This window comes from Cyanistes caeruleus, chromosome 3 (assembly GCF_971803275.1).
Source record: "Cyanistes caeruleus chromosome 3, bCyaCae1.hap1.1, whole genome shotgun sequence".
NCBI lineage: Eukaryota > Metazoa > Chordata > Aves > Passeriformes > Paridae > Cyanistes > Cyanistes caeruleus.
In genome coordinates this window covers 28,822,437-28,894,525 of record NC_141703.1, presented here as the reverse complement: position 1 = coordinate 28,894,525, position 72,089 = coordinate 28,822,437, and the positions used below count along the sequence as shown (strand labels likewise).

The 72,089-nt window shown below is 37.5% G+C and overlaps 1 long non-coding RNA gene across 1 annotated transcript; it reads left to right on the top strand.

The window, feature by feature from the left end:
- Window positions 1–33,113: 33,113 nt before the first annotated feature.
- Window positions 33,114–36,902, top strand: LOC147654040 (uncharacterized). The gene is made up of 2 exons (XR_015285432.1): window positions 33,114–33,165; window positions 35,806–36,902. It is a non-coding gene; the product is annotated as an uncharacterized LOC147654040 (long non-coding RNA).
- The last annotated feature ends 35,187 nt before the right edge of the window (window positions 36,903–72,089 follow it).

Genomic DNA, 72,089 nt, shown 5'->3' with positions numbered 1-72,089 from the left:
GCATCAATGTGAAGAGCTCAGGTAGTGCTGTTCAGATGATTTTTGCTGAAGTGCATGTTGTTTGGGGTTTTTTTTCTTGACTTCTTAAGGCAAAGAAAATCTTTGCACAGTCCCTCAGTGCTTTTTAACAAGGAAAATTTCTAAAATTATTTGATGAAACCAAGATACAGGAGAAAGTTAAAGTTAAGTGAGAAGCACACAGGGTTTGATATCAAGAACAATATGCACCTAAAACATATTCAAAAAAGCAAAATATTAAAGACTGCAAACTGTCCTTAAAATTAAAAATTAAATTGAACATCCTTGTCTTAAACAGTGGAAGCAGGGAATGACTCTGTATGACAAGGTTTTGGAGTTTGTCCCTCCAAGCCCCAGAGGTGCAAGATCAGCAGTGCCAAGCAGGCTTTGCCTCTTATCTCACCACCAGAGTGCTTCTCTAGCTCTGGAACACACTGGCCCTTCAGTAAGGTGATAACTAATCTGAGATTTCAAGATGAATTTTTCTTAGCATCTTTTTTTTCAAACTTGTCTACACCATAATTTTCTGTGATGCCCTGATAAGGACACATCACTACAAAGGGAGTAGGCTGGGCTTCCTCAGCACAGACCTTCAACTGAATCCCTATTTATGGTAAGAATAGAAAAGGTGTACCATGTGTTGACCTTGGCTACCAGCCTGTTAGTCAGTGTAATCCTGGCAGAGACACCTTACTAGATATGATCATCAAAAAGTGGATTATGTAGCTGAACTCTGCTCCAATGCTGAAGCATTCAAAATCTATTTGGAAAAGTGTCAGCAATATGGTATTTGTATCCACAAGAAGCTCCTGCCAGGAGATTCTTCACAGGTTATTATACTATCACCTGAAACCAATTGCCTGAAACAAACCCAAATAAAACCCTACTCTGAATTCTCATTAGGTTTTGGGACTAGTTTAATAGTTTTGTTCAGACTACCTTACAGAAACAGAAAGACAACTTTTATTTCTGTATAGAGGGCTGCATGAAATTTTTGGTTGACTGCAGTTTTGGTGGTTTTTTTTACCTGTGCTTTAGTAGTGAAAACTTTTAAGTTTCTTTAGAAATAAATGATAAGATCCTGTGCATTGCTGTATTTATTTAATTTCTGTAATATATCCATTTATAGGACAAAAGATAAAGTTTTAATATAATGATGCATAGCTGTGGTCAAGGTTCTTCATTAATTAGAAATAGAAAGGAAGCTAATGACATGTTCACAACATGCAGTGAAATATGTTTAATTAACATGGAGAGGCCTCCAAAAATAGTATCTAACTGAGATAGCTCCAAAAGCAGTAATATTGCACTTACTTGGCAAACCACTTAAACTAATTAGCCTTGCAACGAGAGGGGGCTTAGTAGCTCAGTTATATTGTCTTTCCTCTCCAAACATATTGCTTTTGGGGCCCAGCAAGGGACATCACCTGGCACTGCTTTTCACCCTGCAGCCCCGCTCCCACACTCCCGGACTGTGCTGCATTCTCTGCTGTGTGTGCTGTGCATGCACCTGCCCTCTTCTGTTTTGGGTGCAGGGGAAAAAACAAACATATCCCCCACCCTCCCCAAAAAGAATTCTAACCCAGGATCAAAAGATGAATTTGCCAGATGATCTTTTAAAAGGAGCAGAGAAAAGTTAATGTTGTCACATGTGTTGACCATGCTGATATTGTCAAATTCAACATGTGCTTGAGTATTTCATGTATTATGGGGGAAAAAAAACCAAAAAACAAACAGCTATATTTGGTCCCACTTAAAAAAAATAAATAAATAAAAATACTGATAAAGGCTGGACAAAAACAAAAAGTAGAATTTTGAAAAATACCTGTAAAAAGAATAAATGAATGTGTAATGTTATGCAATTTGCATAGGAAAAGCCAAATATTTTCTGCAAAGTTTGGGGAGACGAGAAGAGTTTCTTGTTCAGGTGTCCCACACTCCAATGACAATATGCCTTATTTCAGATAAGAAGCATTTGCAGAGTTGTTGAGGCACTCAGCTGGCAGACAGAAGAGTTTCTCAAATAGATCAACATAGGACAATTGAAGCAAAATTCTTAGAAGAAACATGTAGTAATCGTGGAGAGAATTTCAGTAGCTTTCTTCTGATATCCTTAATGTCCAGATGCTTCTTCAGAGACATGATAAAGATATCCCTAGAGCTATTACAGCCTATTCCACATGGGGACATGGGGTAATGTGGGAAACTTTAAACCTCTGGGTCATCAACATATCAGTTTTTAGAAATGTAGGTTGAGGCTCTTTAAACTGTCATATTAAAATACACTGTTCATGATACCTAAAGTGGAGATTAGGGTTCTTGGCTTGTCATAGCAATTCTGGAACAACATTCATGAAAGGACATATAATAGTAGCTGCATAACTTATGGGTCAATACAGTTAATGTCAGTGCTTCACAGGCAGCACCTGCTTGGTTTGGTTTGGTTTGGTTTGGTTTGGTTTGGTTTGGTTTGGTTTGGTTTGGTTTGGTTTGGTTTGGTTTGTAGTGAAGGTGCTGCCTGCTTTGTGTGGAAGCAAGTGGCCAAGAGTGTTCATTTATAGCAGCATTTGCTTTGGAAAAGTGAAAGCACTACATTTTTACAGTGATCCCAAGTTTGTATAAGTAGCACATATAGCAAGAGAGTTAAAGTGTCTTTGCTTACTATCTAATCACTTTGCAAAACAAAAGTAATGTGTGTGAATTAAGATCCTATTTAATTTAATGTTTTGCCAGAAAGACACAGAGGTGTCATCACATATATGGTATGTTACAAAAGAGAAATTATATAGAAAGGCTTATGAATCCCCCAAAGCTTTTTCAGTTGTTCTCTGTTTCAAAAACTTACAGAGCAAAATAATAATTATAATAATAAATAATATAATAAAAACAATAAAATGTATTCTAGTGCTTTCTTATTTTTAAAGTAAATAATCTGTTTTCATGAAGATAACATGGTTGTCAGTGGATTCTTAAAGTCTAATTATTTGTTTGTCACAGAAATGATGGCTGAAATGGAACCACTGCAACACTATAATAGTGAGTGAAATACATCTAAATATAAGGAGAAATTATTATTGTATTTATTTACCCTGAGACTAAACCAGAAGTGAAAGTGAATTGTTTCTGTTAAAAAAAAAAAAATAACATAAAAGATGTGGTGACTTCATCTGAGAATCCCTTGGGCATGAGAACTATGACTCAGCTGGCTTCTGATTTGATGCTGATATTCAGAAAATTACAGACAGAACAACACAGCCCTATCAAAAGTGTCCATATCCTCAGCACTAGGAGAAAAGAGTAAAACTTTCTACAGTGTTTCACAATAGGGTGACAGCTGTCACCATTACTCTCTGGAGGTCTGTCTTACTGGCACTTGTGAATGACTTACTGGTCAATAATTCTGATTTTTGGGCAGAGAAAAAAAATAAGTGTAAGAATTCTGAAAACAATACCCTTATACTACCAAAAAGATAATTTCAGTACGAAGACAGGCCATTGGGTATATGAATGACATTTTTGAAGGTATTTTTGGCATATTTGTCCCAACTGTGAGCTAATTTTTAGTTTGAATAAGGACATAATCACGGGTTAATTATAATTAGCATACTTCTCTTTTGTAAGTAATGTCTCCTGCATGCATAATCTGCACTACAGTTCAAAAAGTTTGCTTTAGCAAATGAATTAACATGTAAGGGCAACATAACTCAAGACCTCTAAAATGCAAAAAGACAGATTCTTTCGCCAAGATGAGCACAGGCTAACAGATTATTTTACCCAGCTTCTATCTCAAGTTTTGCAGTACATGTTGACTTCAGTATTTACTCAGATGGGCTGCTACTGCAGTCCAATGAACTATTTTATAAATAGCTGGCTGTGCTGGGGAAACCACCAAGTTGCAGGCTGGGGAAGCAGGGATGCTCTGGTAGACACTCTGATAACGTGTGGGACTTCACAGACTGACAATTATGGCGGAAATGAAAATTTCAGGTAACACAATTATTCTCGTGAGGAACAAAATTGCACAAAATGAACTGCACTCAAGCTCAGGAGGCATCTGAGGATAGTACTGCTATCCTCAGTTTCAAGTTACTGCAGAAAGAACACTGGAGAATTTGTTAGAGAAGAAGGTGGTTTCCCATTCCAACTCTAGACCACAAATCAGAAATAACTCAAGATAGTAATAATTAAGAAGAACCTAAAAATTTCCAAAATACTTAAGTAGAGCTTAAGATTTTCAAAATGGATTTTAAGATATTGGTCACAACTTTCAGGCCCTGGAAGTTTTAAACAAGTGAAACAAAGGATCTGGCTTTTCAGCTGACCATTCCCACGGCACATTGGGTTGTATTTTTTCTCTGAATACAGCATGATGAAACAAAGGAATTGGAGAATGATGAAATCCTGGCTATGTCTTAAGGAGAGAGTTCATTGTTTATTTTTTAACTGTCTGTTTCACTACTGAAAAGGACGCTAGAACAACATTGCATTTTCAGTTTTCTGGGTTTATAATGAAATTTCTAAGCTACCAAAGAGAGAAGTGAAAAATATTCTGACAAAGAGGTAAAGAAACTAATGTACACAACAAGTAAATGTATACCAGCTTGATAAATTTTACTTTGAATTCTCAAGCTCAGATTTTTCTTTATAAGCCTTAGAAATCCAAACAGCCAGAAAATTTTCAAGACTCACCAGATACATTTTGCCTGTGTTCTTTCTGAACTCCCACATATTTTGGAGGTATGTTTTTTTTGTCCAACATTGAAATATTTTTTCCATTGTGGTTCTGTGTATGTTTTGAGTATCGCATAGACTAGTGGTCTTTTTGAAGCTGTCTTTCTACCTATAGTTCAACCTTCTCTGAAATCAGAAGGGTTGTGCTCTGAGCCTTAAGCATAGAGAAAAAGGATAGCATGGAATAAAAAAAGTTAATTTTTAACCAGTGATTACTACCCCTTTAAAACTGCTTATTCTCCTTTAATCTGATACTAATTTCATCCCTAACTTTGTTCCTGAGATCACTTATTGCCTGTGTGAAACAAGAATCCTTCTTTGTCATCTACACTCTGATCTTTGAGTTAAACTACTTGGGTAGGGTATGCACAAGGTACGGTTCCATAGGGTTTATTAAAGGAAATTGTCTTAGCAAATATGTCTGTTTCATTTGATTCTGAGGAATAATTGGTTAATGAGGGAATGATTACTTTGTTCAGACATGATTACTGAAGAAATGTTTGGTCCATATGTTGCTGAATAATGTGAAATTCTCCAGTGAAAGGGGACAATGATTAGAAGAAATAAGATAGCTGGAGAGTATATTCCCCAAAGTGTTACACTAGTATTTGTTAACAAGCCAAGTCTAAGGATAGTGTTTCCCTCAATAGGCATGGAAGTTCAAAATACCTAATCGGTTTAAACTGTTCATTGAAAAAACAGTAGGTAATTTCTTTTGTTTTTCTTAGATCAAAGAACTGTGTCTTCCTCTGATAAACAATGTGGCTATCACAGCTGTTTCTCCCCTTAAACATGACGTTAATTTGTTGTTGTTGTCTTGATGGGCATGTATTAATACAACTGTATCTTAAAAATAATCCCATCCTTCTCTGCTGATTAGTTTATTTTGCCATAGGAATTGAGTGTATTGACACTCTGACATACGTGCAGTGTATGACACATCATAGCTGGTGTGAATTGTAATTCTTATAGTTAATTAAGAATGTTCAAGTGTTTTCATTATCTTTTTATAATTTTCACTTGCTTAGAAATTTCTCTGTCTTACTTTACCACTGAAACTTGCTGTGCTTGCTTGAAATCAAAAGGTGTCTTCTTCCTGAATATAAGTGCTGCACACCTCTAGAGATTAATGAAGTGTAGGTAGGTAGGTAGATATGACACCATTTGCAAACTAACAGAAGATGCTGAAAATTTCAAAGCTGCCAAATGCTATGGATCTAGTTTAGGACATATGTTCAAATGGATATCTGACTTGAAGTCTGTGGACAGTCCTACAGAAGTTGATGGCAGTGAAGATGGGCAAGCAATAGCAGATTGGATGAGGGACCCATAGATACATATCTCTGAACTTTCAGAAATGCTGCAGCGCTTGACTCCCACTGATTTAAACTAGAATTAAATAGCTCAGTGCTGTGGAAGCTGCCTCTGGCACCTAGCTTTCAGCTTCTGCCAATTACCTTGAAAAGTACCTTGGACCAAAGTGACTTGCCCAGGGTCATACACGAATATGTGGTCTCTTTTCTAAAGTTGAAGGAATGTTCAGTAGTTATTTCACTTTAAAAAGTTATAAATTTAAACAGCTTTTTCTGTCCATTTTCTTTTCATCCAGTTAAGTCTTTTATCAGGTCTGACTACAGACAAGGAATATTCAAAATTCCACTTCATGGTGTCTACTGGAAAATGTCTTGTTTTATTTCCTCTAAGCAAAGTAGTTGCTATTTGCCAGCTCAATCCCCAGGTAGGTAGCTTTCATAGAGTTGAAAATAAATGTTGTAAATGAAACATCTGTCAACACTATTATTTCCTAATGACATTAATAAGCAGATGGCTTTAGATGACAAAACAAAGTGTATCAGCTCTGATTTGTTCTTTTGTCCTGAGCTGAACTTGTGGTCATCGAAATGTACTTACCTTAAAAAGTGTCTCAGCATGAGCAATAATTCACTGAGTTCAGTAATATAAGATTTTTCCATGTAGAAAAATATCATAAAGGCCAACTGCTCACAGAAAAAAAAGTTAGTGCATTGTCCAAAATCATACTTGTGTGGAGGAAGATACCCTCTCCATTGGCAGGACTGGTAGTTCAATCTACATATAGTTTGCAAAGAAGTACTGTGCCAATTCAATTACCGTCTGATTAATGAAGTGTAGCAGGTTTATTTCAGGGGTCTAGCTAGCTATTAATTAGCATATTGGGGCCTATACTCTACTGTTTTGCCCTGATATGCTTTGAAAAATCCCAATGCAATTAAATAAACTCTAATATGCTTTAAATAGTTACTTGAGAAAACACATTCGGATTTTTTTAAAACCCTTATGGGATTTTTAAGCACATCCAGATTTATTGTAAAGCATCTGAAGTTCTTTATAAACACTATTGTTGTGCTGGTTTGTGCTGTTCAGCAAAAAAGCATTCCCTTTGCTTTAACAGAAGACTTCCTCTAACGCAAGAAGCTGGTGTTATTTCCTTACAGTGCCCTGGAGCAAATAATGAGGATGCTGGTACCCCCAAATCCCACTGAAGTTGCTTGCACTTTTCATGATCCAACTAGTTTTTGTTGGATTTCTTCACTTCTACAGTGTTTAATTTTTTTATTTTTTTTTTTTTTTTCCAAGATCACTGCTTACAGTGGAAACCTGGAAAGCTTGTTAGCATAGGGCTTGAGGTCAGGCAGTGGAGGGTAGGAAACAGCACATTGCCTAAACTAGAAGGAACTGAACCCTTTCTACCCTGGACAGTAGCACAGAGTGCTAATAAATGCACTATATGTTCCTTGGGTCAAAGGGATTGTCTGAGCAGGAACATTTCAGTGCATACTGATCACAAGTGGGCTGGAGAGATATTTTATTCAGAGAATTAACTATTTACTGTCCTTGCAGCCTGGGAGATACAGGAGTGTGAGACCTGTTAAGAGAGATATGGAAATATTGGTTAGATATGTCGGTTATTTATAAATTTTAGTACTCCTCTGACTTTAAATAGTTTCATAGCTTCCAATGTGTCACAAGTGACTTACTCAGTTCTGTATCCCATGCACTACGTGGACCAGTTTGTTTATGTTCCTGTCTTCACCAATCCCTTCTCTTTTACCCCCCCAGACTCTTTCTCTCACTTCATCTGGACCTCAGAAAGCTCTCAAATTTTAGTCTGCTCTTCTCTTTTATCCTCTGCTTTAACACTTATAAACCAGTTAAATCCCTTATCCCCCTTTTTCCTACAAATATCAAATTAAAACACATTTTGCTCTGGAGGCCTTCTTTTGTTTGCCCACACACCAGTGATGCCTGCATGCTCCATTGCTTTGTGTTTGCTCATGCCTGCATTAAATCTTGTGCTCTTAAAGGTGCCTTTTTGCCTCTTTGTAGTTCATGGGAGCTGGGCCATCTTCTTTAGACACCAGTTTTGGCTTTTAGTGTTCAGACTTGTCCTTTCTGTAGCAAAGGTTCTGCTATTTACAGTTTTGTCTGAATACACTTCAAAGAAACTCACCTTCCTTCAGTCACAGTAAAAATTAATAACAGTTCTTTTGTTAAACAGAGTTGCATGAGAAGCCTCTGTATTACATCTGCCAATATTCTCCCATCTTGCCTAAAACATGAAGGACTGGTTTTCATGTGCAATTCAGTGTGCTGCTTTGCACTCAGCAGGCAGAAGTGAGTTTATAAGTTGCACAACTGTCTGCTCACACTGTTCTCCTACCCCAGGGAGTGTTGCTATGGTGGTTTGTGGAGCCACAATCAAGAAAACTTGTAGAAAGTAAGGTACATCTGCAGATCCAGTATGCAGCACAGTGCATCTGAGAGGAAGCCAAAAGGCAGAGTTAGGAAAAGCTGCTGATGCCAGGTGCCAGGGCAGCACTGTAAACTTTCCCAAAGGGCTCACGTCACAGCAAGACTTGGTATCCCACTTCTCTTGGTGTCTTCCTTTTCTTGACTTAGCCCTTTTTTAATTTTTTTAATTATTATTTTATTTTTCATTTTGTCATTTTCTCTCTTATTGTCTTATTGTATTATACATACAATCCTGAAATGCACCTGAAAAACATCTTTCTGTGCATTCTTGTAACTGATGGAGGCCTTGATCCATCAGACAACTCAAGTGCACACTGAACTCTAGGCACCTGCAGAGTGCTTTTGAATCAATAGAGTGATTCATGTGCTTAAATTCAGGCACACATTTCATTACCTGGCTGAACCATGGCAAAAAAGCCATTCGCTTAACATTAGGGCTGTTTTGTTTTAGAAATAGCATGATTAACTTCATGCCTTTGCTATTTGTATGCAAAATGCAGTATACATATTTTGCATAACTGAAGCTAACTACAAGGTCATAATGCGATTTAAATGGGCATAAAGTGCTAAATAACCTGGGTTTAGGGATGATTTCTATGGGTGATTATTAAACGAATGATTGATTGACAGCTTGGTCTAACAGGGTGGCAGTGAGATGATTGGATAGCCCTGTTCCATTACAAATAGCACTCTCACCCTCCTTTAGCCCTGTCTTTACCACACTCAAGCACACCCTTTTTTATGAGGTGGACTTTGAACTGTCTTTCCGTAGTGTTTCCGAAAGGTACAATGAACGCATTATGTGACTATTCATTGCAGCAAAGTTACCACATAATAATTTACAATTTTATGGAACTGCTAGGATTAGCTATGTATCATCTATTTTTAATACACATCATTGTGGTATTGGAGCAATAATGAATGTATTTAAATAAATCAAAAAACCCAAATGAATGCTGAGTTGTTGTCAATCACTTGCAGATGAGCCTACTCTGGTGAGAAGATATAATAGAGAATTTTCTGAGAATGATTTATTGAGTCAACCAGCATCGCCCTGGAACAACTGATATCTTTCCAGCATAGGGCTACACACAGAGGAAAAGTTTAGTGAGAATACTTACGTGAAAAACCTGAGGTAAATTTCTGTTGAAAAGTTTTATCTAGATTTTTTGAGTTACAATGCAGAATGAAAAAAAACCAAAAAACAACCAAAGCTGGACAGAAAAAAAGACAAACCAAAAGCAGAATCAAAAGGGAGCATATTCATGTCTAATTTGTAAATTGCAAACAATGAAGATCCCTGTACCTCTTATGCAATAAATGTGTTGACTTACTGAGATGAAGGAAGCCATTGCTTTGTCCATTCAAGGAAAAAATTACACAGTTTTATAGGAAAGAATACTAAAATTTGGTTTGCTACATTCTCTTTGTGAACTGCTCTTTTGCCTTTTTTTTGGAAAGAGCTACTATCTGAAGTTGTATCATAATCATCTACCTGAAGGTAATAAGATGTAAAATAATTCTAAGTAATGAGGTACAAGAAACAAAATATTTTACATAATGTTTTGTAGTCCTGCAGAGTAAAATGCAGTTTGGTTTGAGAGGGCTGGAAAAGGCATGTCTATTTTCTGGAACTGCTAATAGATAGAACATTTCTATCTCTTGAGCATCTGACTTCCTGCCACCTATTCCATATGTTCTGAACTCAAATCCAAGTAGGATTAGACTGGGTCAGTTCACGGATCAAAGCTCCAGGGGAAACTTAAATGCTATATACAGGAAGCAATATTGATGATCTAACTTTTTATTGGGCATTATTTCAGTGAAGTAGTATGACAGATTTGTGTCATGGGGCCACCCTGCTGTTAGAGGTGCTGTTATACAATGACATGTAAAGATTTTATGATTGCTTAGGAAAAAGTGTCAGGCAAATACAGATATAGATATAGATATAGATATAGATATAGATATAGATATAGATATAGATATAGATATAGATATATAGATATAGATATAGATATAGATATAGATATAGATATAGATATAGATATAGATATAGATATAGATATAGATATATATAGATAAGATGATGCAGATATTCTACCTCCAAGATTATAATTTGCCTTTTAACTGGAAAAACACTATTTCAAAACTATCATGTAATCATGATGACCACTTTTAAAAGAAGACTATATATCACAACAGAAATATATTGTATTGGTGATATTTTTATTTCTTTACACAGTTTGACAAAGACCCTGGTCTTACAAACTGATGCCATTGAATGAACATTTGGGGTTAGAATAAAAAATTGCACTAAAATTAACCGCTGTCTGCACCAGTCTCATCTTTTACTCATGCAGATCAGACTTCAGTTCTGGAATGTTCATTTTTAAAGAGCTTGGAAGAGCAGTGATGATAAGCACAGGAATGCCTGAAGACGCAATGCCATCTCACTTCTGAAACTGTGCATTTTTGGAATCTTTCTTCTGTGGAAGTAACTGATACCATTTGCACAAGAGGGCATGCAATGGTAACCATGAAGTGAGGAGAAGAAAGTCTGTGAGATAACCCATATCCTGAGAAGCTGCCTCTTTTTCACCAGTAAGGTTAAAGATCCTTTGATAGGTGTAAAACCCACAAAATACCTTTAAACAAAGCTGTTCTACCTCTTGGAATGAATGAGTTTGCTTCCTTCCCAGTGCCTGCCTTCCTGTATGCATAGCATGACAATCCAATCTCTAAGAGCAAAAATGAAAATGAAGTAAAAATTAGTGTTAATAATGAAGGCGTGTTTTTACAGTTTCATTGACTAGAGCAGCAGAGTGCAGCTGGAGATGTTGAAAGAAAAACTCTTCACCTGTCCTCTGCTTAATTAAAATACATTAGATACATAGATTTATTTGAGGGTTTGATGTTAAATGAAGATGAATGAAATGTTTTATGGAAGTAGATGAAATGTTATCTACTTAAATAAGCAATTCTGTTCTACCAATACTTGGGCTCACATGGAAGAATGTGACTTACTCCTACCTATTTCACTGAGCAGTATTTTATTGAGGCTCCCTACACTCCACTATAATATTAATTTTGCCAGTAGGTGGGAGCATGCAAAGCAGAAGAGAGTTATAAAACTATTTAAACTTTAAAAGGAATTCATAAAACTATTTATGAAGGGTAGTTTGGGGTGTGCCACAGCAGCCAGGATGCTGCACATGGCCTGTGATCTTCAGTGATCTTCACTTCCTAATAAGAATTCCATGCATTCTGGTCTTGCCCAGCCAATGCAGACTGCCAGCAGAACTTGTCCTGTGGAAATTTGCTCTCCTGCTCAATCAGTTCATGTGGGGTAGCTTTAGATATTGCTGCCTATAGGTGTCTATCCTCATGCTATCAATGCTCTAAGCCTGAAAAAGCCTCTACCAGTTTTGCCTCAGGTTAGTGACATAGAGGGCCCTAAACTGGTGCTAAACTGGCCCCAGTGCTTTTTCAGCCAGTGAAGGCTGATGAGGTCTATGACATAGTTATCTCAAATCCTTTTGTAGAATCAAATAATTTTCACTGGCTTCTTATGAAAATAATCCTTCCCCACCTTAGATGTTCTAGGAGCTACAGTTTATCCCATAGGATGCACATATAATTTTATTTGCTATCTTGGATTGAAGTGCAATTATTGCAGGGACTGCTTGAAGAAGCTCTATCTAAGGGTGGCATATTTTAGCACATGGTGCTCATGTAAGATACAAAATTCCTACTTAATCCTTCATCCATTTTTTTTTCACTCTTCAGAATAAATGTTAATGCTGTTCTTTATGATGATGATGATCAACTTTTCATCCAGCATCCCATGCTACTTCATTTGAACTAATTAAGCTCTGGTGGCAGAAATTATTATCTAAAATTTCATTGACTATTGCAGTTTGGGTAGATGTATTAAAGGATGAATCCTACCTCATTTCCACAGTGCCAGGGTTTATAAATAACATGTATACAGGACAGAAGGGGAGAAATGGGCCCACCTGTGGGATATGCTGAAGAACAATTGCTTTGTATATTGCCCTGTATCTCTCCTCCTGCCACAGTTTATATAAAGTTACTCTAAAATCAGCTCCAGTTGTTGGCTGAAGAGAGATTGTTAATTCCATCAGAATGTTAATTCTGTTAACATTCAATCTTTGCTGCTTCTGTATCATCAGCCAGCACTTACAATGAAATCCCAGGTTGTCCTTATCACTTTCTGAATCAGTTCTGCCATTTTCCACTAAAATTTTAAATGGATTTTTTGATCATGAACATTTACAGATGACTGTTAAATAGTTTAAGGAAATTATGTTTTCTCATAAGTTGCTAAAAATAGAGAAAATCTTAAGTTGCTGAAAACAGAGAAAGAATGCAAAGCACACTAGTGACTAAGGGGTGCAGAATTTCACTTCCCAAAAAGCAAAACAAGCCAAGTCCATAGTAATGAAAATTTGTTCTCTTGGCTCTGGTTGAGTTACCAACTTGCATTCTGGATCATTCCATGCATCCTATTGACACTATGAAGAAGAAGGGATTATTGTCTTGACATTTCCTTCTAATTTTTCCAAAAAGAAAATAATAATTTGTAGCTTGTCAGTCTTTGCCAAGATTCGGCTTAGAGAGAATATTTTATAGCTGAGATATAAACCTCTGAAGTAAAAATGCAGACACAACTTTAAGTACAGTGTTGCAAATGCAGAGTTAAGTAATGTTAATCTATCAATACACAGTATGTGCAAACATATGTTTATAGACAGAGAGACAAGCATGTATAAATGAGAGGATAAAATCCCTATTTCTCATTTGGTGCTATGCAATTTCTATCAATTTAGAAATGTGTTATGATTTTATTTTAAGCTGACATACTGTAAATTGTGCTTATTTGAGAATACTTACTTAACTCTTAGGGTGTATAAGACAGAAAAGGAAGATGTCTTTGGAAGTCCTCCAGTGACCTAAAATGAACTAATAAATAATAGAAAAATATTGTCCCTTCTTTGGAAATTTTGGAGTGGTTGTCATCTTTAAATCTACACATAACATAAAAATAGGCTTTCAGTGATTAGGATTTACTATAAAATCTGCTAAATATAGCAGAGGTTGCTTCTTTAGGGGCAGGATGCATATTATGCTCATGTTAAAAGAGAAATTACCAGATCTCTAGGTGAGGTATTTTAGAAATTTGGCAGATGGCTTTACTTTGTATTTGTGGCACAGAATCCTGTTCTAATTTTGTGTTTGATTGGAATATTCAACAGCTTCTGGTGCTACTAGGACTTGCTATCTGAAAGACAGAGTTTGCAAACTATAAATATGAACTTTGAAAATATATATCCTAGAGTTAGTCCAGTATATTGTGTTTATAACGCTCACTTATTGGCTGGCTGATGCATTTTGGACCCAGACCAAAAGCAAATGCTGCCTGGTTGAGCAGTGCCTCCTGCCAACTGGGAAAGCAGAGAGATATTGGGGCAGTGGTTAATATTGGGAAGGTATTTAGTGCTGAGTTCTGACAGCTACCAGTCTTCCCAATTCATGGTCCTTCCAGCCTCACCTTCACTCCCCTGATCCATATCTCCTCAGCTATCCTCTTTATCCCCAGCTGCTGATTTGTCCTGCTGGGGAGCAACTCCACTGGAAGACAAGAAAAGTTCTGTCTATACGAGCAAGGGATTTCAGCCTCAAGTTTATTCACAGTCTAGCTGGCAACCCACCAAAGAAGGCTGCTGACCTGTGCCATTGTTGTCACCACTGTAGCACCAAAGGGAGCCCTGTTCTTGTGGGGAGATGTGGGAGGCTTTTCCCATCTGTCTCCTCAGCTGTCCCCATGCTGGATTTGGATGCAGGTGGAGCTGAGCCTGTACAGAGGTGTGGGCAGATGGCAGCACTGGCATTGCCTGCAGCACTGGCCAAGGTGAAGGGTGGAACTTGTTGTCTTTCAGTTGTTTGTTACCAGCTTTCTTCAGGGAGCTCCTGCACCGGGAACCTTGCCTGGAGCTGTGACCTGCTCTGCAGTGCCCATTGTCCCAGCTCATAGCCAAATATCACAACCTTTCCCAATGATTTTGGCTTAAGTGAACAAGGCTTCAACCTTAATTTGTAGTCATGACTGATTTGTAGATGTAACTGTGCTCATATAAGCTAAATAAAATTTTCTCTGACATATCCCCCATCATGGCCTGCTTGCTCATACCTCTCCCCTGGCCTGAAGCCTATGGGCAGATATATAACAGAGGGATTTCCTACTTCTTCGTATAACTGGATTTATCATGGACTAGCAGGCTTGTTTAACACGTTGAAACAGTCAGTATTTATTTACCATCACTAATCATTTTAGCTTTAGTTGAATGTGATCTTCAAGGAGTCATTCTGAAGTGGTTATATGAGATGAGTAAGGCAGTCTTTGCTGGCATTGCTATTATTCACACAGGCTGGTCAAAGCTTTCTTCAAACTCTTCCCAATCATTACACACTCTGTGTCTCTTCCCTGAGTTTTCTCTGATGGAGTGCATATTCCCAGTGGAAATGACAGAGGAATTCAGAGCAGAAATTTAAAAAGATGCCCTGAAGCATATTTGACACTATATGAGTGGGGTACCATCATGGATTTGTCTATAGGTGCGTAACACAGAAGAGAATTTTCTGTTTTCTATGTCAAGTAAAGATCTTCCAAGTGTTAAAAAAACAGCAGAGTGTGGTGAGTGACCTCAGGTTTGAATTCAGAGTCAGAGGGGACAAGAGTAGATAGCAGCCATTCAGCTGGCTTTGTCAGAGTGGATTTTCTACCAAAAAGAAGGATTTAGCACCTCTGTTATCCACTGTAATTATACAGTGTATAGAATGTCCAGTCCATCTGTAAAGAAGTGCTCTTCCTAGAAATAATGTTGAGAAGCTCTGATGTGGGGCAATTGTACTTTTTGGCAAGGAATGATAATTTTTAAAATACTGGCAAAGACTGTCCTTTTGTACCATAAATTCTGGCAATAACCAACCTTTTCTCCTTTAACTGCCAGCTTATGTTGGCTCCATTTGTTTTAAATCCCTTGTTCTCAACAGGCTGTGTAATCAGAATGACAGGCTGCTCACAGCTTCCCTGGTGCTCAGCTGCATGCAGGTCATGCCCAAGCCTCCTTTCTGGAAAGAGGCTGTGCACTGACTCCTGGCTACCTGTGAGTCTGAGCATATGTACCTGCTCAGGGGCCAGGGAAGCACAGCAGCTTAGTGTTTAACACCAATAAGTGGTGAAGGAGAGGAAATCTTATTCTCTGCACTACTGTTTTTAAATTGGAGTCTCCTTGCTTTTTTACAGCAGCCCAGCCAAATCTCCTTAGCCAGTATTGTCATTACATTGTCAATAAAAACTTTAAAGTTAAGGTCAGGTATTCACTGAGCAGTAACTGCTCTGATAAGGAAAACCGAAGCACTTGTTAGCACCTGCCTTTTTGGCAAAGTATGTGATTGCTTTGGCTGATGTGCCAAGCAAACACAGTATTATTTTATTAGTATTACAGTTCAAGAGCTTATTAAGAGATGCCAGCAAATACCAAACTGTGATTTTTCGAAGAGATGCATTTTTAGGAAAGCTAGTTTGCCTATTTGCATTTCTGTCTTAAAAGTTTCAGAATCATTTGTGTGTCACTAGCCTTGATGATCTAAATGAATTATCAGAACATCTTCATTAGCATGCTAGGAAAAGTTAGCTGTTGGGTATTTATGAACAATTTGAGGAGAATATAGAATTACCATCCATTATATTAATAAAATAACTAACATAAAACCCCAGATAAACAAAAGACAGTCCTCAAAACCACATAAAATAAAAATATTTTTATTCCAAGTACTTTGGTATTTAATATTATCACTCAGTACAGGCAGTTTGCTTCAGTGTACTGGAAACAATAACTGAGTAGTATACTCAGACATCCTAAAAGACACTGCAAACAACATGTTTAAGTGGAAACTTTATTTTTCTTGCTTTTCAGATCTTAATCTGGTACAAGTCTCCTTAGCCATTAGGATTTTACATTTAGGATTTTTTTACTTAGTTCTATTCTACTGAACACATTTTACTGATAATAGTTTTTCTTAATTTCCATGCATTTTGACTGATACTTTGAATGACTTTGTCCTTTTAGACCCCAGGATGAATGGATGACTTGAAATCCCCCCACTTCCCAGTACTCTATTTGAATAATATTGAGCCAGGCTTAAATCAGCAAAGATGCTTAAAATAAACACACACACACCCTCTTTCGATTCTCTGGAAAACTAATGAAGGTTCATGTGAGGGAAAGGCTGAGACCATTAGAGTTCTTCAGCCTGGAGAGAGAAGGCTTCAGGGAGATCCTAGTGTGGCCTTCCAATACCTAGAGGGGCTTACAAGAAAGATGGGGCAAACCTTTCAGCAGGCCTATAGTGATAGGACAAGGGGTAACAGTTTTAAGCTAAAATAAAACTAGATATAAGAAAGAAAATTTTACAAGGAGGGCTATGAAACACTGGAACAGCTCACACAGGGCATTGATAGATGCTCCAAACCCTGAAAATGTTCATGGTCAGGTTGTAAGGGGCTCTGAGCAACCTGATCCAGTTGAAAATGTCCCTTCTTATTGCAGACTAGATGACTACTAATGACTACTAATGACTACTAATGACTACTAACTAGCTGACTTTTAAATATCCCTTCCAACCATGACTATTCTATGAATCTACGTTTAACTTATCCTCACAGAGACAGTGCTGGTGCTTTCTAACATACAGAGTTCCTAAAGGGGCTCATAAAGGAACTAACATAAAATAAGAGAATCCAAAGTCTTGTTTCCATTTCCTTTTTCTCTCCCTGTACAATTTCTGCAAAATTAACTTACTGAACAGATTAGTATAAATTTGGGCATATCAATATTTTCTTAGTGAAAAAAAACACATTAAAAATATTGTTCTGAAGAGGAAAAATGAGAACTTTATACTATAGAAAATGAAGAATCACATAGTGAATGAGTGTTACAGACCTGGCTTTCAACTTTGAAAATGCTGTAAATGTTTTATATTTGATGTGATAATATTTCTTTCTATTGACAAGTTATTTTACCTCATGGCTAGTGGTGTTAGTGGCTGTCTCTGAGCATTGACATGACTTCCTTCTCAACTAATGTGCAGATGGATAGAGTGATTAAAATAAACCTGGGGGGGAGGGAGAAAGCAGGGGAGAAGTGAACAAACAAAAATAGTATTATTTAAACATTTCCAAAGTAATCTTCTCTGAGAGATATATCAAAATGCCTGAGATGCTTTGTGATATGAGAATTTTTTAATTTTGCTTCTTTTGGCCAACCTGCATTTCCTGCCTATATATACACTCAGTTTATGTAACTATATTCTACCTCCCTACATTCCCATCTGCACTATTCTTTAAAAATTCTTCCCCTAAACTATTGTGTAGGATTTATGTGTTCTGTTAAACAGCTGCCAAGTTTTACTCCATAGGCGGCTGCACTTCAGTGGTGGATGAAATTCTTCTTGTAAAGTTTATAAAGCATTTTGGGCTCTTTGCAGATGGAAGAACTGACTAAATCAGTGATACGCAACTTGTGCTGCACGTGGCTTTTTTTGGAAGGCACATTTCTGATAGGAGCTGTTTTGACTTCTTCCTGTGAGGGAACAGGCAGGGTGTTTAGCTGTTCCCTTCCATCTCTCCAAGCAACCAGGAAAGTTGGCTTATGCAGTTATTTCTCTGTACTTGCATGCTCGATAGGAATGCTCTGTAGGATTCTGTATATAGCATTTGATAAAATATGTTTTAGAGCCTTGTATAATCAAGCAAAGATATATGTGAGATGTAACGAATGTTAACAAGTGTGTATCCTATTGTATCCTATTGTATCCTATCTGTATTTTCTACTGAAATTGCATTGTCTTGTATTTCTTGATCTTGGACTGAAGTAATAACGCAGACTACGAAACTTTAGGAGACTATGATGTCATCAAAGCCATAATATGCTTTCACTAGAAAGCTGGTAGAAATCAAAACTGAGCTGTTTCCTCAACCTCAACCTCAGCTATTACAGATAGCCAGAACACAGTGAGTGTGCGTGATGAATGAGCAAAGCAAGTAACACTTTTAACAGGGAAGCTGTCTTTCTTATGCCACTGACCTATTCACTGAGCAGCTGGCAAATGGCTCTAGTAAAGTCCTCCTGTTCTTTTTTTCCAACCAAAAAATCTATTGTGTATGCAGTCTTTTTAATAGATAGCAGAGATATGTCATTCATATCAATTGGTCTTCTGTATCTCCATGTTTTATTCAGTTCCTGAGTATTATGCTAAAATGCAGTCTGATATTCATCAAGTTTTCAAACACTCCATAACAGCAACTGAAAGTGAAAAATAGCCCCGGAGTCATTACTGCTTTCCTCAATGACCTGGGAGGGGCTGGTGGCATAGTGTGACTGTGGAACTGGGGGAGAATTAGGAGGCATTCTTGGGAGTGAGAAGGAACCTGTAGCATCAGCCTGAAGGTGGTTTATACTGTTCAAAGTAAAGGTGTGCAAATGTTAGTGTGTCTGTGCCATCTTTTACATATTTCTTTTCTAACTGGCAGAAACACCCAGAAGTGCGTACGGTGAGGATGTTGCCTTCCATTATAATTCTTAGGCTCTTCCTTCCATCACTGCATAAGCAAAATTAATAGCTCGTTATCATCATCAAGACTACCACTTTAGCTAAGCATAGCACTGCACTGTCTTTCAACTGACAGAATGATTGATGTATCATGCATTTAAAATTACAGAAAATAATCTTTAACTGATAATTTTACTTAAAATAACTAGTAAAACCGGACAGAAAAACTTAAAAATAAATATAGAACACCGAGATATCAAACAAACAAACAAAACTGAAGTCTAGAAGGACAGGAGTCTAAAATTGCCAAACTCTCAGTGAAATGTGATGGCAGCCCTGAAGATTGCGGCCTGTATGGTTAAGAATTTCAGGGAGACATCCTTGCTGTTTTTATTCATTGATACTGTAACAATACCTAAGGAACAGCTAAGAATTTACATCATTGTTGCCAATACTCACTTAAATCTCTATAAAAAGTCACTGCTATGAAGAGCATATGATCCAACAGGAGCAGATTTAAAAGGAAAGACAAAAGAGATATAATACACAGTAAGAATGAAAATATCAATTTCTGATTCTACTACTTTTCCCCATGAAGTAGTCTCATACAGGTTTCTTTTTTCATTTGTTTTCATCTTATTCAGTCAATGAATGGTGGGCTCAGCACATAATTTCAATAAAATGTCCTTCCAGGCAGAAAATCATCCCTTAACAATATTTTGACTACAGAAGAAAAAGAAATATTTGATCTTCTCATCAACGTAATGATAATACATCTCGTTTGCAGAGTGTAACTGTATATTATTTCCAGAAAGATTGTAGGCTGATCTGCAAATGAGTATTTCTGTTCTACAGGCAGTGTCTTACTTTTGGAAAAGCTGACTTTCACTCCTGTTCACTAAGCTTCTGAAAAGTCTGTTCATTACTAAGCCTGAAAATAGGTTTATGTAAGGCTTACAAAGTGAGTAAGCTTTGTGTGGGTCTCCCTGTACAAGGAGAAACATTTCATCCAAAAAGCAGATAGAAGAGGAATAAAAGGGGGTAGAAACGGGCTTATTCTTGATGACCATCTCCTAAGGATGTCATCAAAAGAGTGACTTAACTTGTCCCTTTTCATTTTAATAATGTTTAAGGTAGCTATTTTAAAATGATGCAGCTCCTAACAGATTTTTGCCATTACACTAGCAGAGTATATTCAGATGTGGCCTTAAAGACTAAAAGAAACACCTGAAAAGAGTTTCTGCTCAGTTTTAAAGTGTGTGTCTGTGTGTGTACATGCATCTTGGTGCATCTGTATCACATACAGAGGCATATTGAAGCCAATTTGGAATTTTTCTCTCAGAATTTTTGCTAATGAAAAATACCACTTTTATGCAGACATAAAAAAATGTATATTCTGTTTGAAAGTTGTACTTTTTTACTCCACAGAAAAAAAAAAAAGTGTTATTGATTAGATCCCTTAAAAAGAAAGTACATACATCCTTTCTTTCAAAATGAAATCTGGGGGTAAAATTCTTTCAGAATGACCTGTAATTTTTTATTTTTATTTTCATTCTGATTTGAATTTTTCAATGATTCTTCCTTCCTGTAATAAGCATTCATTGACTACCATATTGCTTTTAAGTATACCATCTTTACAGTAAATCTCCAAGCTTATATATATAAATAAGCCTTACACTTCAGCTGGTCTCTTCCCTTTTTTTACTTTTTTTGTACTGTTCTGGGTTTAGAATTTTTCCATTGTAACTTGCTCAGAAGAATAACTGTACTGGGTCATGCCAAAGGTCTTACCTAGCTCGGTGTTCTGTCTCCAGCAGTGGTGATAAGTGGTGCACCATTAGTGTACCAGTAGAAAAATTCCTGTTAAGATTGTTTGCTCGGGGTGAGAAGGGTCATGGAAGGCCATATTTTTTACTATGTAAGTACTTTTCACTTTTTTTTTTTTTTTCCTCTAAGAAAAATATGTGTTGTAAAGCCGGCTGCTTATTCCTATTGTAGGAAAGTCTGTAACTCTGCGAGGTGTCATGGCTAATGACTGTAGAGTTGGGCTGAAAACATTTTTTTTAATTCTTCTTTCATATAAAATCATTATAAAAAATAGTAAGAGATAAATATTTGCATCCATCCAGAAGTGGTTAGTTGTGACAGAGATTACATGAAAATTCCTGAGTAATACTGTGATAGCATTTCTGGATGATTATAAAATTTCCTTCCTTTATTCATTCATCTGTATCTGTCTTTGAGGGTCAGTCATTAAGGATTTTTTTTTCCCTTGTGAAATGCTTATTTAGGGATAAAAAGATCAGAACTGTTAGCTTTTCTAATGGAGAGTCAGGCAAAAGGAAGCATGACATTTTTTAGAGTTACTATTTTTACAACTATGACTAAAGAGATCATCAAATGTCATGGTGAGGAGTTTCTTACATACATCCAAAATAGATGAATAAAATACTATTGATAGGTATTCCAGATAGATTCTGTAAGGAAAACTGAGATGGATGTTTATTTTTATCTATGGTAAATTATAGAACAGCATAAATAGATGTTAAATGTCATTTTGTGTGTTAAATTGCTGCATTTAGAGCAAGCTGACCAATATGGGTATCAAAATCATAATTAGTATTGATTAATGACTGTATTTATCTTTTTGATCCAAATGTTATTCTTAAATGAAATGTTATGTTTGCAGTAACTACCGCTTTATTTTAAAATATGAGATATGGAGGATGCTCTATTGTAAACTAGGAAACTTCATTCTGCTCTCTGTGAATTATGACTGCATATCAAATTTTAATGAAAAAGGATAAATAAATTGTCTCACAGTTCACCATCATCCACTATATCACTCAGTTCATCCCATATAATATGTAATAAACTGAATGCTTCAATTTTTTGGTTTATGTGACCATTTACAACCAGTACTATTGCCTGAGAAATTGTCATCTCACAGTAGTTCACATAACCAGGGAGCAGACTAAAGTTCTGTGCTGTACATCTTGAAGAGCACACATTTTTTTAAAATCTTTAATAAAAATAATACTGGAAACTATGGAAAATGAATGACAGGCAAAAAGTTGAGATACATCAATTAAAGGATATTAACAATAATGTAGGATCTTATTTGTCAGCTCTGTTTTTGACATCGTCAGGAGATAAATTTCAAATAGGGAAAAGAAACTCCAAACCAACAAAAGAGGACTCAGTAATATAGTTTATGAAATGATTACTCTATTCTGTTGCTGTGTTGTCTGATTAATTTGTCTATTCACTATTAATGTTATTCTTCTAAGAAGAGAGCTCTAACACTAAAAAGTTGTAGAGGTAGTCAGAGCATCTGTTTCTCCAAGAAACTGCTTGGATGTTTCCTGGAAAATTGCAAAGAAATTAGAGAAAGAAAACCGACAAAGCAGTTGGGAGGCTAAGCTACTTTTAAAAGTTCTGATTGTAGATAGAAGAATTTTTTAAGGAAATTTTATTTTCAACCTTTTTTATATTCATTATACCATTGTACATTGCTCTTCTGTGTGAGGAGACACAAAGAAATGTCACATTATGGTTAGTAGTCATTGAAAAACTGGGGTAAATGTACTTTTGTGATCTGAACAGCCCAGATAATGAAAGGAAGAAGCACCAGAAGTGCCACTGAAGTTTACTGGATTTGAGTTTACTTATTAAATATCCTTTTCCCTAAGGAGGGCTTTCAAGTAGTTTACTTAATAATTTCATATCTAATGCTATGAAAGAGACCTTCCACAATTCTTGTTTAATAGTGACATAAAAATTATTACTCACAGGAAGAAATATGTATTAAACAGCGCTGCTTCACAGAGACTTTTTTCCATATTCTTGTTAGTGGCTTCTATGGATGCAAGAACCAACAAAAGGTACAGGTCCTTTCACTTTGCACAGTCTGTGCAAGGGTGGGTGGAAAAAGCCTTCTAGAAGGAGATAGCAAAACAGGCCTTGATATTTTTGATATTCTGGACAGGAGTTGTTTGTCACACATCTCTCACTATTTTATATGAATAAAGGTTGAAAATACCTTGAGTAAGCCAAAAAACTATGTACAATATGGAATCCTGAGCTGTTATCACTTTTTTTTAACAAAACATGAGCACCTGCTGCTTTAGAATTATTCCGGAGAAGAGCAATATCCATCATAGTTCGATTCTAAGGAGATATTTTTACTTTATGGATGGTGATGAGTAATGGAAAGGTGCAGAACAGAATGAATTAAAGATCTTTCCTTAATATGAGATGAGTGATGGACTGTAAATGAAAGTTAAGGGTTTTTTAAACCTTCTTTTGTGTGTACCTGATTCCCCACACAGAGTATGAAGATAATTTTGTAGTAGCCCCAGAGATCTAAAAGTTTGGATGTTTTTTAGCATTTATTTCAAAGGATGAGTACTAGTTCAATTTTTAAAATAAATTAATTCTTAGGATCAGATAACTACCTTTACCCTGGCTCATAAATTGAGAATTGAATGAGAAATGAGTGAGAATTACATGGTTGTAAGAGATGGTCCGAAGTTTCCCTCATTTGCCTCATGACCATCGCAAGAACAGAGACAGAGACCCTGAAGACCCCAGGGGACTTTGTAAAGGGCTTCTGGACAGGTGGAGGTGGATGCTTGCCAAGTGATTGTTTGCAGGTGTGCTTGCTGTGGTGCCACAGTGCACTGCCTTCATTCCTTCTGGTGAGCAGGAATTTGTAAGGAGTGGCCTGTTCTGTACTTTACACCTGCTTCCCAAAGCAGTGGTCTCATCACAATGGCCTGTGACTCTCCCCACCTCTTGGCCAACTTCCCTCACTTCCCTCACTTTTTAGAAACAGACTATAAAAGTGACTTTTCTAAGTTACTTTCTTTGAGAGAGAGATTTCCCCATGGAAGAAGACCTCAGCAACCCCATCTCATCTGCTGGGAGCTATAACCCACTCCCCCTTTTTCTCTCTTTTTACTTTTCCTCTTTATCCCTCTCTCCCTCTCTCTCTCTCCCCCTCACATCTATCGCATAACCCATGATGCTGGCACTAAAATAAAGATGCATTATTGCTGTTGTGATTTAAACTGAAATCCCTTGGTGTTCTTTTTGCACTCTGAGATCAAACAAACCTCTCCTGACTCCCACTTGTGCCAGCAGATAGTGACAGTTGTATTACTTAAACCTCCTTGTGCATGTATGCATCTATCTCACTATTTTTTGTACCTGCTGGCCAATTTTAACCAAATTTCATGGCTGGGTAGAAGTGAATTCTCCTTTTTTAACATCCTCACTGAAAAAGATTCTGGATCTCAAGATAAATCATGATTAGGTACCAGAGAGATCATGCCAGCATGTAATACCAGGAATCTCCACACTAGGGAAAATCCTGTGAAATTTTCACATAATAAAAGCATGAGAGTCCAAAGCTTGAGATGTGGAGACTAGCATTTATGAGCCTTGCTGCTTATGTTGCTATACATATATAGTACATTTATAATGAATTTCCTTAATTTTGATGACTGCTTAATGTTTCAAGGTACTTTTCCAGAACTATGTGTCTAAATATTAATAAAACCCAAGTCAACGCAATACTTACTGAAGGTAAAGGGAGATAAAAGTTGTCTAGGCCTCTTAATATAGAATTATTTCTTCCTTTTTATTAGTGCTCCTTATTTTGAAATTAATTTTACCTAAATGAGAGAAAAAAATACATTGTTATAGATCATGTTTCGATGCTCATGAACTGCTTCTCAACAGTTCATCATTTTCTTAAATGTGTTCATTATTCTAAACCATGCATTAAATTGATTTGCTGAACAATACTTTCTGCCTGGGTTGAGAAGAGTAACTTCTTAAAGGTTTGTGTGCAAAACTGGAACTGTGCTGGCTGAAGTTCAATCTATGGTCTTAATACAAACACTGAAAGATTGCCCTCCTAGACTGATCTTCCATGCTATCTTAAACTATGGTGCTTCAAATATACTCTCAAAACATTTATTAGTGTATTAGAAGAATGTGATTGAAAAGAGTTGTGAGCTCCATCTGGTTGTTCCACAGTCCCATTAACTATATTGGACTTTATCCTGAGGTTTTCTTCTGCTCCAGCACTAGCTTTTAAAATCCCAGAATCTCAGGTGGCTAACCATATGTGTTCTTAATGAGAGAGGGAGTTAATTACCCATCTAATTTCTTGTAAAAATTCCCTTGCTTTCACTGAGGAAGCCTCACAATTCCATCTCCTTGCATGTCTTATTGCTCTTTATTAGTGAGGGATATTTGGTGCTCTACATTTCTGAACCTGACAAGAGGGAATCAGCAGGAACCTATCTGTGCATTATCCTGCAGAGGTTTCAAAGGCTTGCCCTGAACATGACCATATAGCAGCAGAAAATGTTACCTAGAGAAACTGATTATCCAAAGAAAAACTGCAGAGTAAACCAGGGAGAAGAGAGCAAACATTGTTTTCAGTAGATATTTAGCTTCACTTAAAAGAATTCAAAAGCATTTCTTCTAGAGGCAACATTTACTACTTCATGAAAGCAGTCTAAAAGTTGGCTTTAAGATTTTCTTTAAACATGAGAGCTCAAAGTTTCATGGAATTTCTTTGGACAGATTTCAAATGTTTGAATGAAGACAGTCAAAATTTGAGCATCCCATTCTGGGCCACTATCATCAATAGAACAAACTTATTGCTTCCAGGAAATGAATTTTCTGATGTGTCTTAGACTTTATTTCCTGATATATGAGTTACTTTTCAGAAGTGCATCTTTCCCACTACTGACTATAAAGGACATTTTAGGTATAGTCTTCCACGTCTAACTCCCAGGCAGATGAAGTTAAGTTTCTACTTACATGCATTTATTTTCAAGATGTTGGAATTATTTCTCTTCTATCTCAGATCTCTGTCACTATCAGGGAAGAAAGAGATAACATATTATTATAACACATATTAGTTTTATTTTAATAATAATAATATTAACAATAGTTCTAATAATAATGATATATGCAGCCTTTAGAAAAGAGAATTTGTGTTCCTAGTGTTAGACACAATCTCTATTAAGGGTCATATTGCAGAACTTAGTAAGACAATAAGCCAGTAGCCAATGTTCTGCATAAATAATGAGCCAAATCAAAATCAGTCATGCATCTAATTGGGACATTTGTACTACACTGCTTGAGGCATAGAATACTTTTTTATGCTCGATATGTGCCTGGCAAAATTAATCAGATAATCAACTCTCAGTCTCATCTCTATTTTCTGAAACTCTTTGTGCCACTACATAAGGGTAAGATAGCATTTCTGCTGACGGTGGTCTTTGAGAGGTTTTTTAAAAAAGAGATAGCTATGTCATTCAAGACAATAAATAACCATAAAGGAGATTTTGTGAATATTATAACTTTAAAAAGTAGCCATCTCTAGGGGGAAGGAACCAGACTGGTGATCCAGGCCCTCTTTCTAGCTTTTCTGATGGTTGACCATAGCCATATTTCTGCCTCTTTTTGTGCCTTAGTTGCCTTCTTCATAAAAGAAATGATAAAATATTCATCTTTGTATTACTTTGATGTCTCCTGACAGAGACATTTCATAAGCCCAAGAGATTGTTTTCAAAATATAGCTTTCATTGAGGACTCAGTGAAATATTGGAAAAACTTAGGAATGGGACTAAAATTCTGTCAGGCTAAGAGTCCAGAGCTGATTAGGGAAAAATACTGTAAAAAGCATGAAAAAGTTATAGAGTGTTTTAGGAAGATAAAATAGCAATTTTCATTCTTGAACAATGCACTGTCAGGAAAGAAATTATTTCCAGATCTCGTTCCTGAGAAGACCAGGGTCCAACAGAGTTCCTGGCTCAATTCATCTAACACACCTGTGGTCATTCACACCTGTGAATTATTTGGCAGTTCCCTTTCATTCTGCCTTCTCCCCTGTGGGCCACATCATCAGAAAGGAGATGTGGAGACATCACATAGCAGAACGACACCCTGAAGCTTTTGAACCTTCTTTCATCTCATGTAAAAAGGACATATTTGATGACTTGCAGAGGACCCTTTCTTTGTGTTCAGAGGACAGCATGACCTGGTCAGATGACAGGATATGGACAGGAGATATGTGATGGGGAAAAAAACTTGTTGACAATACAACAGGTGAATGGACAAACATAGGAAAGGAAGAACCACAATGTGCATTCCTCAGGATATCTCCTGACAAGGTCTATGCATCTATATGAGCTGTACTGCCTTAAATTACCAAAAACACGGTAGTACAGAAGACCCTTGTACACTCTTCATTCTATTATTTTTATCTATGTTTGTCATAGAAACAGAAAAGATTCTTTTTTTAACTCAGGAAAGAAAAGGTGCAGTGTCCAGAAGAGTTTATTTAGGGAACTGGATTTCAAGACTCACTAAAGAAGAAAAGATGTTGAAGAGAATATTTCTGATTCCTGGCATGTATTGGCTATATCTAAGGCAGGCATTAGTTTGAGCTTAGCCTGATAGTGATAGTACAATAACAAATGATTTTGCATAAATAACAGTTTGCTGAAATGTTAAGCAGAATTCTTTGGGGGAAAATTTTCAACCAAGCACTCTTGACCCAATTGAAATGAAAAAGTACAGTCTCTCAAAGTGGCTGTTTTAGTGCTTGATTAGGTTGGAGAGTATAGCAGATCTCTCTCCAAATTATACAAACTTTTCATGGGATGAGAAGACCATCAGATCAAGCTATAAGTCGTTTCCTGGGATGGGTTTAGTGTGCTCACACTAGCCCTATGTTTTATAAAACCTCTAATAATTCCCTGTGCATATCCTTTCAGCCCCAAAAGACATATAAACACATCTTGGTCTGGGCCATCATCAAAGTTTTTACGAGTAAGGTCAAGATGAATAAAACAAACTGTAATCTAAACCTTCTCTAACACTGAAGTTGACTGAAACCCCTTCTGAGATTTTAAAAAAGTTTTATTAACTTTCTCAAGTTTGCTGTTTTTCATGGTTGTCTGACTCTCTAGTGGAGTGGATAAATCTCTTCAGTGGAAAACTGACATACTACAAGAGACTATTCTTGCTGTGTTTCTGATTTGGCTGGCATGACTATAACTCAGTCATGTTCAAATGCCAGCTTGTAACTCCTTTAAAGTAGTGGCTTTGGGAAATCAGGCTGGCTGCAAAATCCTCTTATGTTATATGCAGCAGTCACAGGCAATTAAACAGTTAAACCTGAGCTCTACCTAGAGAAAACCAGAATTTTCCCCACAGCAAGTTTCGTGCTCAATAGTCTTGTCCCTGGGCCAGTGTGTGTTGGTACAACATGATTTTAAAGTAACTCTTTGGTAAACCCCGTTTTGGATCATTACCAGCATAAAAATTATAAGTCTCAGCTTCATCCAGCTCAGCTCTGATCTGCCTGTGAAATAGCATTAACAGTACCTAAAAGAGATATATATATATAAAAAAAGTATTATAGGGGTCCAACAATGGGTAGTTACCAGCAGTTTTCCTTTTCTAACTAGGAAACAAAACAACAAGTTATAAAGCCATCAGAAAGATCTTCTGTGTTTGGCAAAAATAAGGGGAGAGAGCGTAGAGAATTGATGTGAAATTGACAGACAAGAGAAGGATGTGAAGTCAGTTGCAGTTTCTCATGAAAAACAGAAATAAACATTCTAGAACTAAACAATGTGCATAAGTATGGTGAATTCATTAGGGTCATGCCTATGGTTAATTTGCTACTTAGCTGGCAAATCCAGGCTGAAGAGAAAAGCCTGTCTAAAAATAACTAATCAAGTGTTCAATATTAAAAGAAACAATTTGTCCTGAGGCTGAGAAATTGTGATATTAAAATATTTTGGTTGCAGTTACTTAACTTTATTCTGGAAACCTCAAGAAAATGTCTCAGAAGTAAGTGACTCAAATCAGAAGTAAAGCTGCAAAAATTTGAGGTACCTCTTCCTTAAAATTCCAGTGGTCAGTCTTCTTGGATTTGATTGTCTCCTAAAGTTAATTTTATACAAGTGCATTTTCATTGATTTCATCTTTGCTCCAAACTGCTCTTTCAGCTGAATAAGATGAGAGTTAAATGATATTCAAGATTACATCAGTACTGTGGACCTATATCATTCATAAAAAAATACTAAAATATTCCAAACATGCACACCAGTTTGTGATTTTTTTTTCAACATATAACAGTTTTTTGTTTTTCAATTGATATCACCACTTTATGTCAGAAATAAAAAGGTTTCTATTGTTCTGTTAAATCTTAAAATGCTTTAGCTTAAACTTCTAAGACATATTGGAGCTGGTACTGTTATAATTGCTGAGTATGGTTTTCTTCCTTTCTCACTGCTCAGCTGTAAGTGTTATATCCAGAAGTCTGTCTTTACGATGCTGGTTTTGTTCTAAACTCTGGTATGTTTTACCTCAGATGATCACAGAGATTTTTAACAAGCTCTGTAATAATATTTAAAGTAAATACTACTCAATTGTCAGTTTGGAGGATTAAAAGTTATAAAGCAGTGATATTAAGCTTTAGTCAGGTCTGCTTCTTGCTACAGACAAAGTTTTCAGGCTTCTGGAGACAAGTTTGTGAGCATGACTGATGAACAAAATGAATGCTGGTTAGAAATGAAAGTATTTTGATTAGCATCATAAGTGCACACAGTTTAGGGCTATATTGATCATTTCTCTTTGTTTGGAAAATTTCATGTGGAAAGCAGACTGATTTGTGGGAATATATATTGCTAAGACAAGTTTTACCTGTGGGTTGTGGATGGAATGAGGAAAGTATAAAAGTGCTGGGGAAAGTATAAAAATAATTGAATTAATATCATATTGAAGAGTAGTAATGGCTGATATCTTTTGGAAACTATGTAGAGGTCTGACATTCTCCACAAAAAAGCACTAAATTGAAAAATAATAGAGGTAAAATGAGGGAGATAAGACTGGAAGGTCTTTAAATTGAAGATAGTTTTGGAGTGATGACATAGTAAAATGTTCATTACCAGAAGGGGGTATTAGGGTCAAACCTGATATCCAGAACCCTGATCTTCTATGTCTGAAAAAGAGACATCAGATTTCCAGATCAGAAAAAAGGGTTTCAATGCTCCCAGCATAACATAATGTAAGGAGGAGGGACTGGATGAAAATCCTAGCTGCATAACTGAATGGAAAGGCATAGGTCTGTATTGGCCAGAAAGACACAAGTAAAATCAAAATCTGTTACTTTTTAGTCTTGACTATGTTTTCATAATGACATGTTTCAGAGTAAAAATGTTAACTGTATTATAGCCTCTGTGAGCCATTTTATGGATCATCTACCTCTTTTTTTTGACAAAATGTTTTTTGAGATTAGCCTTTTAGATTTAGGATGACCTTAAACAGTTGCCACAGACTCTAGACATCTCTGTATTGCCTTGCAAGTTCTTTTATTATTGGTCATAGCTACAGGGTCTATGGCAACACAGTTTTGACTTATGATATCACTTATGCTTAAAAGTTCTCACAAAGTCCATGCTCCTATAATTTGATCTCAGCTTTTGAATGCTTATCTTTTCATCATTGTTAAACCAAGGGGAGAAGGAAAAAGTAGTTAACTAAAACTGAACTGAATATTAGTGTGTTTTTTATAAGTTTTTCCTTTGGGAAAAATAACCCAACAACTTGAACAATGAGACAAAGCAACATATAGGTAGTTCACAAACACATTCTTACCTTTGATAATGAATGTGTAAGCAAAAAAGAAAACATACCACAGTTATAGTTTCCTTTATGTTAGAGGTGAGAGAGGGTAGGAAAACTTATTTTTCATTTAATTGCATATAAACATGTCCCCAGCCACTGCTTAAACTAAACTGTACATAGAATGTTAAACTACTGCATGTGAAGTTAGCAGAAAATTAATAGTTCATGAAAATCCTGCATTAACCCCTTAATCCTGATCTTCAGGTTTAATGGGGAACTGGAACAAAGATGTGGACCAAAGGTTCAGTGCTGCAATAACAACGAAGAACACTACTTCTTGAACTTGTCACTTTCCATATTTGTGAAGTTTTAACACAGCTCTGGATATTTCTTCTTGGCTTCAAAATTCTGTCTGTCCCTATACAATTCCAATCAGGAGAGGAAAGAGGCTTTCATTTACCCATTTAATTTGCCTATTTACCTTGCACCTTAAGGAAATCTACATTTCAGAAAAGAGAAAATTATTTCCTCACTTGAATACCTCTGCTAGGCTTTGGCCAGCAGTTGTCATAGTCTGTAGTCATAAATCTGAAGATATGGACATATGTATTTGTTGGTCTTGGACTGGATGCCTATGGCTTTACAGTACCACACTTTCCCCAGAAGTATTCCCTATGACTGGCAAAGGATTTGCTGAATATACTAATCTCTCACTTAGAGTCCTCTATCACAGTTTGCTGCTCTCAGAGGCATTGAGACTGAGGTTTAGTCTCAGAGGTTTAGTGACAGAGCACATGCCTGTCTGCTGGCTGAGCTGTGATTTAGGATCACCCCATTAGTGTGGAGGAGCTGTAGATATGGTGTGGGCCAGTCAGAAAATTCTCCTCAAGAAGGGTGCTCATTTCTGGAGAACAAGCTTAGCAGTAGGAAGAGATGTTTAAACCTCTTTAAACATCTTTAAAGATGATGGCTGTTGCTCAATTCCATATACTCAAAACAAGACTAAAGGCCAGAAGAGGACAAAAACAGTATGTGGCAGTTTTAATGTTTGCCCAGGGTTTCTTGAGGAATATGTTTACCACAGTGCTCAAAAACATTTCCTTTCTAATGGGACAGTTCTTCTTCTTAATATTTTATTTGTTATCTAATTCATGGCTCTCCAGATAATCTAAAAAGAAGAAGGCATGTTAACTCCCACATTTTGTCCAGCACTTGGCACTCATAAAAATATTATCACTGGTGGAGGAGGAAAAAGTTAGATCATTTTTTATTCCTAAAATTCCATTGTTAGAACTCCTTTTATACTAAAACTGGCTCAATAGGTATAGATTTTATAACTGTATTGTAAGTCTAACTTAAACACCTGAGCTTTCAAAATCAATAAATCAATCATTAGCCCTGGTACAGAAATCCTTTGGAGTGAGAGGAAATATGGATTAATGCTGAGTTCTGTGCTTGTCTGTCAGGATTCCGTAGTTCCAAATTTCACAACTTTCCGCTGTCACTACCAAAGGTATCATTTCTTGAACTGAAACTTGATGATGGCAAATTTAGACATTAATGGTGTCTCTGCTAAACATTTCTGTGCACTTGATTTTATAATCATGGCCATTACAGGCACTGGGACATGGAGCACTGGAATGTTTAACTCTGCTAGACAGTGCCCAGGTGCAGTACACAGAACGAAGAAAGGTGCTCCATTTTGATGCAGAAATCTTTCCAGGTTATATTTTAGTGGTAAAAACATCCTTTCACAAATCCTCCTTTGAAGAATTTAAACTATTCTATTGCTAATAGAAATGAAAAATCAGATATGGGACTTGCTTATACTTCCAGTCTCCACTCTAGCACATGTTTCAATTAAAAGTAAAATTACCACATTCTTTAGTTTGTGTAATTTTTTGATAGAATGGTACATTTATATGTTAATTTTGCTAAGATCAACTTTATTTATCTACAGGAAGCTATTCCAAGATTGTTGTACGTTTTCTTCACTTCTGAAATGTTATCACATTTAATTGCCTGATCTTATTTGGGTTGCAATCATAGTCATTAATTAGCAGGAAGGTGAGGGACAGCATCATATCTAACTATCTGTTATGGCTGCTTTAATGAGGAAAATACCTGCCATCATTTTAAAGGCATCCTGTATACTTCACAAATACAGCTTGCTGTAGCATTCTCATTTAGACTGTGAACATCAAAGGAAATTGATGTCAGGTGTGAACAGAAGCTGTTGAATATATCTGTTGAGGAAGCTGAGTGGTGTGTCTGGATGGGAGAGATGAAGGGCAGCTTAAAACATTAACAAAACTACAGGTAATTAGTGTAAACTTTCAAGGGTAAGGTATGCTCGAGGAATAAAAATGTTGTTTATAGCTATTCCCTGTAGTGCCACTATCGCTAAGGGTCTGTCAATGTTTTCATTTATAAAGCTCTATTTTTATAGGATTGTGCACTAGTAATAAAAAATGTGCTTGGGGCTAGAAGTTGACAATTTAAAGAAAAATAAATTGGTTTTGTTGTTTTCTGGTTTGTCTTTTTTTAAATTATATGAGTATAGGAATAATAGAAGTTTATCTGTTTTGAATGGTTATTTTCCTTTGTATAATTCATCTGTTAGTTTAAGATGAAATTAATGAAATTTGGCAAGCAATTAGTTCTTGGTATGGACTAATAGGTATTGGAATTCCTAGGAAAAAAGAAGTAGAACACGATTATTTAGTGTTTCACAGGCAAAATCATACCTATAAAAGGGGATCATAAAGAATTCAAGGCATCTGCCGAATACATTGAATAAATATTTTCATTCCAAGGAAAGTGCTAGAGTACACAACCCAAAAAACAAGCTATAGGAACTGCCAAAATATAGACAAGTCGGTCAGTTTGAAAGGTGTAAGCTTACCGTGCCCTATCAGCCTTGCTGACTGGTTGCTAATGATGTTATAATTCATAAACAGAATACAGTAAGAACTTTTTCAGGCTGCTTGTATTCCACATGCTTAAGAGAGACACAAAACAATTTCCTAGGGGGGAAAAAAAGCAAACCTTTTGACTCTTACCATGCAATTATAGCTATTTTGCTTTCCTCTGTTACTTCATATTGGACTCTCTTTAGTGTTTTTACTTTACACTTTTTTTGCCTCATCACATTGCAGCAATCAGAGGAGCATAAGGGTGTTTGTACATTTGGGTAAAGGATTCTTATAAGTGCAAGTTTAAGGGCCAAAGATATCATGGGTCACATGAGTGTATATCTAGAATAATATATATTTCCCACACAAGTTTCTTCACCTTCCAAGATATCTGATTGCTTTAGGAGAAATTTCAAGTATCATTACCATATTATATAGATCAGGGAACCAAAGGGAAATAAAGAGCTGGCTTAAATGCCTCTGAGTAGAGTAAGCTAACAAGGCACTGAAAGTCTCTTGAAACACCTTCCTAGTGCTTTACCCACTGTATGAATTTGCTATCTTTTGAAGTCTTGGAAATTACTGGTGCAAACTTTACCTCAAAGTATGAATGAGTTGGTATGTACTTCAAAGTGAAACCCCATAAGTTTTGTATCAATTTTAAAGTTTTCAATCAAATATATAAAAAAATAGAGCCTGGAAAGAAAAAATGTATGGGTTTAGATTTGGTGTTTGATTTTTTTTTTTGTTTTTTTCTGGTTTTTTGTTTGTTTTTAATTGAGGAATCTATTGTTCCATACAGATGTGTATATACATATGGTATGTTCTTTTCAAATATCATAGTTGCAAACTGAGAGTGCATCACTGTGGAAGAAGTAACACTGTAGTCACAAATACTTGCTGCAGCAGCTTTTGATAAGAGTAGACTTTTTATCACGAGAAGGTTCTACATGGATGCACTATGTCCTAACCCCTGTAAGACCAGGATTTAACTTTTCTGATGATTGCTACAGTTGCTATTCTGTGAAAACCCATTATTGCTTTCCTGATACTTGACATCCATTTTCTGGACCTGCAACCATTAATCCAATTACATGTACTCAAAAAACAGGATCGTGGTCCTCTGACCCAACCATCTCCATAGCATAGGCTAGAAAATATCCTAAACATGTTTTTGTCTTTAGAAATGGAGCAACTTTTAGTATCATCCCAAAACAAGCCACTATTTTCTCTGTGTAGTTTCACGACTTTTCAGAAAAGAGAGTGAAATTGTCCTTTTCACTTTATACCTCCGGAGTCCTTACAAGCCCATAGTCAGGAAACTGAGTTTCTTTTGTCTAAATAGAGGTTCCTCTGGTCAGGGAAACTGAGAGGGAATGGTCAGTCTGGATTCTGATACTAATTTTATAATAGATAGCCTGTGAATCAATACCTTCTGATCTTCATCATGCTCATATATATTAGGTTTAATTTTTCCTCACTCTTACACTTATCACCCACTGCCCTTATATGAAAGGGCTGAATTCTGCCCTTAGATCCCTGACTTCAATTGAATTTCATTTTAAAGGCTGAGGGAAAATTTGGCACAAAAATCCCATATATTCACACTTTTTTTTTGAGAACATGAAGCTATGTTTGGGTGCAATAAACACCTGTCATCTTAAATAGTAAAGAATGTACTGCATTCTGCTTGTGTGGGGTCGGATTTTTTTTCAGGATAAAAGGGCTTTAATTTCTGATTAAATGCAAAGACAGAGGAGAGACTAACATTTTAAAAAAGGTACTGTAAGGAGAGCTACAAGTAAATCCAAATAGAGTACAAAATATTCTATTTTATGCAAAAAGACACAAAACTGACGTTTTAATTCAGATGACCTTGGCACAGCCAAGATTTTTTAAAGTAATGATGTGCCTAATATTAATATAGAGATGACAAAAACTGGTTCAGACAGTTCCCAGTGACAGACAAGTAGTGGTATCCTATGAAAAGCTTGAGCAGAACTCTTTCCCCATTTTAACAGCTATTTTTTTTTTCTCTCCAAAGTTAAACAATAGATGAGACCTCCTAATGGCTTTCCATGTGTTCATCACAGTTACCTGCGTGAATTTGCAGTAATTAAGCAATCTGAAACACTGACTGACCCAGAGAGAAAGCTATTCCATACCAGTGGTGTCCTTGAAATGTCTTCATCATCAAGCGATCTCTTCTCTTCATCTCAGTGAAAGCTAACGTCAGCACTACTGTGTAGCAACCCTTCCCTTATATAGCTATTGAAATCTTATAAAGATGCTTTTGTTTTATATTAAATAAAAGAAAAAAAAAAAAAAAGAAGAGAAAAATCCCACTAGCCAAACAGTGAAGGCAGAGAAATGGCCCTGTGAAAATGCTGCTGCGATCAGGAAGGAGGGAAAGGGAACTTGCTGGGGATAAAAACAGTCCTTTTTTTAAGGTCAAAAATATAATTAGCATTTGAAAGGATGTGAAGATGCACTACCTCAGGGACCACAATGGCCAAATTTGTGCCATTTAATGTCAACAGTCATTGGAGTTGTGATAAAATTAATAGAGCCTTGTGTGATTGATAACATACCTCATCTCCCATTCTAGTACAAAAATCCCACAGGTTTAGCAGCAAGGAACAGTGTTTAGATCACTTTTGAAAGAAAGCTGTGTGAAAGATGTACTTATGAGCTTTAATTAGCTTATGAAATCTGTGTCAACCTTCCCCACTACCAGTACCAAAAAATAAAAATGTATTGTTAAATTATTAACTGTGGGAGGTGAGGTTAGTGTATCTCTTTAGTAACAGGACACTGTTTTTGATACTGAAGGTCGAGAGTGAAGAGAAAGGCAGACTTTCTACAGTAAATTTTTTAATGGAAAAACAGTAATTTATGTGAGGGAAAGAAAGGTGGTGGATCACCGACAGTGAGGGGAATTCAACAATAATTTGAGGTCTGAAAGGAAGCCAGGTATTCTGTAAATATTATACACTTCAACCAGGGATCAGTTTATTTTTCATTTATTGATAAACTGCATCCATTTTACTACCCTATTCTGAAAAAATGTTTGTGTTTTGGCCCACATGACTTTCAAAATCACACTGATTAGTTGTGTTCTGAATAAGAAATGAAATTTTTTTCTTAAGGACACCAAGTCACAAGCCTTGTAGGGGGTATATGTATATGATTCTGTTGAATTGAAAAGGCAGCCTGGTCATAAATTTGAAGTATTGACTGCAAATCCATTTCATGTTTTTGAGACATTATTTTTTAAAAAAATTAAGAAAATAAATTTTTTATTTGATTTAGAATCATACAGTGGTACAAATTTTAGATTTTTTTGTGTGTTTGGATCCTTGATATTCCTTTGATTATTACAAACTATACATTCTGTAAATTTATACGATAAGTTAACAAATTATACTGCCTTTTAGTGAATAATATGCTAGGCATACATTTCTAGTAACAGTGCTTTTATCCTTCTAAAAGCTCTTTATGATTGACTGAAAAACAATGATAAATACTTTGTTGTCCCTGTCCCATGGTTTATATTCAGCTTTTTCATATATTTTCACTATTATTTTATGTTATTAAGGTTATCATCTCAGTGAAAAGATGTCCACAGTTGGGTAAGATCTAACACATAAGCCCAATGTCTTACCTCAGTGTGCAGAAGGACCAGGCTGCAACTTATCACAACTCAATTATTTCAGGACTGATTTTTTGCCAAGACTTCCACCATAAGTCCTAACATATTCCTCAACAGTAGCAATAAAACAAGTCTACCCGATCTGTCAAGAGTGGAGCTAGCCAGGGGAAATCACCGGGGCAAAAGGTGAACTGGTTAAACAAAAATTGAATCTTTGATGAAAAATTTAATCAAAACTTAAATGTGAACAAAAAGGGTTATCCATCAAGATCGCAAAACTTCGACTGCAGCAGTCACCTAATGCATTAAATAAAGTGCTGAATCACTGTGAATTGCCGCAGTGATGGTAACCATTCACCAGCTCCAGTGAGGAAAATATGTGTGAGAGGAAAGGAGCCACACTTATCCTGTCCCCAGATGTCATTACTCTTCCACTGCCTCTGCCCTCTAAAAAATTGTGCAGAACCAATTGAAAAGTTCTTGAAACCCAATTATTTGCTCTGAATCAATAGTTCAGTGTAGGAGGTCACTAGGCCAGAATTTCTGTTGGTAAATCTCTGTCACTTGAGCATTTGGCAGTAGCACACTGTGTCTGACATCTTGCTTCCTGACATATTGCACAGGCAGCAAAGGCATGGGAGAAACAGGTATAGATGCATAATGACTAATAAAGGCCACAAAACATGAGACATAATTTACATCACACAATATACAAACACCTTAGCTAAGAATTAGCATCGCATGTAATGCTTTTAATAAATAAATAAATTCAAGAATTTTAACTGATGGGGAAGGCTTCCTGAAGAGTCTAATGCTGTGATAACTTAATGGGACTATCCATATCCCAGCTGATAAATGCACAGCAATTCATGTCAAGATACTGGCACTCAGAAAAGCTGATGGACAGAATTATACTTTAAATATCACTTACCTCCACAGGCTAACTAGCGTCAAAAAAGACTGACCTTGGGAATTGAGTAACAGTGACAGCTTTGTAAAAAAAATGCATGTAATGCCAAAACAAAAGAGGAAAAATTTGTTTACTTTATATACTTCAATGTAGTAAAGCATAATATTTTCCTTTTATAAAACAGTTTGTCTGTAAAATATGATGTTTTGGGACCACAGAGATTAAAATTCTATGCATATCTAGTAGCACTCATGACATGGAGTTGAAGGAAAGTGTATGATTAAAATAGTGTCAAATTTCCAAGAGAACTTTATTTTAAACTGGCATGACTATGCCATTGACTTCTTTTGGCATAAACCACTTGGGCTGAAAACTTTTCAAGGACAGATGTCTTACTTCACCCTGTAATATTTTACAAATTTCAGCTATAATGATTTGTTAAACAGATTATTTACAACATTTCTGCTTAGAAAGTCTATTATTTCCAAATTTTCAGAAATCTGCTTGAAATCCAGTTCAGAGAAAAAGGGATGAGCAAAGAGAAAATGGTCAGGCTTGTTAAGTTATGATGCAATTTTCTGAAGACTGTGAGCAGCCTTTATTTCCTCACAGCTCTTAAGTGCTGTGAGTCTGTGCTGTACCTCTCACATAAGTACATATGAATGTCCCCATATAAGCCTGCAGCTCAGGGCATGATTTCCCCATCAAGTTTCTTTCCAAGCAAAACAATATTTTCATAAGGCAGCGAGCAGCAGATTGGAAAGCAGGGCTTTCCATGCATTGTTAGCATCTGTATTTGTTTGCAATACTGAGGGATGAACAAGAAATAGTCAGTGCAGAAGTGAATGAACTGCAGCAGGTGTTCACTGCGCTACACTGAAAAATTCTAGCTGGCCAAAATAAGTTATCCTACTGAAACGGCTGGCTTGGTTCTGGAAATGCTGGCAGTTTAAATGCTTGAATTTGACAAGTATAGTTGTTTTTTAAAGGCATGGTCCATTTTCTACATAATATCACAATAATTTGAAAGGTTTCTGGTGAAACTTTTCCTTAACTGAACACGAAACCTCACAAAAATAGGCATTTTTAAGATTTTGTTGATTTTTTTTTTTAGCTATGAAGAAAGGATTTTTGCCTTACTATGTCAAGTTTATTTCAAGGTCTCTAAGTATCTCTATATTTCAAGTTATGTTAAAGAATCTGGACAATTATTCTCATTTAAATTCATAGGAAACCAAAACAAACAAACAAAACAAAACAAAAACAAAAAAAAACACCCCATCACTGATTCTACTCAGTATACTCAGTAATTAGATTCTTCATTGTTTTGTGTAGGCAGAACAGCTAAAGGCCACAGAAAGAACTACAATGAAGGGAAGGCTTGAAGAATCTTAGAAGAAGAAATTAAATATGGAAGGAAAAGAAAGTCTTTTAGTGTTTGCACCAAAAGCTATATGGAAATTGCTGCAATAGCTAATTGTACATTTGTGTGATGGGTTGACCCAGCAGGACACCAGCTGTCCACCAAATCACTCTGTCACTCCCCTCCTTAGCAAGGATGGGAGGGGAGAAAATGTGATGGAGCTAAGCTAGCAGATCAAGATAAAGGCAAAGTTTAACAAGGCAAAAGCTGGAAAGCAAAGGAAAACAAAATATTTTTTATCCTTCCTGTTCTAGGATACAGCACAGGAGTTTGAAACAACAATGGAAACCCTCTTGGCTTTATTCCTGGAGGCAGCATGTCCATTTAGAAATGTCTCAGTTCTTTAGCCTTCTGTAGCCTCGCTTCTCCTCTGAGCTCAATCAATAAACCTGTAACCTCCCCAAAGTAAATCTATTATTCCATTTTTTTTCTTTTTTTCTGTGCCTTCCAGGATACCTTATTACTATACTTTATGGTCCTGAAGTATGACACAAGTTTCCATGTAGAGCTTTCACAGGGGTGAAATGTTTACAGTCTGCAACATTCTTGGGTTTCTTTTCTAATGTACTGCATTGAGCAACACTTCAACAGTAATATTGTGTGTTTGCTGTTATAGCTTGCAAAATACACAAAATGTTAGATTTAGCAAAGTTAAAACCAACTTGGACATAATGCTGACACCAGAACAAGGTCATAAAAAGTACCTGATTTTATCTTCTTTCATGAACCATAAGAAACTGACTTTATTTTTTGTTTTGTTTCTGGTTGTGGACTTTTTATTGAAGATTACTTTTTTTATCTGATTTCTCATTTTTAAGTCTTTTTATGCATTTTCTCCCCTTTTAAAACTGGAGGTGAACTTGACCTAGTATTCTTGAATGAAGTAGACTTCATGAGATTTCTTCTCTATCCTTTATTTGAGAAATCTGTCATAGTTCAATGGTGTCATTTTCAGGTGTTCCCTCAGCTATATTTTGTACAGTGTTTTCATCTGGATGGAGAAAACAGTGCATATTTAAGGAAGAGGAGAAGAAATCATAATACTCTAGCTTGAGCATAAGCCTCTGTTACTTCTACAGGAAACTCACAGAATCACAGAATCTCAAAGTTGGAAGAGACCTTCAAGATCCCAGAGTCCAACCTAGTCCTAACACCTAAACTAAGTCAGGGCACTGAGTGTCATATCCAGTCTTTTCTTAAATGCATCCAGGGATGGTAACTCCACCACCACCCTGGGTAAACCATTCCAGTACTTTATCACTCTTTCTGTATTTTTTTTTTCCTAATATCCAATATTTTCCTAATATCCTATATTTCCCTTGGCACAGCTTGAGACTGTGTCCTTTCATTCTGTCAGCTGCTACCTGGTGAAAGAGACCAACCTCACCTGACTACAGCCACCTCTCAGGGTGTTGTAGAGAGTGATAATGTCACCACTGAGTCTCCTTTTCTCCAGGCTAAACAACCCCAGCTCCCTCAGCCTTTCCTCACAGGGTTTGTGTTCCAAGCCCCTCACCAGCCTCACTGCCCTCCTCTGGACACGCTCCAGTGTCTCAATGTCCTTCCCAAACTGAGGGGCCCAGAACTGGACACAGCACTCCAGGTGTGACCTCACCAGTGCTGAGTACAGGGGAAGAATGACCTCCCTGCTCATGCTGGCCACACCATTCCTGATCCAGGCCAGGAGCCATTGGCCTTCTTGGCCCACCAGGGCACAGGGCTGGCTCATGTCCAGCCAGCTGTCACCAGCACCTGGAGCACGTGACTGCCACTCCCTGGACCCGGCCATCCAGCCAGTTCCTAACCCAGCACAGAGAGCTCCTGTCCAAGCTGAGGACTGACAGCTTTTCCAGGGAATGCTGTGGGAGACAGTGTCAAGGGCCTTGCTGAAGTCCAAACAGACACATCCACAGCCTTTCCCACATCCACCAGGTGGGTCACCTGGTCATAAAAGGAGACCAGGTTGGTCAGACACAACCTACCCCTCCTAAACCCATCCTGGCTGGGTCTGATACCCTGGCCATCCTGTAAGTGCTGTGTGATGACAATCAGTATAAACTGTCCCATTACCTCACCAGGTACTGAGGTCAGGCTAACTAGTCTATAATTACCAGGGTCTTCCTTCCCACTCTTTTTTTTTATGGTCATCACATTTTCCAGCTTCCATTCATCTGGAACCTCACCAGTGAGCCAGGACTGCTGGCAAATTGAACTTTGAAATTCTTTACCTACTCTCAACAAAAGGAAACAAGTTCAACCCTATTATCTTAGTGCTCAGCTAGACAGAGAAGTGGAATCAGTACTGTTAATGTCACTCTAACTGCTTTTACTTAGCCCATATTGGGGAATGAGAAGTGCTAAAAAAAGCGGGGGGGGTTGGGGGAGGGGAGGGAGGGAGGGAGGGAGGGAGGGAGGGAGGGAGGGAGGGAGGGAGGGAGGGAGGGAGGGAGGGAGGGAGGGAGGGAGGGAGGGAGGGAGGGACGGAGGGAGGGACGGAGGGAGGGAGGGAGGGACGGAGGGAGGGAGGGATGGATTGCTGTCAGACTTACTATCAGTGACCAACAATGAAATTTGAAATATACACACGGGAGTGTAACTTGGACACAGCATAAATTCTATACTCATATATATAATTAACTGTCCATCAATTTTGCATTAAATATTTTGTTATGTGACAGCAAATGAAAGTGCATATATTTTTAATTGTAAATTTTGTTATATCAATGAGAGTCATTGCTCTAGGTAAGACTTGGCATTTATTTGGCAATAAGTAGCTGTTGTTAATGCTCCTTTCCTCCCAAAACAAACTCTAACCTCATCAAAAACAACATATCACTTTTCAGTGAAAGAATGTTTAAAAGAGAAAATCCTTTCCTGGTATGTTTGTAATGTTAAAAATTATTAATTAATTTGTCTTTTGTGGCTCACTCATCTTTATCTGTGTGCATTTTTCTCTGTCTTTACATGATGCCATTCCTCTGTTCAGCTAATGATAATAGTTCCTGCAGTCTATAACCAACTTTTGAAATCATCTTTATTTTAAACATACAGAATATGTAAAGTAGATACACAGAAATGAAGAAAAGGAATGTGTAACAGGCACAAGAGACTTTATTTACAAAAATATTTTGGATCCAGAATCCTAATGTATTTTTCTGTTAGAGAATCCATACCAATCACAATTTAAAGGATGCTGCATGGACCTCTCTGGTTTGTAGATTCTTTAGGTAATTGCAATGCAACTATGATTTTAGTTCCTACTTATGTTGTCAGGTTTTGGGAAAGGACAGCCTTACACACATTTAATATTTTTTTATCCAGCAGGTACACATTTATTGGCTGGGCTTGTTGCTGCTCCTGAAAGTCTTGAAACAATTTGCAACTGTACATTTCAATGTGCCTCTGTTGAATTCAAATATTTGAATACCAAATAGCTAAGATGATAGAAAATAATTCCATTAAGATCTCTGATAAGAAAAAGGGTTTCAGGGATGTGATTTTGAACCTGTGTGCTGAAAGTTACATTGCCACCACCTATTTGCCAAAGTTTGGTCTGTAGTAGAAATAAAGATTATCATTACCTAAAGATTATTACCTAGTCATCTCTTAAAAGGTAATCTGCTCATAAAAAGTGGGATGCTGATTCTTGTACTCAGATAATTTTTCTGCTAATTTATTACCTGTGGTAAGCAAATATGTAAAAAGACCCTCTTGAGATATATAGGCAGATATTGAAAAATAAGCCATTGATTTATTAACACTTTGACATGCTTCTCTGTAGGAAGTAAATAGTTCAAAAAGCATGATATACCTGATGATTTTCAGTATACTTTTTGCAGTTCACGAATGATTCATGAGATAACTGGGATATCCCCATATTTGTTCATTATTTTAAAAGTTCTACTATTTCTGTAGTAAACCATGATTACTTTAATAGATCAATAATTTGGAAGTCTTCATAGTTTTTGCTGTTCAACAGTAGTTCTGCTGAAAAGTAGTATAGCATTAATGTTCAGCTGTCAGTAACACTGTTTGGTACTCTACATTACAATTATAGAAAAACCAAAAATTCCTGTAGCCATTTTATTTAATTGTGTCATTTCAAGATTGGTTTTGACAAATATCTGTAATTTAGTATAAAACTTTTATATTTCATTATTTTTATTTCCTATACATGTGTTAGTGAAACTCACCCTTATCCAAGGATAGTTTGAGATCACAGAATTGCTGAAATTCATCAAATAAATAATTCTGTATCAACAAGTGTCTTAGCTGTGGAAAGGATGACACTAAGCCTTATATAATAAATTTTATGCTTTCATAGTACAGATTCCTGCAGTTCAGTGGCAGAGAAATCAGAACTAAGAATTCGTACACAGAATGATGCAACTTTAATGAATATGCATTAATTTATAAAATAATATCTTAGTACCATCTACCCTTTGTGCTGTCTCAGTCATAAACATTAGAGATATTTATCTCAGAATAAACTTGAAGTTTGTAAAATGAAAAACTACTTTCTTATTTGTTTGTGTTTTCAAGAGCTTTATTACTGTTTACAGAAAAACATCAGATTCTGAGCCAACATTAAGGGTTTAAAACACACTCATAAAATACACACAGCCAGCTGCATATGTACATATATGCACACAGACACACGTATGCAAGCCTCAGTGTAAACAGGAAACAAAAGTAGTTTTGGACTCTACAATTTCACCTGCATTCACTCTTTATGTATTTCTGAGCTTGTCTGTAATCTTGATAATTAGCCTCCTGGTACTGGTTCTGCCGAAGTGTCAAAATGAATCATTGTAGGAAACATTATAGAAGATCTACAGCAACTACAGAGGGGAGGAATATTAAAAGTCAACAATACATAACACTTTATTTGCTTATTATTTGAAAAATATTAAGCAAAAAAACAAAACATGATTTGATAATTGCAGATGAAAAGCAAAGAACTAAAGAAATAAAATTGTGTAAGTAAGAATAATTGAGAAAAAACAATGCTGTTAATATTTTTTTTTTACTAATAAAGCAAAGGAAAGAAATGTTTCCCAGGTTGTAATAAAATATTGATACACTAAATGTTTATAATTTTTTTTCCTACTGGTCACATTTAGCTAGGCAGAAATTTAAAAATTCTGCTGGCATGTTTGTTTGGAATAAAAAAGCCTGTAGGTCAAGTCTTTCTGAGAGAATGCCAAATGTCTTTGTGTCCAGTTATTTATGGTTTCAGATAATTGTACAGAAAATATCAAATTTGCATAGTGTGATTATTGCTGATTATTTATCTAGCAGTCAAAATGTTTCAGTGGTTCCTAGGATGACAGATTGACAAGTACTTAAAACTCATTCATTTTATGAAATTTGCATGTAATTAGGCAATAATGAAGGGGATGTTTGTGGACAGCGGATTATACTACAATATACTGGAAGTGATTCAAATGCTTGACAAAGTGTTAACATTATCTTCAGTTTCAACTAAGTCTTGAATGTTTGGCTCAAAAAATCAGTGGAAAAATGAAATGGGTTATGGAAAGTTACTAAATGCTTTGCTAGAACAAAGTATATGTTTTTTACTTCACTCTGTCTATTCCTACTTATTTATGCACTGTTGATGAATTGTACTTCAGATATTTAACTCATATCACATTCAGTGCAGCTCATCTGTAATAGTTTTGCTGCCACTGCTTTGGTCATTATCACAGTGAAGTCCTATGAAGAATGGCTTTCTTTGGTTTCTTGGCATCTGTGTGGTATCTGAATTTTAAAGCTCCTACTTTGAGATTCACACAAAAGAATGTGATTTTGAAGAACTGATTTATCATACAAGCTATAATTTGTTTCTTAACCAGTTCTTTCTGGACAAATAGAATATTTAACTTTATGGTGTTCACATTAGGTGGAGGTAACCTTCACCAATATTTTGTGATAGCTGACAACTGCAAGGGACTCCTACTTCTACAAAGGTAAAAAAAATGTTCAAATGTACTGGTGTCACATTTTGTTTGCTTCTTTCAATTATATGAACTGGTATATCCCTGTTTTTTGAAGATTTAATGTATATGCGTCAAATGCACTTCTACATCTCACTCCATAGTCAGTGGTCACCTTTTTAACACATACTAGTGTGTGGGGACCTGTGTAATTAAATACATTATAATCAGCTGTTTTCAAATAGTTCTCTCTCATTTTTGGAGTATATTCTGGAAATTAATTTAATATGCTCCCAAAGTAACAGTAAAAATGCCATTTAACTTTTGTAAAAGGGAGAAGGTCTCTACATATGGGATCTGCAAGGCAGACATGCTAATCAGGGGATAGCCTATATTGCTCAGTAGAAGAGAGAGGCATTTTAAAAATCTGCCTGTCCTATTTTATAAAATACAAGTGTCTCTTTTACAGGACAACACACACATCTATTAAGGCAGCATGATCTGGAGCCGTGTCAACAGTTAATGGGATTTTTTTTAACAAATGTTTTGATGCTGTTGTCATTCCTGCCTCTTTCTGCTAGGGGTAGTGGTTTAAGTTCCCACACATGAGTCTGGGTATTTGGAATAACCAAATTCTAGAATAAGAATCTGAACTCTCTTGTCTGGTGATTAAGTCACTCACAGGAGAGGAAGTGATGTGTTGGGTGTCCGAGGACATGAATGCTCTAGCAACTCAGTTATACCATCAACCTCTTTCTTTTTGGTCCAGGGAATACTTAAATATTTAAATACTTAAATACTTAAAAACAGCTGTGACAGAAGAGACTGAGATAACAGTTGGCCTCAGTAATCTTAAAGGCCTTTTCCAAACTTAATGATTCTATGATTCTAAGATTCTTGCAAAGTTAACTATTACGTGATATTTTTAAGTTCCTAAGGAGAGGATCCCCTGATAGCCACAAGGTCAGAAGTGTTAAAACTAAGTGAGCATCAAGTACTCTGGCTGGGCATCTTTGCCTGTGATGTGCAGAGGCACCTAGCTCCTCTGAGCTCTTTAGCTAGTTCTGCACAGTTTCCATTCCAGCACTCCTGTTTTGACATGACTAAGCATTCCATTTAAACAGATATAAAAGCTCAAGCCTAATCAAAGCCTAGAATGAGGTATTTGCCAGGATCCTCAGTGTTGTTAAGACAGAAGACATTCAGTCATAACATTCTCCAGAACTGATCTAATGAAAACAATGACATCTGGAAACTTCAGTGAACTCTACCTATATGAATACCCAAAATTTCTCTAAAACACTTAAATCTTGTATAAAATCTTCTGTGGATTTAGACTCTACTTTTGGAGATAATGTGGTGGGCCTCTCCCACAGAGTGCTTACAGATTCCTTGTTATCTCTGGATGTCTGAACTTTCAGTTCTGCCCTTCTGAAGCAGTGTAGGCTTCTAGAGGCAAGACACAAGGGTCATTGAAGCAGCAGTACGGATGCAAGATTTATTGAAGTGTTTGAAACCACAGAAGAACCTGATAATGGTTGTACTTGAATAGGAGTTTCTCCCACCAAAAAGAGAGTAGAATTGATAACCCAAGTGAAGTGAATCTACACCAATTCACAGAGGAGGGCACACAAACATGAGGAGCTGGAAGCCATTGCACAGCAGGAAAACCATTACACAATTGCCATCACAGAGATATAGAGGAAGAGTTGCACAGCTGGGGTGCTGCAATGGATGACTGTAAACTGTTCAGAAGGGACAGGCAAGGAACAAGGGGTTGTGGGGTAGTACTGTATGTTAAAGAGTGTTATAACTGTTTAGAGCTAGATGATGGTGATGACAAGGTTGAGTGTTTGTGGGTAAGAATCAGAGGAAAGGCAAACAAGACAGATATCCTGGGGAGAGTCTATTATAGACTACCCATGAAGACTGAAGAGGCAGAAAAAATATTCTATAAGAAGGTTTCACAATTGCTAATTTTCTCATGAACTTCCCAAATATCTGTTGAAATGCAACACAATAGAGAAGAAACAGTCCATGACGTTCCTGGAGTGTGTGGAAGAGAACTACCTGACAGATAATGAGGGAAGCACCTAAGAAAGGCTCCCAGTTGGATCAGATGTTAACTGGTCACTAGTCACTAGGCTCAGTTTTCAGGCCAGTCCTGTTTAATACCTTTAGCAATGATCTGTGTGAGGGGATTGAGTGCACCCTCAGTCAGTTTTCGCATGACTCCAGGTTGGGCAGGAGCATTGATCTGCTGGAGGGCAGGAAAGCTCTGCAGTAACATCTGAACAAGCTGGATCGATGGGCCATGACCAGTTATATGGGGTTCAAAAAGGCCAAGTGCTGGACCCTCTACTCGGTCACAACAACCCCAGGCTGTGCTACACACTTGGGACAGAGTGACTGGAAAGCCACCTGTTGGAAAAGGACCTGGAGGTGTTGGTTTTCAGCCACTGAACAGGAGCTGGCATGTCCCCAGGCAAACAAAAGCCACTGGAATCCTGGCCTGTACTGAAAATAGTGTGGCCATCAGGATGAGGGTATGATTGTCCCTCTGTACTTGGCAATGGTGGTGCCACACCTCAAATCCTGTGCTCAGTTTTGTGCCACTCACTACCCCAAACACCCTGAGCTGCTGCAGCATTTCCAGAGGAGGGCAACAGAGCTGGTGCAGGGTCTGCAGCACAAGTCCTGTGAGGAGAGGCTGAGGGAGCTGGCATTGCTTATCCTGGAGAAAAGGAGTCTGAGATGGGACCTTGTTGCTCTCTACAACTACCTGAAAGGAGTTTATAGCCAGGTGGGGGCTGGTTTCTCATCCTAAGCGACAAGTGCCAAGATGAGGGGAAATGGGGCTCATGCTATGCCAGAGGAGATTTAGTGTGCATATTATAATTTCTCCTTGTAAAGGGTTGTCAAGCTTTGGAACAGCATGTCAAGGGAAGTGTTTGAGTCACCACCCTTGGAAAGTGTTCAGGAAATGTGAATGTGGCACTCTGGGATGGGGTGGTTCAGTGGTGGACTTGGCTGTGCTGGGTTAAAGTTGGACTCAATGATCCTAGAGGTCTTTTCCAACATCGGCAATTCAATTAAGCAGTGTAATTAAGCTGTCATATGCAGTTATGGACTTGCTAAGGTTGTACCTCCAGAGACCATTTGGTATCACCCTCTAGAAATTTTCTTGTATGGTGACATCAGCTGGTAAGTATTCAGATTCCACCATCTTTTTGCAGATTCAATTCTAATTCATTATAAGTCTGGATCCTGCTTGTTAACAATTTAGGTCATTCTATGAAAGATAAAATAGATACATAAGACAGAAGTTTAACTAAAAGTAATTAGTATTATGTGAGATAAAAAACACTCCATCTTGGCTAGCATGTTTGCACATAGGATTTGTGCACCCCTTTCATCTGTAAGAGAAATATGTCCTCTTTTCTGGCACTGATCCCCAGGTGTAGTCCCATGGCAGAATTCTTATCAAGAAACTTAATCTGCACATATCTAATACAAGATCTTTCACCCTTCTTGCCAAAGCAAATGGCTTAAACATTTGTTCAGAAGCAGAAAAAAAATTCTGTACTCACTGATGACTACATATTGAGTTCTATCACAAATTTTGGGAGCATTTTTCAGAAACGATTTCACATTAAAGAGGCAAAAATGTCAGGAGAAGGAGGGGGAGAACATTCAAGCCCCTCATGGACCTTTCTCAATGAGTTTTCTACATAGTATTCTCAAATGCTTTATGTAACCTGAATTAATTACTAAATCTATCCCCTTCATTATCTAATTAACTCATTCCACTGATTTTTTTCCCCTGTCTTTTAAAAAGCTGTTCAATTACTAACATTTCAGCATCTGCTTCTGTATTCTGATGCAAGGCAGAAGGATCTGATAGTTCTTTTAACTCATTCCGACATGTGAAATTTCAGAACCTTCACATTCTCCCCCAGTTTATAGTTAGCTACCCATCTGGCTGGCTTTCTGATCGAAGGGTTTGCTGGTGTCAGAAAAGCCATATGAGAAAAAGGAGAGGAGTAGGTAGAGCACAACGGGACCTTAAGCCTTATTGCTTGGCACAAGGAAAACAAGGTCACCCTTTATGGTTTCAGACAGAGGAATAAGAGAAGACAACACTTGTGTAGTGTACAAGGTGGCAGTTGGAAAGGTTAGGGTATAAGACCGGAGCTTCTGTGACAGAGAAAAGAATGAAAAGGAATCTTCATTCTTTCATTTATTCATAGAAGAGAGTACAAGAAAAAGAAAAGTCTTTGTGGTACCTGGGGGCTTCCCTAGTCTCAGGGGTTCTTTAAACTGCATCCAAATTTTTACTTTGGACCTCTTTTTAAAGGTCTTTTATGCATACAGAATGGTTTCATAGCTGTGAAAGGATTACCTATCTTTGAACTATGGAGTTCAATAGTAAAGAACACTAGATTATTCCTTGTAATGTATTCATTTCTTTCCTGCTATTCTCTGTGTTACTTAACATTTTGATTTCTGCAATTAAAATTACTTTAAAATAATTCAAAGGGCCCTCACTAGAAATAAAGCTCTGAGCTAAAGTTTGTCCTTCATGAGCTGTCAGTTTTAACTGAGCTACAGCTGGTGTTTACTGTTTTTGGAGATATTTGATGGGCAGTGGTACTGATTAGTTATCTGTCTTCACACTGGATTATTTTTGGTTTTTAAAAGGAATGGAGAGAATGTGCATGGGACTTTGTTTGCTCTCAGATTATTCACATTTTATGCTCTAGAAATGCCCAAAGTTACCTAGTTATCAGTCTCCTTGACTCACTTTTCTAAGTTACTTTTTTCTTTCCTGTGTGAGGACTGTTCAAATTATACTGTTGATGATTTAAAAAGTCCTTACATCCTCAAAAATTCTGCGCTTCTCTGTCCATCACTTCCTCCTGTTCCAACACCAAGAATTCAAAGGTTCTCCTTTGTCCTTCCACTTGTCCTCCCACTAAAGAAAATTGTCCTGGAAGGGTTTCCCGCATCCCCTTTCTTTTAGGGAACTGATATTACTCTCAAAGGAAGGAAGCAACTTAAGACCACTTTAAGATTAAGGCCAGAAAAATAACTAAATTAATGTAGCATCTCAGGATGCAGTTCTCTGGCAAGAAGGGAGCAGAAAGGGAGAGTTATGATCCATTCCTTCTTCCTTAAAGATGAGATGAACAAAGGGTCCCTAGAAAGTGACAAGTTCCTGCAGCACTTTCTGCCACACCTGCTACAGAGATACGGATGGGAAAAAAATAATCCCTAGGAGTCTGAAAAATACAGAGGTAAAGCTGTAAAAGTACAAATAAATGAATAGGAAACCTGCAAAATGGGGAAGACAGAGACTAGGTTCAGCATGAATTATATATCAGGTTTCTAAACCTGAATATATGAGGAAAATTTATTTTTGCGTGCACTGGAGAAAGTGGATTTGAATCTTAAGACCTTTGAAGCTTTAGTGTTTGCTGTGAGTCTTGCGAAACCCTTGACAGTACTGCAAGCCCTCCTGTGGTTTCTCTGTCATTCACTGTGTGCTGGATACCAGGCTCATCACCTGTTCTGTGACATCTGGGGCTCTTGCATGTGACCCCAAATGGCACCTGACTCATCACCTTTACTGATGCTTGTTCCTTCTCATGTTACACGTTACTTCTCATGCTTCCTTACAATCACAACATGGCTGCAGTATCAAAATATTACTAATGGCAACCATTTGTGCTTAGATTCTATCTGTGCCCGACATGCTTTTTCTAAGACAAAAAGTGTCTCTGCTATGTTTCTTTCATTCACTGCTTGGGCAGACAAGCTGGCCTTCAGAACTGTGTAGGAGGAGACTGAGAGGCTTGACAGCCACAATTACAGCAGTATGTGGTGAGTCATAGAATGGCTGAGTTCTGGGAAACTGGACAGTGTCTACTTGTGGGTACTGCCCAGAGAAGAGCACGACACAGGGTTTCAGTTCTCCCCTTCAAGCACTGTATGGCCAGGATGAGGCTAGCTGTGACTCCCTGACACTGTGCCATTAGCACCCAGGGCAGGCAACATAAGTTTTTGACTTCTCCATCTTGGCATAAGATTCCTTTGGATTCTGTTACTGAACTGAAAGCTGATCTGAGTTTCTAGATCTGTTTGCATTTCTCAACAAAATTTCATCTTTATTCCCAGTCCCCCTCCACACAGTACATGAAAAGGGGATCTTGTAATTCAAGAGTAGACACCAGCATGCTTTGAGCAGTTTAAATGCAACCTAAGATAATAGGCATGCAGCAGTATAAGTCTAGTGTAATCAGTGTAACTCTCCTTCATCTCTTCATATCATCAAGCCTTTTTTCCTATCCTTGCACTTGGAGAGGAGAATAGCTGTTCCTACAGCTGTTCCTTCCATCCCTACACCCGTTATGACTCAAGGCAATAACAATGGCAGACCTTGACCAAGGTCCCAAAGCATCATTTCCAGTATAAATAAAAGTTAAAAGTGATGGAAAAGAACCTGACATAGAAGCAAAACTAGACTATCTCTTTTGGTTTTTATTTTTAGACAATGAATAACATCTGATTCCTTCAAACTCTGATAATGTTTGCACAGGGAAATATTCAGCATGAGAAGTAACATTGAAATGTGGTCCAAGTAGTCTGAGTGGTTCATTGAGAAAGCAATGAGAATGGCCAAAGTGTTGAACCATTTTAGCTACACTCATGGTAGTGGTCCTCCACCACAGATCAGGTTGTCACAGGGCAGGAAATCATAGATGACATGGAACAGAACTCTTCAGAGCATTGTGAAATGAGCAGAGATTTATTTCTCATGAGTGATATTTTACCCCCAAGCAACGAGGTATGGGCTCCTTGTTCCCAATGCAGGGGTCTTCTTTTGCTTATCAACAGAGGTTTTAGGAACAAGATGAAGGAGAAAACCCTTCTCATATGAGCATGAGAACCCTAACAGCTATATTTTGCAGCAGCCAGACACTTCCACGAGTTGTTAGCGAGCTATAATAACCTTTCAGTTATAACAACCTGGATAATAGTGGCCATGGTCTAAAAGGGAACGATACCTCGATCATAGAAGTACCTATTGTTTGAAGAAAAGAATGCTGTTGGAGTGTTCCTTTCAAATCCCAGGCAGCATTTGAACAGATCATTCATGCTCAAGCGCTGTAACTAGCAGAGAAAGAAAAAGGACTGTGCCACAATTATAACCACATGCTCTGAGTCATGCAGTTGCTGAGTTCTGGGAAATTATAAGGCCTCCAGTTCTGGGCATTGACCAGACAAGATGACAGTGTCAAGAAAGCACCCATTGATCACAGGGGCAGAACAAGAGAAAACAGCTGTAACAACTCAGAAAAAAAGACTTGACAGCTCAATGAAAATCTCTGCACTGTGCTCAGCAGCAGCCAAGAAAATAAGCAAAATATTGGGATTTAGAAACAGCTAAGAATTGTAGAAGGGAGTAGAATACCCCAGAATATAAGGTGTTGGGAGAAACTACCCTCATAGGCATATTATATCTCCTTTTTTCAGAGACCTGCATCTTTCTGTAAAGCTGAAACAAGGAGGCATGGAGAGGTGATAAAAGATTAGATGGACCACTGATCTGATCTAGTTGTGCATTTTCTCTGTTCTGACAGTTGGCTGAATTCATAAAGTTAGCCTGTGGCACAAACTTGTGTTAAACCTTTATCTTCAGGGTCCCTGTTCAGTTTCTTTAACCATAAGACCGTCCTTCATCTCCAATTTCCTCTTTCCATTTCTTCTGAAAATATCAAAGGAGCATAATTTCTCCTAATATTGTAGCATTCCAGTCCTGACCAAAACCAGGAAGTGAGCAGCAGGTGAATAAAAATTAAGCTGCATTTTCAAACTTCAAACAAAGATCTGTGTGAGGCAAGGAATGGTCTGTTAATTTAATCCAAATTGGTTCACTCAACTCTGGTGATAATCTGTTCCATACCACAGCAAGTTTGCAGTCAGAAGAACAAAATAGTGTGTGAATTATGCTGAACCCAAAAAAAACCAGTCTGTTCATGACCATACACTCAGTTCTTCAGGATGGGAGTAAGGGAAGCGGAAGGGAGGGATGAGGTGGTGAATAAAACCCAAAAGTAGTTGGCCTGGTGCTTAACAGCAGTTGAAGGTAGGAAAAAAAAAAAAAAGAAAAAAAAAAAAAAGAAAAGCAAACAAAAATGAGGCATGTATAAATGGAGGTATTGAATTTAAATCAGAGGAAATACCCTAATGCTATGTAAGAAACCAGTGAAACCATATTTTGAAAGCCATGTGGTTCCCTATCCCTCTTGTATTAAAAGCATATTATACAAATGATAACAGAATTAGAGCTAAGAAAGTGGCTATAAGACAACATATAAGATTAAGATTTCTAGCCTATAAGAAATAGGCTAGAAAGACATAAGTCACTGAGGGGTTAAAAGTAGCTACATGTTATTGAGAAAAGAGCCTTGTCAAAGACATGTAGAACATCTGAAAGCAAAAATGTGGATGTTCCAGTCGTGAGTGGGCTATTCATATGTCCATAAACAGAAAATACAACTTAGAGAATTGTGTGTTCCAGGGTCAAATTTTGAAATTCTTATTATATTTTTATTCTTTGTTTATTTGGTTATGCAGTGACTTTGTCAGCATTCATTTGAATTCAGAGAACCACAGATCAGATCAGGCGTTTGAGATGTGTGAGCCAAGACAGGAGTTACTGTACACAGATCTTTTCCCTTGCTCTGTGAATATTAAGCTACATTCAGCACTCCATTTCCCCTGGTTATGAGACACTGCAGTTGACTGCTTTATGTCAAAAATATCTCTCCTTCCCTTTACAGACCCAGCACGCAATGGGTCTGCATTTCACACACCACTCCCTGGTGATCTGCACTCCTTTTGGTTCTCATCAGCTCTTTGGGAACTGCTTACATTTGGTTCTTGCACGGGGTGTGGGTGGTGAACGGAAAAACCTTCTTTCAACCTTCCCTACACACATCTGTGTAGGGCCTGTAAATTCAGTCTTTGGTAGCCTCTTTAAAGGATAATGCAAAAAGCCCGAAAGATGTCTCCCACCAAACACTGTCAAGTTGCTGAATCAGTATTAATATGCATCATTAATTTTCTCCCAATCATTCATACCAGAAGAACAAAAATGATTTAAATGAAAGATAATAATTCTGTTATCAATGTACTAAATAATGCTTTGTAAAAAGCAAAAGATCACTGACATTTAGGCCATCTGTTTTGCAAGGAAACACCTTCTAACTCTTTACAACATACTGAAACATATTTTAATGTCTATAAATTGATATAATGATAGCCACAGGAAGGGAACTGTAGTGTTGCTATTTTTAACACAAGAAGTTACTTCAAGCCTCTAGTCAAAACTGTATTGATCCCTTTTCCTACAAACCAAATGCCTTATTCATCTGTTCCAAGTTATTTTTTTTCTAACCATTTGTCATTTACATAACACTGAGTAACCAGTCTTGGGAATGTCCTAAACTACAGAAAGCCTCTATAATAATTTCTGACACAGGGGATTTCATGGAGAAATCCTTATATTCATCAGCTGCAGATTCATTGCACTTTCTGTTTGACTAACCATTTCCTAGTGGAACACTGATATTTTATTTGGCTGGCAATAGCTTCTAGCACAGGAGAACAGTTGTATTTTTGAAACTGCCTATCGGAAAGAATTTCCTTGCTTATTTTGCCTCTCTGAGTGTGTGTGCATGCATGTGTGTAAATGTGTGCATGCACGTATATGCAAGTATTTTAATTAAATATGTTGGGTCTAAGTTCCACTTGACACATCAGTGCTCATTAAACCAGAAAACAAAGTCAGTGTAGTATGACCCTGGATCTTCTACATATTTAAACCATTTCATTTAGAATGCTTTCTTTTTCTTCTCTCTCTTCAGGTCTCAGTTTCAGTCAGATATGATTCTTGATTAATATATAGGCTATTCCTGTAGTATTTGTTGCTTCCTGTAGTCTATAGAAAGATTTCTCTAATAAGATTTCTCTTTGTATTGAAAAAAATTCATGTGAGTTTCCCTGAATTACTTTTCCATTGTCCTAAAATATGAGCTCCAGTGAAGCAAGAACAAGTTCTTCAGCTAAGAGAGAAATAAAGTGTCACCTAGCACTTTGTTTTTATTCCTATCTCTGTCCCTTTGTATTTCTAATTGTCTTCCCATCTCTGTGTGTTTCTCAGCAGGAAGAAAAAAGATTAAAAAAATTAAAAAATTAAAAATACTCCTAAAATGAGACTTTCCAAAAATGAAAATAACATTTTATCATCCTGGGATTTTCAAAAATCATGAAAATAAATAGCATTAAAAAATGCATTTGAAGTTGGACTTTACTATCTTAATGGATTTTTCTGTGAAATCATGCTATCTTTACTCTTTCAGCAAATCTGGGAATCCTCAGGTTTATCCTTATGTACAGGGTGGGAGAATAAGGATATTGAACTCAATCATTTACTTTAAAATTTTACTGGATTCTGTTTGCATCTTTAATTTTCTCAGCAATTTTAACACTTGTTCCATTCAGTTAATACATTTTGGGTCTCAACACCCTTCTTTTCTCCCTGCTCTTTTCTTTGTATTCCTTAAAGGTTTTGTTGTTAGAATTACTTAGAAAGAGGGCACATAGTTTTGAAAAAATCTTCCTCTACCTCATTCAGACATATATATTAGAGCGATTTTAACTCTTTATACAGCTTATAAAATATTTAATGAGACATGATAATGGGAGTTTTTAAGGTCATTATATGTGGCAGTACATATGTGGACCTACATTCACTTTTTGTTGTTCCTTTCTCTGGTTTGGTTTTTCTTTTGTGATTTTTTTTTTTGTTTGGTTGTATTTGGGGTTTTTTGTTGTTGTTTTTTGTTTGTTTGTTTTTGTCTTGTTTTGTTTTTTTTATTTGTCTGCAAGTTGAATCTAGTTATTTTGTACTAGTCTCTCCCACAGGAGTAAAATTCACTCAGTAACTATCTTTTTACATCCACTTAAAACATTCTGCTTCTGCAGTTATCCATTTTGCTAATTACAAACACCAGAACAGTTTGGTCAGCATAAAAAGGTATAACCACAGAAAAAGTGAACTCAATGGTTTTGATGAAAGCAAGTCTTTGACAGAATTGACCCTGTTAGGAGTAAATTTCTTAAATTCAGTGTTTAGAAAACTTTACAAGAGAAGGGACAAAATGCTGCCAATATTTTCAAGAAACACTAGGAAAAGATGCCTGACAAAGTGTAGTATTGAAATGGATCAGACAGATCATCAAACAGATGGGTGCGAGGACTTAACCACACAACTCACCTTTTCCCTCTGGTAAGAAAACTAGATATACAGATAAAAAACGCAAAATGCATGAAAGGAGAAGTCTGCTTCCTGGAATCCTGAGGTTATTTTTGAGAGTTTGTGTGTACATGGCTCCTCCTCTGGAGAGTCTCTTCTCCCACTCTGTTTTAAAGAAAATATCAGTTATTTTCCAAACTGGAATATATCCCTGCCATACTGTAATCATAATCCCAGTCCATCTGACAGAACATCTCGCTAGAAGACTTTAATTTTTCAGTACCATTTTTCCACAGTGAGAGCTGCCTTCTATTCAAACATTATAAATGAACCGTCTTTTGAGTCCCTAGGAAATGCACTGTATCATTCACCTCCTGTCAGATTAGCTCTCGTTACTTGAGATCTCCTGTGGAATGTACAGAGGGGATTTCACCAGTTATAAACTCTCCTTATCTTCAGGTTCTTTGGACAGACTTCAGATTTCCCCTGGATCTTCATCTTTAACTTTTTCAAATTGTTTTACAGTTCAACTTTTCAGCTTTATACCTGATTTTCCCTCCTACTTTAGATACTTTTTATTTGTAGGTAGAGAAAAGTAGCTAAGTAGGGCTAGTAGACTTCCTTTTTCATTGTGAGTTATATTTCATATATCTTTCAAAATCCTTTTTGTCAACTGAAAATTTATATATATTGAGGTTCCTGGACAATGGAAACCAGATTATATCATATTACACTCACTTTCCATGTTTTCTTTTAATAGATAGGCACCTGTCAGATATAAAAAGGGCAGATGACATTTCATTGCTTCTTAAATGTGGTCTTAACTCAACCTTCATCAATAGTGCCTCACTTCACTATTTTCAGCTTGATTTTTTTATTTCCATGTTTCCCGAGACATTTTACATTCCTACACACATCCTTCAGCTGCATAAAATTAATGGTGTGACAGAAGGAAGATTTAAAGAGGAAAGGAAAATTTTGTTTCTTGATTCTTCAAATCTGGATGTACTTAGAAAGCTTGTTATATCTCAATTTTTACATCAAAATGAAATAAGGAGGAAGTCTGGGAAAAATAAATGTGTTGTTGGGCAATGTTTTACTTCTATAGAAGAGTAGAAATTCTCAGGACTTAAAGATACCTAGAGATCGAAGGATGCATCTCTGAATTCACTAAAATCTGGGAACTTCTTCTTGCTCACTCTGGAACTTCTAATCTCACCTCAACACAGACTTTGCTCTAAAAAACTTTGAGACACATTTTTTTGCACCTAATCTTGGATGTCCAATGAACAGACCTTATTATAGGAACCTTTCCTGAAATGGAGTAACAGAAAAGGCAAACTGCCTAATACTACATAGTGCCTGTACTTTACTTTCCAGCCACTTAGACTGTCTTGTTAATGTTTTTGAACGTCCTCTGATATAAGTCCAAATCCATTATTTCTATACATGATGAAGTGAAGGATGTAGCCCAAGGTACTTGAGTGTTAGGATCATGACAAGATAATGATAGTATTTCTAATAAAACCCTATATATATGGTTACAGAAACACTGAATAAAAACTGTAGGATCATTGAGTCCAACTGTTAACCCAGCACAGCCAAGTCCACCACTGAACCACTGCATCCCAGAGTGCCACATTCACATTTCCTGAACACTTTCCAAGGGTGGTGACTCAAACACTTCCCTTGACATGCTGTTCCAAAGCTTGACAACCCTTTACAGGGAGAAATTATAATATGCACACTAAATCTCCTCTGGCACAGCACGAGCCCCATTTCCCCTCATCTTGGCACTTGTCGCTTAGGATGAGAAACCAGCCCCCACCTGGCTATAAACTCCTTTCAGGTAGTTGTAGAGAGCAACAAGGTCCCATCTCAGACTCCTTTTCTCCAGGATAAGCAACATCAGCTCCCTCAGCCTCTCCTCACAGGACTTGTGCTGCAGACCCTGCACCAGCTCTGTTGCCCTCCTCTGGAAATGCTGCAGCAGCTCAGGGTGTTTGGGGTAGTGAGTGGCACAAAACTGAGCACAGGATTTGAGGTGTGGCACCACCATTGCCAAGTACAGAGGGACAATCATACCCTCATCCTGATGGCCACACTATTTTCAGTACAGGCCAGGATTCCAGTGGCTTTTGTTTGCCTGGGGACATGCCAGCTCCTGTTCAGTGGCTGAAAACCAACACCTCCAGGTCCTTTTCCAACAGGCGGCTTTCCAGTCACTCTGTCCCAAGTGTGTAGCACAGCCTGGGGTTGTTGTGACCGAGTAGAGGGTCCAGCACTTGGCCTTTTTGAACCCCATATAACTGGTCATGGCCCATTGATCCAGTTCAGATACCCCTGCAGAGCCTTTCCCTCATCCACTAAACATTGTCACCTTGTCATAGGAGGAAGTCATGTTGGTCCAGCAGGACCTGCATTTCATAAAGCCAAGTTTGTGCTATCTGGGCCTGATGCCCTGGCTGTCCTGTATACACCATGCAATGGCACTCAAGATGATCTTCCCCAGCAGTAAGGTCAGATATACAGGCCTGTGGTTACCCAGATCCTCCTTTCAAACCTTTTTGAAGGTGGGCATCACATTTGCCATCTTCCAGTCAACTCCCTGCTTAGCCAGCACTGATGGTAAATGATGGAAAGGGCCTCAGTAGCATTTCCACCAGCTCCTTCAGTACTCTTGGGTGGACCCTCTCTGTCCCCAAGGATTTGCATGTATGTAAGTGGTGTATCAGGTTACCGAGCATTTCACCTTGAATTATGGGGTCTTCACTCTGCTCCTTATCCCTCTATTCCATCTCAGGGGCTAGGTACCTGGAGAATATTTGGTTTTGTCATTAAAGAGCAAGGTATGAAGACATTAGGTACCTTTGCCTTTTTCTTATCTTTTTTCACTCTATGCCTTCCCCCCATCGAATATAAAGGATGGAGATTCTCCTTAGCTCTCCTTCTGTTGATGATGCATATCATCATATGTAGAATATATAGAAGCATTCTTTGTTGTCTTTTGCAGAAGAAACCAGATGAAGTTCTAGTTGGGGTTTGAATTTTCTCTCTGCATAACGTCACAATATCCTTACAGTCCTCCTGAGTAGCCTGCCCCTTTCTCCAAAGGCCATGAATTTTGTCTTGTTTCCTGAGTTCCAGCTGAAGTTCTCTGTTCAGTCAGGCTGGCCTGCCTCTCTGCTGGGTCATCTTTGGGCACATGGGGTCAATCCACTTCTGCAACTTTAAGGCTTCCTTCTTGAAGAACATCCAGCCTTCCTAGACTCCTTTGCTCCTCAGGAGTGGCTCCCAAAGGGCTCTCTCAACTAGTCTCCTAAAGAGGTCAAAGTCTGCCCCTCTGGAAGTCCAAAGTAGCAGTTCTGCTGGCCACCCTCCTTGCTTCTCAAAAAACTGAAAATTCTGTCATTTTGTGATCTCTGTGCCCAAGAGGCCCTCTGACCATCACATCATCCATAAAAGTTCACAAACAGCAGATCCAATGGGGAGCCTTCCCTAGCTGCTTCCCTCACCATCTGGATCACATAGTTCCCTTCCACACACTTCAGGAACCTCCTGGTCTGTTTCCTCTCTACTGTGTTGCATTTCCAGCAGATGTCTGGGAAGTTGAGGTCCCTCATGAGAACAAGTGGTAGCAATTGCAAGACTTTTCCCACCTGCCTATAGAATACTTTTTATGCATTTTCATCCTATTTTTTCCTCTTTTTATTATAAAATTATACTGCTTAGAGACATAAGACACTGTTCTAGCATCCTAGATCTGACATTTCTTAGTATTTGCTGAGCATAGCTTAGCAGCAAAGACCACCACAGGTGGAAATCTTTGTACCTGAGACCAGTAACAGCTAGGAGCAGCTGTGTTGGATCTGTCCTGTGTATCCAGGTTCCTTGGTGTACTAGTTTGAAATCAAACCAGTGAGAGATCGCAAGTCAGAATTATAATTTAATAGGAAAATGATAAAAAGAATAAATGCAATAATATCAAAAACACTGACAGAGTCAGAATACAGCCTGGAACCCTGTTAGGGTGATGGTAGTCGTCCAGATGAGGTGGTCTTGTTGAAGCGTGATCCTCTGGAAGAAAGGGGGTCTGGTCTTCAGCTGAAAGTCCAGCAGTAGCTTCTGTCCTCTGGAAGTCCCGTAGGTAAGGGCTGCTGTGGTGTTCGAATTCTCAGCTTATATCCAGTATGGAATGCTTGGCTCCTCCCTCGGGGAGGAGCATCTCACAATGGGATGGTGAGTCATGAGATAAGGCCTTGATGAGCCATTAACAGAAAACAGTCCAGGAGGAAGTTATCTCTGAGTCATGCAGCAAGGCAGTGGTGGGCCCATTAACAGGGGACAATACAGGGGGAAGTTATCTATGAGTCATGGGGCAGGGCATTGATGGGCCCATTAACAGAAGGTAGCCCGGGGGGGGGGGGGGAGGCAGGGAGCACTGCCTCACCTGGTTTCAACAGTACATGAGGATGGTGATAGAATATACTGCAACCCAGGACACTTGGGAAATAGTCCATAAGCAGAGAACAAACAGTCTGTGGTAGGAATCCTTTAGCCACATGCACCTCTGGTCTCCTGTCCTTTTTCTTTCACTACCCAGACTGTTTTTTGGGGGTGTCAGCGACAGTGGAAAGTTACCCAGGCAGTCCTTCAGACTTATCAATGGTCTTCTGCAGACTATAGCAATGCTGAGATGAAAACCTGATGTACTGTGTCTCTCAGAGATTTAAGATAATGTGAACATATTTTAATTCTGGCCATATTATCACCACCTCTCTTTGTCCCTTTCTCCTTTTTTACTTCTTTCCCCTCCTTTCTGCATCTCACTCTTCTAAGATCTATTTAATTATACCCATAGAAAAGAAAATGCTGGTATCAAAAGAGCAATTCCCTCTTTTGATTTCCAATTCATTTTCCCCTCTCATTCAAGAGAATAGAAATATACAAAGTAATTTGGTATATAAAATGATTCCCCATAATTTTAATCCTTTTAAAGTGCTTATGGAGATTATCACAGTTTGATTTATTTTGACAAGGGGTGGTAAAAATTGTAAGAACAATAGTCTAATAAAAATTTTTTAAGAGCCTGTTGCTGTGTTACAGGAATGAACATTTCAGGTGTTTCATGGGTTTGGGGGATGATTTCCTAATACAGCTAAGTGAATTAAAGTAACACAAGGAACAAGCATTCACAGTAAGTAGAAATGGACACCATTTTGCTAATGCTTGAAGACTTTTTTCCAGTAGTTAAGACATCATATTTTTCTGTTCTGTGTCTTCATTTTATTGCATCTTCTTTTGCTTTTCACAGATCAGGCAGCTAGATGTCAGAGCTACAAGGGAAATCACAGGATTGCCTAAGTTTCTCAGTCATGAGGCCTGCCATACCAAGGATTTGGGTTTGACCATAACACCGAATATGTCCCAGGCATAATCACAGAGGGAGGGGCAGAGCCCAGCCCCATGCTCTTATAGATAATACCTCACCTCCTTTTTACCCATGATTTCTTTGTTTTGTGTGATGAAGTTTTGTCTGTACTCTGTTTTGAACGGAGTGTAGTAGCTGTGTTCCTGAGGGATGAAATGCAGTGACTGAGAAGGTAGTAACAGTGACAAAGGGCATTCTCAAAGTCAGACTATGCACTCAGCCGCCCAGTAACATCATGGTCCCACAGAGAGAGAATGGGTCTCACCATGTGATGTACACAAGGCTTACTCAGCCTTTTGCAGCAAGGTTTACTGCTCCATAACCCTGCCATGAAGCTGCAATCATTCGGGATGTGTCAGGATCAGGAGTGCCACAATGATAATGTGTGTGTGCAGTCTTACAACCTCTGCCAGGCCTCTTATCACCCAGAGGTTTTGTGATCCCAGTGTCTTACACTGGAAGAGAAGAAACATGAAAGTGAAAATACTAGCTTTCCAAGAACATTAATTACATCATACATACTGAAGTCATCTTATCTAAGGTGTCAAGCCATCCCATTGCAAGAAAATATTAGAAAATATATATTAAGTTTTCATGACATTCATTTCCCCTTGTTCTGTGTTTATGCTTTTAGCTTTGGATTTATTAAATTTTGCTCATTGAAGACACTTCTTATTTGCGATGGATAAAATACATTGTTCAGGATAAACCTGAGCTTTTAGAAAATGGTATTTCTGGAAAATTGAATCTCAATAAAACCCCCAAAAACATGAAAAAGATAACACTGGAAGAGCTTAGCATTGTGAAGTGTGTAACAAATATAATTCAGAAAGTAATCCACTGTTATCATAAGATCATTTTTTAACTAAAAAATCTAAATTTAGAACTATTTCAAAGAAATAGTGATCTTTAAAAATACATTAAAACAGCAGAAAAAAAAATGAAAAGGAGGAGGGTGAATAACAGGGCAGGCAAATGACTGATCTTTCTGTGTGGTTTTCACTCGAGCACGAGAAGAATGATTACATCCCTACAGCAGTCTTCAAAGTGTTGGAGTCAGAGAGTGGAATAGGAAATGAACTGCAGTTCAGTGACCCTCTGTGGCCTGAACAGTGGGAGCTGGTAAGCACAGCATTTCCACTTTATTCACTTCTCTTTTTTTCAGCCACTGTCAGTAGAAGGCCTTCCCACACACATGATTTTGCATCTTTATTGTAACCTGAAAAGAACTAAATGTAGCAGATGTATCTATGCATAGGCGGATATAATTTGTAAGGGTAGATTTCTCAATGCTCCACATACACACAGGCTTATTACACGTGTATGATATATCAATGAATAACTACAGTTGTCCTCAAGAAGTCTGCTTTCCAAGTGGAAATAGAATACATACTGAGACATGGAAATTTCTTTGTGTTTAATTAGGAATAAAACCACAAGTTGGTCACTTAGATCTGCTTGGAGAATAGATATAAAGTACCACTTTCATGCTGGTCTGTAATTTTCTGCTTCCTTTGTCACAAAACATCAACAAAATGCCCTCAGTAAAATTTCTTTCTAGGAAAGGAAAGCAACCTATATAAATAGAGCCACGGCATAATGTCACTTAAAGGATGCTTGATCTTCTCATCTTGATCTATTCTCATGATATATGTAGAAGTATAATCTAATACTTAATAAAATCTTTAATGCACGTCAGACTTTTCCATAAAATTGCACCTCTGCTATGGCATGATAAATGTGTGTGTAACTATACCCAGGAGGGAAATCTGCAAGATGTTACAGCATATGTATCCTTGTGGACAAGTCAAAAGGCTACTTGATGATCCAAGTGCCATTCTTTTTCACGTTTTTGTTTTGTAACTGGACATCCCTTGATTATTGCAAGGGAGTTACAGACTTTTTAATGTGTTTATTTTAAGAAATAAATTAATTATTAATCACATCCAGATATACCAAACTTTTTTACTAAGGTTCAGGAGCAGCTCAGATAAAATTATCATTTAGATGCTTAGGAAAATAGAGGATTGAGGGAACAGGTTTGTTTTTTTCTCTTTGTTTGTTTTTGGTTTGGTGTTTGTTTGTTTGTTTGTTTGCTTGTTTGTTTGTTTTGGTGGTTTTTTTTTTGTGTTGGTGGGTTTTCTGGTTTTGTTTTGTTCTTTTATCAGTAGATTATGATGGTCAATTATCCTTTTGTTCACTACGGCTCAGGGAATCACTGAAGACTGTCAAGGAAAAGAAGTTAAAAGTCAAGCCCATGGTCTGATTTTTGTGTTTGTGTTTAAAAGAAATCCCCGTATTTCTGTTTAAAAAAAAAAATCCTAATTTTCCTGGTTTTTTTTGTTTTCACTGCAACTTCAGTTCCGTATGATGCCATTTGGACTTTTGGAGCTGAGAAGGGGGTGAAGAACAGTTTTTGCCATCACTGTAGAATGATAGAATCACTAAGTAGTTTTGATTTCAAAGGATCTTAAAGATCATCTAGTTTCAACTCCACTGGCATGGACAGAGACAACTCCCATTAGAACAGGTTGCTCAAAACCCCATCCAACTTGTTTCTCAACACTTCGAGGGATGAGGTATCCACAGGTTCTCTGGGCATCTGTTCCAGTGTTTTGACACTCTCACAGCAAAGAATTGCTTCCTAATATCTGGTCTAAACCTGCTCTCTTTCAGTTTAAGAATCTTACCCCTCTGTATCAATATAGGTCCTGATAAAAAGACTCCCTTTCCATCCATCTTAGAAGCCTTTGTAAGTTCCTGAAGGCCACAATAACATCTTCCCAGAGCCTGAACAGCCCCACCTCTCTCAGCCTGAATTCTTAGGTGAGATGCTCCATCCTTCTGATCATTTTCATGGCCCTCCTCTGGATGCACTCCAACAGGCCCATGTATTTCTCGTACTGAGGAATCCATTGAATGTAATAAAACTGAAAAGAGTGAGGGTGTCATTAAATAAAGAGCTATAAAGTATGCTTCCAGACAAATCTAAACCACCATTAACACTGTAGTATAAAAGGGTGCAGGGTTCTTAGTGCCTATTACACTGTCCTTAATGTCATTTTTCTTTATTATGAGTAAGGACTACAAGGCAATAAGATCTATTTAGGCACTCTCTTTACAACAAAATTTATCCTCAAAAAGCTTCACAGAATCTCTTGATCATATTGTGAAATGTGAGCAAAGTACTTCTAAGGCCAATAAATCTCTTTGTTTTTTACAAAATCTTTCTGATATGAAAAGATATCATTTTTTATATACCTGTCAGAATTTTGTTAAAATCTTGTGTATTTTTTACACAATACTCTGAAGTTACACTTCTCTTTCTCCTATTCCATTTTTATATGGAAAGACAAGATACATATTTGAAAAGAGATATGCAGAGAACATGAGTCTAGCAGTCTGTGTTTTTGGAAACTCATTTTTTTTTAATTGAAGGTTTGTCTGTTTTCATATGGTTTTCACTAAAATTCTCTGTAGTTTTACAAAAGAGACTAAGTCTTCATTCCTCTTACATTAAAAATCTGCATTTTACAAAAGAACTGCCTAATATAGTACTCCTGAGAGCCCAACAAAGAAACTCCTAAATGAATAATTAAGAGGTGAATTAATGTTTTTATGATTCAAAATCTGGGAATATAAATGGAGGGATGTTGCGTCATCATGTGGGCTGCAAACAGAATAAAGGGTTATGTTAAACGAACACTGAAAATAGAAACTTTGCCTTTTCCTCTACAGTTCCTTGTTGAAGCCAACCGCTTGATAATTACTCTTGACTATTTCCAAATCCCATCACAAGAACTGTCTTTTCCTCAGCCAAGGAATTCTAATTCACTTCTGCTCTAATTAAAGAATCAGACCTTTCTCCTAGGACTCAGCCTTTCCTGGACTCGTTGTTAATATCAAAACTTGCCCACTTGTCCACTTCACCCTCAATATCTGGTCTGTATGAAAATCCTTATGTCCTACACAGCTTACTGTGTAAGAAGAGTAATTCAATCCCTCCCTATGTGTTGTGATCAAGGCCCTAGATCATTCCTTGCACGACTCACACTGCATCTGAAATGATCTTCAAGGACTCCTGCTGGCTTCAAAGAAACAGATTTTGTTTAGCATTTTAGCAGAGCAGCTTTACTAAAGAACAGCTCTGCAGCTTTGGAGCATGGCACTCCTTAAAATAAGTGGAAAATGTAGAAACTGTGTCCTTCCTTCATAAATTTGATTCTGTCTGATCTCCTGATGTGCGTTCACACCAGTAGGCTCTGTCTGTTATCCTTGAGTATCCAAAGGCTCCAGCTGACAGGATCTTTTTTATGTAGTTTTGTCCAATGGACATACCACCCACTGAAAGCACCATTTTGGTGTATCACCAAGCACACATTTTTTGAAAAGGTGATGGCCACGTTATTGCACCTGATGTTCATGATAGGAAACAAGTTCTTGCATCTGTGAAAGGACTTCATCTGATCAGCAGGGAGCGTACCTTAACCTAAAGAGAAGGAAAAATAACATTTCACTCCCTTTGTGTTTCCCATAAATAATTCTAAACAAGTGCTTCCAACTTTTAGTAATGGAGGGTGTTATAGTCTGCTCTGTAAGCACTCCACTCCAGCAGTCCTCAGAGTGCTTTGACAATAAGACCAAAGGCTGTGAGCAGTATTCTCTGCTCTCTGTAGTGCAAAGCTTTGGTCCTCAGTAGGTGTAGGGTGTCAGGTTTATGTGTGTCATGATATCAGGACATAAATTTACTGGATTTTCACCTGATCTCTCACAACACAGGAACATCAGGGCTTTCTCTTTAATACAGCAGCTATATTCTTGGCATCTAATAACTGTACTCATCCTCAGTACTTCTTTGCATAACCCAAATGTACTTTTCTGTAATTTTGCTTATCTTTACAGTGTTTGAGGTGTCTTTCTCTAATTTCACCACTGCTTTGTTGTAACTTCTTTTTCACTTTTTTTCCTAAACCAAGCAAAGGACTTTGGGTCACTGCATTATCAAGTACATCTTTCTTGTTTCTCAACAAGACAGAAAACTACATCAAACATCTCTGCTTTTGGCTGACTGGTGTCTGAATCTGGCCTATCATGGCATGTTTGACCTGCAATTCAAACTCCTCTACTTCAGGAGAATAGCATGTGTCCTTTACAGATTGCTCTGCTGAGCCTGAGGCTGTCTCTGGACTAGTGCTGCACTAGAGCATTCTGGTGGTTGCAGTTTCCTTGACTTGCGAGAGAAAATGCTGTTTTTTATAGGCAGGGACACATTTATGGCCATGGTAGGTAGGTAGGTTGTTATGACCTGTCCTCAGAGGATGAATTCCCGTAAGCAAGGTGCATGACATGTTGCATGTGTGGGTCATGTAAAACCAGCTGTGAGGCACTTTATGACACCTCCTTGAGAAGGGCTGCCTTATGTGTAAAATCGGCCATAAACAAATGACACCTGCAGTTCTGCACAGGGCCCCAGGCCTCTGCATTACTCTGTGTATGAAAGAATGTCACCCCTTGCAAAATTATCATCACACACAAGACTTTATTACAATGACCCAGTGAATTTCAGAGGCTTTCTGCTGTCACCCAGCCCTACGTGGTGGCGTTTTATTTCTCTGATGCACATTCTGCATGTTCATATTCCTCAAGGCACTTTTTGCTAATGAAATCTATCTTTGAAACAGTCTTAAAGTTTCTTTTTTCACTTCTCAAAGTCTCCTCCCCATGCTGAAATAGCATGTCACATTTGAAGCAAATGCTTTCAAGTGAAACTGCTGCTGTAGTACCCGTAGGCTCCCCACACTCCAGGCTGGCAGTCAGCATCACTCTGCCAGTGCAAGCCTGACTGGTGGTTGGTAAGCAGAGAGCGGACACAAAAGCAAGGCTGGCCAAAAATCACAGAATCACAGAATGTTAAGAGTTGGATGGGATCTTAAATATCATCTAGACCACCCTCCACCGTTGTGGTGAGAAACACCTCCCACTAGGCCAGGTTGCACAAGGCCTTATACAGCCTTGCCTTGAGCACTGCCAGAGTTGGGGCAACCTCCCTGGGCAACCTGTTCAATGTCTCACCACACTCACAGTAAAGACTTTCTTCCTAAAAAAAACCCTTCCCTCCTGCTCATTGCTTTAAGAAAGGACCAAAATTAACTTGGATGGAGCATTTCCCACTGTTTCTGCTGGCACAAGCAAAGAGTGTCTCCATGATACACTGTATAGCCATCCCTGCCAGCTGCCCTAGGAGCAGCTGGAGACCCAAAGGAAAAGAAAAAAAGTTCTGAGATGATGCATTATGAAATGGTGCTCAGGATCACTGGGATGGTTTCATGTCTGATTGTGGGTTTGGTAGGGATTTATTTGCTAAATAACCTAATGATTTGTTTGTGCTCATGAAGGTGTAGAAAATAATGTCTGTTAAATAGCTGCTAGCCCATAGTTAAGAGACAGGAGTTCAGAAGACATTAGCAGGCCCACATAAAAGCCAGTTACAGAGGAGATTTTGTACAAGGATACAAGTGTGGCTACTAAGATAAAAGTTTTAAAATAGTAAAAGGCCTTTTACCTTTTGTGTTTGGGTTTTTTTTTTATTTTTTTGTTTGGTTGTTTTTATGTTTTTGTTCCCAAGTAGTGGAATTTGTACTGCTGTAAACACAATTTATTAACACAGGTTTCTGCTCAGTCTGAAGCCCTCCATTTCTGGCTGAAGAAAGCTGCTGTGTCTAACTCTGCTGCTCGAAGAAAATGAAGACAGGCCCTCAATCTAGTGCTCCCATTTTGCTCCTAAAGAAGCAATTTGAGTAAGCCTCCTTTCTATTGCACAGTGCCCCCTCTATAAGACAATGCCTGTGGGTGGTTCAGTGACCTGAAGAACAGTACAGAACAATAGACCTAAATTTGAGGGAAGTAAAGTTTACAGTCTGCCAGAGGAAAAGGGATACAGAGGCTGCACTCTTCCATACAGGCAAAGGAGCCTTTGCAGGGAAATGGGACTAAGATGGAAAAAAATAGTCAGAAATATTTGTATATATGACAAAGTGCACATTCTGCAAAAAGTGTGAACCACTATCCTCAATGGTCATGCAAGAGCAGAAAAAAAAAGAATGATTACTCTACATTTATGTGTGTGTGTTTTCACAAACTTATAAAAGTATATGCACATTCAGGAGCATATATCTTCATGACCAGATTAAGTTGCTTGGCAGTTGAGCCCAGCAAAGCTCTAGTCCTAAGTAAAGGCAACCACTGAAAATGAGGAATGAGCAATAAAAATTGTTCACTGTGATATCTATTTCTTTTATGTGAGTTTATGCCAACAAATGGCCTATCTAGTGGCTCAGGACACTTCTTGCACACTTTTCCTTAGGTTGCTACCCCATGAACTTATTTTAATTAGTGGTTTTATCTGATAAGAACATTTTAGGTCTTTCCATGCTATCCCGGTAAGGCAAGAAAAGAGAGTGATTTGCATGGAAATAATGCATGTTAAAGTGAGCTCAAGTAATTTAAGGGCAATATGCTGGAGTTGTCATCATCATAACTTGAATTAGCTGTTGGCTAGATGTGTCCTGCAATATTATGGGAAATAGAGTGCCTGAATAAGTGAAATAATATGAAAAATTAAGAAAAATATGCAAGTCTAAGGTACAGGTGTGCTTATAGGGAATACTTTTAAACAAAATAAATACTTGGTGTTTTAAATTAAAAGAACTCATTCTTTTCAAACATAGTTACACATCTAAAATTGTTCTTCATAGTTTTTTCACCATTTAAATTAAGTTACATTGTATGTGTGACACAATTATATATGGGGACATCCAGCACAGGAGTCTCCTGTAACATTTTGAATTATTGTCAAATAAACAACTCAAAAACATTGACATCAGTAAGTTATCTATGCCACAACCAGATTTACTTGATACTTCCTTACAAGTGGAAAAGGTAATGTGGAACAGATACAGATAGATGTACTGTTGTTCATCTGTACATGAACTATACCTACATAAACCAGTTTATCATAGGAGACTTAGACAACACACACTTACTGAGATTGGTGAAATGGACTAACCGTGAGGACACTTTATCAAATTACTAAAACAGGAAGAAAATGTTACAGGAGAAACAGTTAAACGGAGGGAAAACTTGAAAGTGTCTCTGTTTTGCAGCTTTTAAATCATCCAAGATCATGAATTCTCTGAAGTATCTGGAGCATAAAAGTCAGGAATCTGGAGAACTGTGCCAAATAAACTCTTCAGATAATGTAAGAGGAAAGTAATGAATTTGTGCTAAACAGTATCAGGTATTCTTGTAAATAAGGAAATTGTCTATTTGGGAACTACCAATAACTTAGGATATATTGTATTTTACCACAGTCCACTCATACCCTATTACAATAATACTGAGCATTCCCAAAGGTTTCCTCTATATCAAAAAGAGATTCCAGATCTAAAACTACAACAGCCCATCTGTAATTCTTCTGTAGTTCATATCTTCTAAATCCACCTTCTAGTTTTTCCCTTCTGGCTTTAGGCTTCAGGCTGTGAGAAAGTCCTGAGGAGAGTGATGTGCAGAAGGCATCTGTCTCAGCTCTGTCTGTCATGGGACACTTACTGATGAAAATGTGATGCTTATTCTCTTACCCTGTGAGGCTATACTTTGATGTTAGCTTTGGCAGTCTGTCAGGGTCTCAATCTTTCATATCTGGAATACAGAACCACTAATGTAAGGTGAGGAGAGCTAAGCCTTGTCATCAAAGTGTGGAAAACTGGTGGCTAGTAGCATGGAAATGTAATGTCAAAGCAGAGCTGGCATCCTGGTTTATGTACTGTTTTTGTGGGATGCTGAACTGAAAATCATTGAATGGAAGCAGACCTTCACTGACTTAAAACTCTGCTGAAGTATAGAAAATGAAGCAGGCAGGAAAAGCCAGTGTTTTCTTCCTGAGCTTCCTTTATTTTTGCATTTCATCAAATTTAGTGTCAAAATCTCCACTGAGGTTCCTGATCCTGAGTTCCGGTGGTTCACGTCTATCTGAGCTGTGAATTTTCTTGGAGCAGAAGAGATTAGATTAGTGTGGAGTTTGCTCCAGAGACAATGGCACAGCAACTTGTGCTGACTGGACTTTCTCAAAGCTGTCAAAAATGTAACCACGTTGTCCCTCTGAATGGACAAATTGGTAACAAAAGGGTCATGGAAGGATAGACTTACTCTTTTAAGCTCCTTTTCAATTCGCATTTTTTATCAATGTATTGTGATTACTCTGAAGTACTTTTTGTCCTTTCTAGTCAGTGCTGTATAGATGACATGGTAGCAAGTGTTTGGACAGTGCAGGAGTTTTCCTTATTTAGATGATTTCATCACATTCTGTAATAATAGCTTGAAACAGTAATTTCTTTAGATATAAAAACTCTTGCTATTTTGGTGTTGAATTCATGAGCTTTGTATCTAACTGTTCCTCTTTCATGTCCTTCAAAAATTACCCTCAAAAATTATTTTCATGCAAAATCAGGCAGATTGCTCGAATTTTCTAATGAAAATTGTTCATGACATGCTACTATCACAGATATAATGTAAAGTAAATTTTAATGATAACATAATAAAATGTACTTTCTTGGCTTATGAACATGAAGCACCCAGAGACAATTTACAAATAA